The sequence below is a fragment of the Carassius carassius genome, chromosome 29 (genome assembly GCF_963082965.1).
Source record: "Carassius carassius chromosome 29, fCarCar2.1, whole genome shotgun sequence".
NCBI lineage: Eukaryota > Metazoa > Chordata > Actinopteri > Cypriniformes > Cyprinidae > Carassius > Carassius carassius.
The window spans coordinates 2,513,306-2,585,394 of record NC_081783.1 but is presented as its reverse complement, the minus strand read 5'-3'; the positions used below and the strand labels follow the sequence as shown (position 1 = coordinate 2,585,394).

At 37.9% G+C, this 72,089-nt stretch overlaps 2 protein-coding genes and 1 long non-coding RNA gene across 7 annotated transcripts; 1 reads left to right on the top strand and 2 right to left on the bottom strand.

Annotated features, from left to right (window-relative positions):
- Positions 1–21,907: 21,907 nt before the first annotated feature.
- LOC132109401 (BTB/POZ domain-containing protein KCTD16-like) lies at positions 21,908–40,818 on the bottom strand. The gene is made up of 2 exons (XM_059515438.1): positions 39,426–40,818; positions 21,908–23,824 (listed from the first exon to the last, which is right to left on the bottom strand). The coding sequence occupies exons 1-2, from the start codon at positions 40,228–40,230 to the stop codon at positions 23,391–23,393; spliced, it is 1,239 nt and encodes a 412-aa protein (XP_059371421.1). The 5' UTR covers positions 40,231–40,818; the 3' UTR covers positions 21,908–23,390.
- LOC132109402 (uncharacterized) lies at positions 36,694–37,485 on the bottom strand. 4 transcript variants are annotated; one of them, XR_009424498.1, is made up of 3 exons: positions 37,414–37,485; positions 36,945–36,998; positions 36,694–36,796 (listed from the first exon to the last, which is right to left on the bottom strand). It is a non-coding gene; the product is annotated as an uncharacterized LOC132109402 (long non-coding RNA). The 4 variants fall into 4 exon arrangements; XR_009424495.1 differs by having other exon boundaries at positions 36,694–36,793; positions 37,414–37,470; XR_009424497.1 differs by lacking the exon at positions 37,414–37,485 and adding an exon at positions 37,229–37,396.
- A 4,007-nt stretch (positions 40,819–44,825) lies between the features above and the next one.
- Positions 44,826–71,378, top strand: LOC132109400 (glucocorticoid receptor-like). Of its 2 annotated transcripts, none has more exons than XM_059515436.1 (9): positions 44,826–45,096; positions 46,333–47,447; positions 63,233–63,381; positions 64,242–64,358; positions 64,501–64,785; positions 66,558–66,702; positions 68,546–68,676; positions 68,807–68,964; positions 70,744–71,378. In XM_059515436.1, exons 2-9 carry the CDS (start codon positions 46,342–46,344, stop codon positions 70,894–70,896), a joined length of 2,244 nt encoding a protein of 747 aa, XP_059371419.1. In that variant the 5' UTR covers positions 44,826–45,096; positions 46,333–46,341; the 3' UTR covers positions 70,897–71,378. The 2 variants fall into 2 exon arrangements, with proteins under 2 accessions (XP_059371419.1, XP_059371420.1); XM_059515437.1 differs by lacking the exon at positions 44,826–45,096 and adding an exon at positions 45,217–45,621.
- The last annotated feature ends 711 nt before the right edge of the window (positions 71,379–72,089 follow it).

The following is a 72,089-nucleotide window of genomic DNA, read 5'->3' as shown; positions in this document are numbered from 1 at the left end:
TCAGCGCGGCCTCGTCTACGTGTGGCTCAGCGTGGCCTCGTCTACGTGTGGCTCAGCGCGGCCTCGTCTATGTGTGGCTCAGCGCGGCCTCGTCTACGTGTGGCTCAGCGCGGCCTCGTCTATGTGTGGCTCAGCGCGGCCTCGTCTATGTGTGGCTCAGCGCGGCCTCGTCTACGTGTGGCTCAGCGCGGCCTCGTCTACGTGTGGCTCAGCGCGGCCTCGTCTATGTGTGGCTCAGCGCGGCCTCGTCTACGTGTGGCTCAGCGCGGCCTCGTCTACGTGTGGCTCAGCGCGGCCTCGTCTACGTGTGGCTCAGCGTGGCCTCGTCTACGTGTGGCTCAGCGCGGCCTCGTCTACGTGTGGCTCAGCGCGGCCTCGTCTACGTGTGGCTCAGCGCGGCCTCGTCTACGTGTGGCTCAGCGCGGCCTCGTCTACGTGTGGCTCAGCGCGGCCTCGTCTACGTGTGGCTCAGCGCGGCCTCGTCTACGTGTGGCTCAGCGCGGCCTCGTCTACGTGTGGCTCAGCGTGGCCTAGTCTACGTGTGGCTCAGCGTGGCCTTGTCTATGTGTGGCTCAGCGCGGCCTCGTCTATGTGTGGCTCAGCGTGGCCTCGTCTACGTGTGGCTCAGCGTGGCCTCGTCTACGTGTGGCTCAGCGTGGCCTCGTCTACGTGTGGCTCAGCGCGGCCTCGTCTACGTGTGGCTCAGCGCGGCCTCGTCTACGTGTGGCTCAGCGCGGCCTCGTCTACGTGTGGCTCAGCGCGGCCTCGTCTACGTGTGGCTCAGCGCGGCCTCGTCTACGTGTGGCTCAGCGCGGCCTCGTCTACGTGTGGCTCAGTGCGGCCTCGTCTACGTGTGGCTCAGCGCGGCCTCGTCTACGTGTGGCTCAGCGCGGCCTCGTCTACGTGTGGCTCAGCGTGGCCTAGTCTACGTGTGGCTCAGCGCGGCCTTGTCTACGTGTGGCTCAACGCGGCCTTGTCTATGTGTGGCTCAGCGTGGCCTTGTCTATGTGTGGCTCAGCGCGGACTTGTCTATGTGTGGCTCAGCGTGGCCTTGTCTATGTGTGGCTCAGCGCGGACTTGTCTATGTGTGGCTCAGCGTGGCCTTGTCTATGTGTGGCTCAGCGTGGCCTCGTCTATGTGTGGCTCAGCGTGGCCTCGTCTACGTGTGGCTCAGCGTGGCCTCGTCTATGTGTGGCTCAGCGCGGACTTGTCTATGTGTGGCTCAGCGTGGCCTTGTCTATGTGTGGCTCAGCGTGGCCTCGTCTATGTGTGGCTCAGCGTGGCCTCGTCTACGTGTGGCTCAGCGTGGCCTCGTCTACGTGTGGCTCAGCGTGGCCTAGTCTACGTGTGGCTCAGCGCGGCCTTGTCTACGTGTGGCTCAACGCGGCCTTGTCTATGTGTGGCTCAACGCGGCCTAGTCATGTGTGGCTCAGCGTGGCCTCGTCTATGTGTGGCTCAGCGTGGCCTCGTCTATGTGTGGCTCAGCGTGGCCTCGTCTATGTGTGGCTCAGCGTGGCCTTGTCTACGTGTGGTTCAGCGTGGCCTCGTCTACGTGTGGCTCAGCGCGGCCTTGTCTATGTGTGGCTCAGCGCGGCCTTGTCTATGTGTGGCTCAGCGCGGCCTTGTCTATGTGTGGCTCAGCGCGGCCTCGTCTATGTGTGGCTCAGCGTGGCCTCGTCTATGTGTGGCTCAGCGTGGCCTCGTCTACGTGTGGCTCAGCGTGGCCTCGTCTACGTGTGGCTCAGCGCGGCCTCGTTTATGTGTGGCTCAGCGCGGCCTAGTCATGTGTGGCTCAGCGCGGCCTCGTCTATGTGTGGCTCAACGCTGCCTAGTCATGTGTGGCTCAGCGTGGCCTAATCTATGTGTGGCTCAGCGCGGCCTCGTCTATGTGTGGCTCAGCGTGGCCTCATCTACTTGTGGCCCAGCGTGGCCTCGTTTATGTGTGGCTCAGCGCGGCCTAGTCATGTGTGGCTCAGCGTGGCCTCGTCTACTTGTGGCCCAGCGCGGCCTCGTTTATGTGTGGCTCAGCGCGGCCTCGTCTACGTGTGGCTCAGCGCGGCCTCGTCTACGTGTGGCTCAGCGCGGCCTCGTTTATGTGTGGCTCAGCGCGGCCTCGTCTATGTGTGGCTTAATGCGGCCTAGTCATGTGTGGCTCAGCGCGGCCTCGTCTATGTGTGGCTTAATGCGGCCTAGTCATGTGTGGCTCAGCGTGGCCTAATCTACGTGTGGCTCAGCGCGGCCTCGTCTATGTGTGGCTCAGCGCGGCCTCGTCTATGTGTGGCTCAGCGCGGCCTCGTCTACGTGTGGCTCAGCGCGGCCTCGTCTATGTGTGGCTCAGCGCGGCCTCGTCTATGTGTGGCTCAGCGCGGCCTTGTCTATGTGTGGCTCAGCGCGGCCTCGTCTATGTGTGGCTCAGCGCGGCCTCGTCTAAGTGTGGCTCAGCGTGGCCTCGTCTACGTGTGGCTCAGCGTGGCCTCGTCTACGTGTGGCTCAGCGCGGCCTCGTTTATGTGTGGCTCAGCGCGGCCTAGTCATGTGTGGCTCAGCGCGGCCTCGTCTATGTGTGGCTCAACGCTGCCTAGTCATGTGTGGCTCAGCGTGGCCTAATCTATGTGTGGCTCAGCGCGGCCTCGTCTATGTGTGGCTCAGCGTGGCCTCATCTACTTGTGGCCCAGCGCGGCCTCGTTTATGTGTGGCTCAGCGCGGCCTAGTCATGTGTGGCTCAGCGTGGCCTCGTCTACTTGTGGCCCAGCGCGGCCTCGTTTATGTGTGGCTCAGCGCGGCCTCGTTTATGTGTGGCTCAGCGCGGCCTCGTCTACGTGTGGCTCAGCGCGGCCTCGTCTACGTGTGGCTCAGCGCGGCCTAGTCATGTGTGGCTCAGCGCGGCCTCGTCTATGTGTGGCTTAATGCGGCCTAGTCATGTGTGGCTCAGCGTGGCCTAATCTACGTGTGGCTCAGCGCGGCCTCGTCTATGTGTGGCTCAGCGCGGCCTTGTCTATGTGTGGCTCAGCGTGGCCTCGTCTATGTGCGGCCCAGCGTGGCCTCGTCTATGTGTGGCGCAGCATGGCTCATCACATGTTATTCAAAAATAATCATTTACATTTTTTTTAAATGGAACCCTATTATAACCGTCAAACCACGAGTATTGAAGTTTTCATGTCTATCATGCTTGTTGATTGCTAACTATTTTATTTCTACTTTTATTTTAGGTACGCCAAGATAGACAGCCAGCAAGTATATTAATTTTCCATTTCTTGGGGGTAGGCTCCATTCCAATGGAATTATTCTTCCACTAGTTTTTGGGGGTCGGCTGCGCCCCTGCCTTCATCTTCAGGCAGGAAATACCGAATCCGTACCCTCGGACAGCTATTTACAGATGGGGCCTACGCCAAATACAACCATATAGCTTGCTGGGTCATAAATAAATGGATGAATTGTTACAATATCTTCTCCGAGTCTTTCTGGTAGAACTAGAAATAAAGTGTAACCACTTCTTTTTCACAAGGGCTGTTACATAAAGCTTTCACACTTGAAGGGGCTGTTTTAAAAAACGTATCAGAATGTGTGAAAGTTAGCATTGTGCACTTAGCCAGATTGCATGTTCCCCTGCTGGTAAATGTCATAATTACAGCATTATGCCGGCAAAGCCTGTTTCTCATTTGATGCCCATTCAAAAGCATGCATGTATTCTGATGGAATGCATTTTATTTTCAAGCAAATAGAGATCATAAATATTTCACTATGTGTTATAGTTGATGTTTTGCCAGTCCCATTGTTTGCAATGCTTGCACTCTGTCTGCTCCTCATTTTTCTGTGACTACATACTAATTTGTCACATGACGAATGTTTCAAGAGCGCCCGTGAGTCAAAAAGGCAACGTGCAGGACACATTTTTATGTGGTCACACATGCCAGTTAAGACAGCCATGGAGAAAAAAAAGAAAAGCTATAACACTCTTAAGGTAGTGCATAACCAAAACTAAACTAACTAGATTGCTTTACATCTATTTAGAAAGATCCATTTCAAAAAGCATGTCTTGCACTGTAGACTTCAGTGCAGGACTGTGTGATGAGTAGGAAATACTGTCTAGCACATCACTCTTAGAAGAAAAGGTTCTATATAGAACCTTAAAAGGTTCTATCAGGCGCTACGTATTTGGAACCCCTAAAAGGTTCTATATAGCAGGGGTTTTCAAACTGTGGGTCGCGACCCACTTGTGGGTCACAGAATGGAACAAGGTGGGTCGCACAAAGTCACTTGGCTGCAGCTAAATTTGCGTTTCAATGACACACACACACACAGTTCAGTCTAGGGCTGCACGAAAGTGACGAGTGGGAACGGTGCGAGGCCGGTGGAGTGATTGGAATTGAGCGACACCTGCTCGACTCACCAGTCTCGAGAACCACGGAGGAGATCGGAAGGATACAAAAGAGGAGCGTCCGTCTCCCCGGCAACTCACTCCAGCCCACCGCCTCGAGCATCCTCCTTCGCCCTACTCGATGGCACTGCGGATTCACCTCAGTGCCGAGGGATCTTCGGCAGCGCGTCCCTCCTTCCTCCCAGGCTTCGGCACCAGTCTAACACATTAAAAACTTCTCAATCACGGGAAGGAGGAGGCGGGAACCGGGAACCCACTCGTCACAATGATATAGCCCACCAACATTAATAAGGACTGCAATATCCTTAGTGTGATTTTCGAATTGCAATTAAGTCCGCGTGCTTTGCGTGTTTTGAAGCGCGGGCGCGCACGAGTTGTAATAACAGTGAAGGTCTCAGAGCAATGTCATTAAAAGGTTCAATCGGTCCGCATTATTAAAAGAGAAAAACTTGCTCACTTCAATACACTATATTCCGCATGAGATTGCATACACCAGAAAACAAATGTTACGAAAACGGTTTCAGGTAGGCCATGTTCATTCATTTCTATCGTCCGTTTGAGCTCTGTGCACTTTTTTCGTTCGGGAAACGGTTTGTAAAAAGCATTTCACATGTACAGGGTGAGCAGTGCACAAACGCAGGGTTAATTGTAACACTACAAGATTTAAACATTTCCACATAACAAAATGCACAAAAAAATAATGCAATACTCCTTGACGTATCATCTCTTTTTAGAGAAAAATTTGCCAAAGTTCAGAAATCTTTTGAAGATATTGCTGAACATTAATTTAACCATTGCTAAAATAAATTTCTGCCTGAACTTAATGTCATCCAGTTTTTTTTTTTTTTGTTTATTTAAAACGAGACACATGTTTATTATTATTTTTTACCTATTTCACAATTATTTTAATCTCCAAACAGTTTTAGATAGTTCTGCTTTGCTTCTTATGCTTTTTCTAAAAAAAGTGTTGGATTGTGCTCCGTTCTCACCGACACACACGGAAGGATCGTGAATGCATTTTCTGCAACAAAACACAGCAGCGCAGATTACAGTTCACTGGAGTGAGCCTGTTTAACGTTTTTATGGACACTACATATTCTAAAGTCTGTAAACAAAAATTAAAACTTAAATATTAATAGTGATTTTTTTCAGGTGTAGGCCTACTCTAAAATAAAAAGTTTTTTTTTCTTAAATACTTCATTTCTGTCATCAAACTTTTAAGTAAGATTAGGCTTAAAGTAATATCAACCTTTTTTTTCCTCAAATATTGTGGTGGGTCATGAAATAGATTACACTTGTCTAGGTGGGTCGTGGAATGGAAAAGTTTGGGAACCACTGCTATATAGAACCCTTTTTAAAGGTTCAATCAAAAGAACCCTTTAGGGTTCTTTGTTACCAGGAAAAAGGTTTTATATGGAACCTTTTAGGTGTTCATTCATGATTATTTCTTTTGTCCTTTCCGGATTAAATATTTCATATAATTGACAAACATCAAGACCCTAAAATGTAAAAATGTAATTCACATAAGAAGACACCCATGAATACTGAAAAAAAGCTCACCCAAGGTGCATAGAACTAGTCATTTATTTATATTAACAAAAATAATTACTATTACTGAAAGAATGCTACTGTAATTTCAAATATTCAAGGCTTTAAATGTAGAAATCAACATTAAAACACCAACCATTTAAAAAATCTCATAAATAATGAAAAAAGAGTTTCACCTACATCTACATATTACAAAATAAGTCCATTATAAAATTACATTCATCTATCATTAATAAATAATGCAAATATACAGATTCATCTGAATTCCCATCAGGGTTAGAACAACATCAAGTACCTCAAAACTACAAATCCATATTAATATAACTCACAATGGAAATATACAGATATAGAAGTACTTCAAATCTACAAATTCATATTAATATCACTCATAAAGAATGTGAATACATAGAGTAAAATTCAGATCAACATTTCAGAACATCAAGTACTTCAAATCTACAAATTTACATTAATATCACTCATAAAGAATTGTAATTACAGATTCAGATCAGCATTTCAGAATAACATCAAACGCCTCATATTTACAAATTTACATGAGCACTATTTACGAAATATCAAAGTATTATGATAATTGATTATACATTTTGAGCATGGGACAGTGGCTTCTGGAGAGTTTAAACAGGTATTGCTCAACAAAATTCATCATGTGAGTGATGTGCGTGGGATATTCCACACTGAATATGAAAGAAGTAGCAAAGATGCACTCCATTGCCTCCATCACATCCATTTCTGCGCTCACAATGTTGACACCCTCCATATTGATGCTGGCTCTTTTTGCATGGAGGGGGTTTGAAGCAGACTTGGTGACTTGGACTCGAGTCGCTATTTTTAAGACTTGTGACTTGACTTGACAAAAAATAAAATACTTGAGACTTGACTCGGACTTGGAAGTTAAAGACTCGGGACTTGACTTGACTTGAGACAGGATGACTTGAATGACTTGAGTGTTAATCACATTATGTTTTCAGTTTGAATATAAAATATATAAATTATTTTTAAAAAATAAAATTGATTACTCCGCTGGAGCGCAGGCTGAGAATCGCGTTGTCATGTCATGACATCATCAGTCATGCCCTCTCTACCTTACGCAGACCACGCCCACTTAGATCAGATATCACATCACATCAACATCTCAGCTTGAGGGGTACTGAGGGTCATCGCTTTTGTCGTCAATAATTCGCGCCTAAAAACGCGTGGAAATCTCTAGTCGCGCCGCTTTCTCATTGTTTCCAAAGCGCTCGGGCAGTTGCGCCCCTGAGGCGTCGAGCGTGTCGCACCGCGTGCGCGTCGCGACCGCGTTGCTTCCATTATGAGCGCGCATACCGGTGGCGCATACATGGTGGGATAGGCCACATCGTGCTCGGCTTGCAGACAAGACTCTCGAATCTTATATTTTGCAAGTGCAATACCTTGTAATAGAGGTAATGACTCACGGATGTACTCTGAGAGAGAGATTGTGTGTGTGTGTGTGTGTGTGTGTGTGAGAGAGAGAGAGTGAGAGAGAGAAACACACTCGTGCTTCACCTGATGAAGGAAACCCAAACTGAGTCTGACTCCAATCACAACCCCAACATTCAGAAACTAATTGACAAAAATCTGAAGTATAATTATGATGAAAAATGAAAAAAATGAATTTGAGCTCCAAACCAAACTCCAGTGTTATTCGGCCCTAAACAGAACCACAAAACTGGCAAATTACTTATCACTCAAGCAATTAAAAGAAAGACAAATCCTTTCAAAATATCGACTCCGTGATCATGATTTGGAAATAGAGATTGGTAGACATAAAAGATCCTGGCTCCCGAGAGAAGAGAGGCAAACACCGTGAGCTGAATCAAACAGAGGATGAGAAACACTTCCTTCTTGTCTGTCCCAAATACAGCACTACAAGAGAAACATTCTTCCCACAGTTTGAAGCTTTGAATCCTTCATTCTTGTCTCTAAATGACTCAGAGGAACTACTCTATATACTTGGAGAGAATGAGACGGCAGTCACAATAGCTACTAAATATTTATACACCATACACACCATACGAAAGGGATAATTTATTGTATTCAACTGTTTTATTTTATATTCTTAATTCTATATAATTACTATTATTAATATTAGAAATATTATCTGCTGCTGCTATTTTTATTGTATTTTATTGTAATCATATTTTATTCTGTATCTAAATGCTAAATTTGGCAATACTGTAACTCAAATGTCATGCCAATAAAGCAACTTGAACTTGAGAGAGAGAGAGAGAGAGAGAGGAGAAATGTAAGAAAGTTTAATGTTGTATGTAAACCGTGTTTGAGGGGAAGTTGTGGCCTAATGGTTAGAGAGTCAGACTTGCAATCGAAGGGTTGTGAGTTCGAGTCTCAGGCCGGCAGGAATTGTGGGTGGGGGGAGTGCAGAGTGTTCAGAGAGGAGTCTGTTGGATGTTTAGCTGTTATTTGTTTTATGGACTCAATGTTGAAAATGTAAAACATTTCTGTTGGCAGAAGTGAAAAATAAATAATTTTATGAAGTTACAATTTTGTTTGATTCCATGATGTATTTTACTGAACATGAGTATTTACGATGCAAATCCAAATTATTTTAATTTACTGTTACTTATATCTTGTCTTTAACTTTATTAAGATCAGATTCTGCAGGTAAAATTACAATAATAAGGTGACTTGACTCGGACTTGACTTGACTTACTACTTACTACTTGACTTGACTTGCCCAAGAAAAAAATACTTGGGACTTACTTGAGACTTGAAGGTTAAGACTTGAGACTTGCACATGTGTGACTTGGTCCCATCTCTGGTTTGAAGCTTCATGAAAAACTATAGTCGGAGTTGGTTTTACTGATTCCTGCAAGTTGGAAAAACATATAAATTATTTGTGAAATAACTTAGAATCTTGCATACTTTCTTCCAAACAATTAGGGATGTGACTGACCATTTTTTACCACAGTGGAAAGGGCCGATTCACTGGCTAGGTTGCACACGCAACTCACAAACAATTATGACCACAGAAACTTCAAGATCAATGCAATATTCATTCATAAAATAGCTTGGATAGCATACTGAAAAACTAAAAAGCAACAATGTATCCGTTTTTGATTTAACTAAACTTGCAGCTTGATTATTGAAGAGACACTACACAAACATTATTCACACATGCAGTTTCTCACTTTTTCTCTGTTGTTAATTTAAATAAATATGCTATTCGTTCAAGCTACATCATTTCTGTATCTGATTTAAAGCATGCAGAATGCTAGATCTAAAGGCTGGTTGCTAAAAAAATGCATTAGTGATTTTTTTACCTCCACGTCTTTCATTTAAATTGTGCAAATGTTTTTGTGAGAAACTGAGCAGCCCTCTCTAAATTTTAACATCTTTGTATTTCTCCTGATATTACAGAACAACTGTTAATAAGAGTAAAACATTCTTCATTAGAACATTATTCTACAAGAGCAAGACATTTTTATTTAATTTTGTTATCACATTCACAGAGCTACATGCAATCAAGTGATCGTGGCAGTCAATTCTTTAAAATGATGGCATCTCAAATATCTGCTCATCACAATGAACGTCATACGGTTTGGAACTCAAGTTCAGATCTTTTTCTGAACCCCACTCCCACCAACACAAAGACATAACATATCAAAACTTATATTGTCCAGACAGAAGAGAAACTTGATGTTTTCTCTGAATAAGGATAGTAAGATTAGCAGTGCTGCATTTTTCTCCAGATCTGCAATATCTGTTTCCACAAAAACAACAAAACAAAACAGGTTATTGGTACACATTATATTTTAGCTGTGATGGTTGTCTCGGTTTACATTCACAGTGTTTTTGGAAACCTTTTAAATTTGAACAAATAACAACATCTAAATAATAACATTATTATTTTGCTTATTTTTTAATTCAATTATTAATATATAAAGACTGAAATATTACTGTAATTACTTAGTCAAATAAAATATTTATATAATTTATTTTACACTTCACTTTCAAACATGAATCATTAATTAGTATGTGAGCAGAGCAGCATCCAAAATCAAAGTACTTCTGCTGAGATTCTGAAGTATGGACACTTTACTACTCCATGAGAACACAGGAGAGGATTTATGAATGGCAGTGAAGCAATGCAACTGAGGTTGTAGAAAAATTAAATGCAAAATGTCTCAGTTCACATTACTTTAATCTCCGATCTCTGTGTGCAAGTGTTTTGTTTGCATGTATGTCATTGCAGCAGCACATTAAACTTTAATTGTAATTAAACTGACTGGAACTACCTGTGAATCAAAGTATTTTAATGCACACCTTTTAGCCAATCAGAATCAAATATTCAGACAAACCATGGTATAATTAGATTTATTAGAGTAACCATTCAACAAACCAAGCAACTAATGGTTGTGTTAAGGAAAAAAGAACACTTTTTGTGTTTGTGTCAATTTGCTGAAGTAAACAGTAGTGAAAACACATTCGTAGAATCCAGTCATAAAAATGGAATTCAGCCTATAACGCGGACGCAATATGCCACATTTTGGACGAATAAATCAAAAGTAGGTCAGTACACTTGAATCAAACCCCGATATGGACTGATGTCTGTGAATATTAAGCCGCAAAAAGACGGAATATGAATCCTGCACGTTCTGCGTGTCTGTGGAAATCAGGCGCTGACTGAACATCGGGAGAACCGGGACTAGCCTATTCCCGGTGGCCTGGCAGACGATTTGGCCTTCTACTTTAATATTGTTATTGTATAATTGCAGGCCGAATATACTAAAGCGATTATTTCCGAATCCGCCATTCGATAATTAAATCTCTAATAAATCATGAATCGGTTAGTCGTGACTGGCAATGGTTGGGCTCGCGCGCTCTCCGCGCCTCCACCGAACGGTTTGGATCAGACTCCGAGTAATCAATGCGAGAGAGAGACCGGAGTGAACTGTGTAAGCGCACAGCTGGAGCAGAGAAGCGACACTTCTGTTCAGGGTTTCAGGTGCAGGTCAGTTTCATCTGTAAAGATGCTAATGTAGTTTTGTCTTTGTTTACTTAGTCAAGCAGCAGCAGCACATTGCTCGCAATCACTCAAAATACTGTATAAACGACGTCATTATTATCTTTTGTAATGTTACAGTAGTAAATTAGCTGACAAATCATCATATTTTATCATAGGTTTAGGGGGAGCTAGTGCATACAAAAACACAACCCTTAGGAAAATTAATATAGCCTATGGTATGGCACTAACCGTGGTTTAATTATGGAATTTGTAGTAAAAATAAATACAAGTGGTAATTCATTTACCAAAAAAAAAACATAATTGCACTTACAAAACATGGTAAAAGTCAAATAGAAGTGAAGGTGCAGTTCAGTAGAGAACTCTTAATTACGTTGCAAGTCCCCCAACCTAAGGATTCAAATCTTTTTCATGTCAGGTCCAAAAAAAAACAGGGTTGTCCATGTTTCAGAATGGGTTGTGGGTGTATGAGTGTGAGATTTCCCAGTCCGCCCCTCATGGAAATTAATCTCTAGAACAGTCACTTCATGAGCATTTTTTACTTATTTTGAGAAACTATCATCATATCATATACAAAGAGACAGCAGTGTTTCAAAAAGACACCAATGTTTCAGGAGTTTAGTACACAAAATAGGACACATGCTTATTAGATAACCGTATTTGAGTTGATGTATATGCTTTTATTTTTTTATTAACTATTTTTCCCCAAACTATTGTTAGATGCAGTTAGATGCCTGTAGTTATGCAAAGATTTGGTTTCGAAAACAGTATCTATAAACTGTTTCTTTTGATTTTAAATCTGCTTTGAACTTCAGATCAATCTCTAAGTAAAAGGCAGTACTAAAGTCTGATTGTGTGGTGGATGTGTTCAAATGTGATCATCTTAATTCAGGTGATGAAGGATGGTGAAAGTCTGACAGTATTGAGCACTACTTTAAGGTTAAACCTGCATGGTGTAAAATGGTTGAAGATGATTAACAGTTGCAAATTAACATTCATTAAAAATTAATAAAAGTAATCAAAATGTACTCAAAAGTAATTAGTTACATTACTTTATTAAAGTAATTAAAAAAGTTACACTACTATTACATTTTAAATAGGGTAACTTGTAATCTGTAACCTATTACATTTCCAAAGTAATCTTCCCAACACTGTATATATATATATATATATATCATATATTTTTAGTGACAAGTACACATTTCCAATGCCAACACTTAGTGTCAGATACCTTAAAGGGATAGTTCACCCAAAAATGAAAATTCTTTCATCGTTTACTCACCCTCAAGTTGTTCCAAAGTTGTTCCAGAGTTTCTTTGTTCTGTTGAACACAAAGGAAGATATTTGGAAGAATGAAAGAATCAAACAGATCTCGGTCCCCATTGACTTCCATAGTAGGAAAAATATATACTATGGTAGTCAATAGGGACCGACATCTGTTTGGTTACAAACATTCTTCCAAATATCTTCCTTTGTGTTCAGCAGAACAAAGAAACTCAAACAGGTTTGTAACAACTTTAGGGTGAATAAACGATGATAGAATTTTCATTTTTGGGTGAACTATCCCTTTTAAGACATTGCTATTGCTACATTGCTATGCCATTGCTACACTGTCTATGCTATGACTGCTCCACAGACTTCTTGTTGCAAATTTTGCTCACACACACACACACACACAAACCTGGACCTGGAGATGCACACACACACACACACTCACACACACTCACACACACTCAAACTCACAAACTTACTGACACACTCAAACACAGGCTCACACACTCAAACATTCAAAAAGACTCACACACACACTCAGACACACACAGGCTCACACACACACCAAACTTGCCCTGGAGGTGGACACACACAGACTCTGACACACACACACACACACACACACACACAAACCTGGATATTGAGGTGGACAAAAACCAACACACACCAACCTGAACCTGGAGATAATAACAATATAATGTCTAGTCTGGTGGCTGTGATATATATAAATCTACCTACCAACGTCCGTTGCCATGATTTTTGGAATGACTGATCACGAGAGGAAAAAAATGACGTTTTAGTCGCATAACATCGGTTAATGGAAACGCCGCCATTTCGCAATAGTTGTTTATCGATATTTAGAAAAAAAAAAACACAAAAGTTTTGCGCGAATCTGTAATGGAAACGCAACAGCGCTTAACATAGACTAACTTCTCAGAGTTATGTTGAGCAACAGTGTTCATTACTAACCATTCAACTCCGGATTGATTCTGGAATCTTCGCTGGGGGAATAAGCATTAAGCACCGGCAACAATCCGTCCTCTAACTAACACATGCTCATGTTTTGATTCAGATCGTGTTCGAAGAGGAGGGGCTAGTCGTGTGTGCCTCCGTTGTCAGTTTTTGAGAGGGAGGGAGCAAGCAGCGAGCAGCTCTACAATAAAATACAATTGTACCCATATTAAATAGTTTCAAAATCTGAATCAATCCGTGGCGGTCAGCGTTGATAATGTGGCAGGCCGCCACAAATTAATGAATGTATGGGAAACCCTGTAATACTTGTACTTTTACTTTCAGTACTTGAGTAGTAAATTTTCAAATAGACTACTTGCAATACTTAAGTACAAAAAATGTTGAATACTTTAGTACTTCTACTTAAGTGTGGTGCTTAAAGAGCACTTCAACTTCTACTCAAGTTAATTCTTTGATAGAGCACTTGTACTTTTACTCAAGTCTGGATCTCTAGTACTTTATAGACAGTCTAAGTCTTATCTTATACTTTTAACAGTATCAAGTATATTCAAAAACTAAAAAATCGTGCCTAAAAAGTGCACGCATCTAGGCTAATGTAAAGTTACATGATGATGTCATAATAGTGCGCGTGGCGTGTGTGCATTTTGAGTGCATTCTTTCACTGCATTATTCGGTGTATTCAAATGTATTTATGAATGCATGTGAATGATCACAAAATTCAAGATACGAGGGTTAGAAAATGTATACATTTCTATCATTTTATGTCGTTAATCAATATCACACGAAGAGTGCCATTTCAGTTTTCTCCAAAAATCAGCATTATTAAAATGTGATATTAAGTTTCTACAAACAATAATTTAATTACAAATACAAAGTGTTGCAGAATAATGTAATATATGAATGAATAATAGCCTAAAGAACCTTTGTTCCAAAAGGGTTCTTTCTTATCATTATAGAACTTTTTTTTAGAAAAACTTCTTTTTTCTAAGAGTGTACAGCTTAACTTTTGAATGCAAAACATTCCTTTAAAACTGAGAAGAATGTAGAGTGACTTATATAATTGGCCCATAAAATATTAAGACTATGACACATCAATCTCAGACTTCAGTGTTCAACGGTGGGCCTTGTCGTGATGCAGCCACTGTTTATGAGTCACTGTGGCTGTTTCTTCTTATGATGCACATGTTCATAGTGTAACATGACAAGGTGATGACATTTACGCAAATGAGAAGCAGTGATGCATGAAGAGATTATGTTAATTGTAAGTGAAAACCTTATGCTACACATGTCCATTTCTTCTCCCACACCGATAATCAACCAAAAGATTAAAGAGATCAGAAATGGTTTATGGTTTCTAAAATTCAATTCTCAAGCACTGATACGAGCAAAGATGACTTTGCCGCTAACCCACACCTCTGTCCATGAAATCATTTCAGCTGCAAACTGATGAATGTGTCACACATGGGCTGGTCCTGATGAGAACTTCTCTGCGACTGTGCCGCTTCAGGAATACATATTAACTCTCAGTCAGGCTTTAAATGAAAAAATATTGGAGATACAACTATTAAAACTTAGTTTTAGTTATCAGAGCTCGGTGTCTCCAAGATATATGTAGCTTTAGTCTAAATTGGTGAGGTTTGCTATAGGGCTTTGAACAAAGTATTAAAGCAATAGTTCATCCAAAAATTAAAAACTAGAACAGATTTAGAATGAAATGTTTAATTTGGAGTGTAGGGATTATTGGGATGTTTTTATCATCTGTTTGGCCTCTCGTTCTGACGGTACCCATTCACTGCAGAGGATCCTTTGATGAACAAGTGATGCAATGATACATTTCTCCAAATCTGATGAAGAAACAAACTCTTCTACATCTTGGATGGTCTGAGATAAAAATTATTTTTAGGTGAACTATTGCTTTAAGAAGTTTGCACTAAAGACATAACCAAGCACAAAAAATGTTTTTAAAACATTGAAAAAATCATGCATTTTCTAAATGTTTAAAAACACTCAGGCAACGTTAGCAAAATGGTCCTCGAATATATTCATGTTATCTGGGTTATATTCCAACATGTAATAACATGGTATTTTGGTAATGAAGCATTGCTTAAATGTGCTAATGTGTTCGTTTGTAAATTTAGGCATGAGTGTTTGTATTACAAGGCCAGAGGGAGTCTAGGTTATCTCCAAACATATGGTGTCTTGTTTCAGCGCATCAACATGTTTCACTTGTCTTTGCAATCCTCTTTACAGTGCGCTATAAATTTCACCGTAGCTTGCACCTCTGAGATGAAAGTATGCCCCGTTTGTACTGCCCTGTGGTAGGCCTGATTAGTAACCCTGGGATTGCTGGTCAGAATAGCTTAATTGACTTTCTGTAAATTCGGAAGCACTCCTTGAGAGAAGATTAGGTAACGAGGGGAAAAATGAATGAATGAGAACAGGTTCACACTGTGATGCTGTCGAAGTCGACACAGCTCGCTGACTCCAGGGGAGGCTGTTTATAGGTATCTTGCCATCTCTCTCAGCATTAATCTATAGTTAGAACCAAGAGGGGGGAAACACAGATGAGCATCGGAATTTTACAAGGCCTGCATCCCTTCCCGCTGACGCTTGTGCAGGAGCCAAAAGCACCTCTCTCATTAAGGGCTGCTCACCTGCAGCGCTGGCGCCTGGCTCTCTGGGGACGACACTGAGAGTCGCAGATAAGAGTCAGGGCTGCGCTGCTGAGCACAGAGAAAATAGAAACCACATGGAGAAGAGTATGGAAGCTCTCCAAGGATTGAATAATTGGGCCATGCTCTTTCTCGCCGCGCTGTGTAGCTGATGGAGGCGTGAAATGTTTGTGCCTTGCTGACCAGTTGGTCAGCTCAATTTATTGTTTAGAGCCTTTCACAGTTTAGTCTGGCAGCGCTGTGAAAGGTAACTGTGGCGAGGAAGATTCAGTAAGAAACCTTGGGAAGAAACCAAGACTTTTAGCAAGACCAAATTTACCTACATTGCCCAAAATGTCTTTGCTGTCCTATTGTCCAAAAGATACATAAACATACATGAACAAACAATTGTGTCATTTAAAAAGGTGGGAGGTACAGAGACCGGTCAAAGCAATGCAAATATAAAAAACATTAATATTTGATATATGTTCTAAAAATGTTATGAGAGGAAACGCTCTGAGATCAACATTCTATTAACATCCTTACGATGTTATTTGTACTTCATGAACATTCCAAGAGCTACTCACTCAGCTCTGTGTATATGCTAATAGGGCAGAGAACGTCACAAATGGGCGGGACTTTCCCCGAGTATGACATCATAGTCGTGAGAAATCTGGAACTGCTCTTGTGGAGAAACTGTTTATGATTTATTGGGATTATAAAACAATGAGTGTGTGAATTTTTAACATTTATAGGCTGGATGTTTTCACACACTGCGGCCACACAACTGTGTTCAAACACCTTGTAAAAGTGATTTTTGCCTTCTGTGGCACCTTTAAAATAACATTCTAACCACAACATACATTTTTTTTTACATTCTTAGAATATTTAAAATAAATGCTCAAGAAATGTAATATTTTCCATGAAACTACAATTGTAGGAAATGTTTTGTAACCATTAACGTTGTAATCACAACAAGCGACCTGGGCTGTTTCCCAAAGCATCGTAAACATAGTTGGTAACACTTTAGAATACTGTTTCTTATACTGCATAACTAATAAGGAATTATTGAAGAACGTCAATAACTAATGAATTCTGTCATACCTACTGAAGAACTACTTAACTAGTTAGGGTTCAAGAAAAATAACTATGAAGTAACTACTAATGAGTAGTTTGAACTTGTTAGCCTATAATGGAAATTAAATATGCATTTTGTTTGCTTCTAAATGTTTAAGTTTTGATTATAAAATGTTTGTTAAATTAGTTTAAATGTGGGCAGTATGCATGTTAAAATTGAATAAAATATGAATTATCTGATAATTCTTTATTAATTACTAAAGGGTTCACTATAATTTCACTTTAGAAAAGGCCTGCTGTTTCAGGTTTGAAATAAGTCCTGCAGAATTATTTGATAATTCTTTATTAATTAATAATTGGTTTTCCTGTATTTTCACTTTTCCTCAGGCTTTGCATTACATAAAGAAATCGAATTAATGATAATGTGGTATATGCTGAGGAGGCACACATACAGTACTGTATATAAAATATAAAAACTAAGGTAATTATCGCAAGGCACTGGAGTCATGGTGGGGTTCCTATTGGAAGCTGATTTCTTACAAAACACTCACAAAACAATTCACTACATAGGCAAAACCTCTATAAAATGTATTGCATTTATTAATATTGCATTTTTATACTACTGCAACTGCTGATAACTTTTATCTGAAAGGGTCACAATTCAATGAAATTGTGTATAACTGTTCATTAGTAGTTACCTCATAGTTATTTTTCTTGAACCCTAACTAGTAATTAATAGTAGTTCTTCAGTAGGTATGACAGAATTCATTAGTTATTGATTAGCTAACTGTTACTTAACACAATCATAAAATTGTATTAAATCCTGATTAATTAACATATCTTCCTTAGTAGTTAACAGTAGTGAGTTAAGTGTTAATGAAAAATGACCTGTTAGTTAGTTAGTTCAATAATTCCTTATTAGTTATGTTGTAAAGTAAGAAACAGTATTCAAAGTGTTACCACATAGTTTAGTTAAGTTCACCCAAAAAAATGACAATTCTGTAATTAATTACTCACCCTCATGTTGTTCCAGACCCGTATAACCTTCATTCATCTTCTGAACACAGATTAAGATATTTTTATGGAATCTTAGGGCAAGTACTGTAATTAATGACAGAATTTTCAGTTTGGGTGAACTATACCTTTAAGTACATTGTAAATCCATTTGAAACCAATCAACTTATGCTTATGAATCTTTCGGGAAACAAAGACCTGGACATTTTAACATTTTTAGAATATTAAAAATAAACATTCAAATAACACCTTTAAATAGCATTCTAATCATGACAAGAAAACTGCACATTTTAACATTTTAGAAACATTTCAAAACAACGTTCCCACAATGTTTTTACAATCCTAATTTGTTATTTGGGACCCTATACTGGAGGTTTCTAGCCTGATTTCTTTTTTTTCTAGTTTCAGAACAAGATGTGCATAATGCAGTTTCAATTATTTGTTTATGTTTTCAGTTAACATCCTAACTGATTAACTAAGCTAACATATAAAAAATAATATATATAAATATATATCCTTTTTTCATACTAAATGGGAAATACTTTTCTTCTTTTAACCAACCAGTGAACTACGCAGCCAGGATTTTGGGTTATCAAAGACAGTGAAGGCTCTATATAAGCTTCAGAAATCTTTTAGATGAAGAAATCACATTTGACAAGGAGTTACATAAATACTAAGACTCGGACAGCCCTAAATGCTTTCCTACCTTTGTGTACGTGCTTGAAATAGCAGCAAGATTTTCTACAGAGCCATTGAATTCTTTGACGATCCAAGGGCCTTTGGGCTGAAAGAGAGACGTGCAGTTCCATGTTACTGAATTAAATTCTTCCTATGATTCGATTATCAACTCACACATTCCTACACACACACACAAGTGCATAGACATCCAAAACCTGCATTGCAATTAAATCCACAATAAACCATTTAAAAATGAGTCTTTCTTCATTTAATGAAAGACTACTGAGCAAAAACACACAGCTTTTCAATTGAGACCCGAAGGGGTGATGATAATGCAGCTCAGCTGGAGAAACCAGCACAAGCATGACTCTCAACAGCGCCCAGAAGACCACAGAGGGCAAATGATTCATTCTGTGAATCTATAGGAGTGTTGCTATGAGGCAGGATCTTCTGTGCATCATACTGAGATGCTGCAGCTAAAATAAATATATTACATAACACACTTTTACATGCTAGAATAGACCTTGACGTCCTGCAATGCATCATTCTAGACAGCATGTCATGAAAGTGTTGAAAAAGCATCAGTACTGGGATCAAGTGCGTGAATGTGTTTCTTGGTGTCTTTTGGTTCAGATTGTTTCCTGTATAAGCTACTTTGTTAAATAAAGCCTGATTGATTAATACTGTAATATTATAGGCAATGACCTCAAACGGTATTTAGATACTGAAGCCAGACTTAAAACGTACAAATGCATTAGAAAAATAAAATACACATATTGTATTAGTGCGAAAGGTATACTTTTCCAGAACTTTTTTTTTATCCATTATTTTAGAAGTTATGTATATACAAATGTTCAATTAGTTTAAGAGCTAACTCAACTATAGCTTTAATTTGCACTACTTCATAGCATGCATTACTGAAGAGATCTTTAGGTCTTCTTTTCCCATGTAATCCAATGTAATCCCATGTGGCCCGTGAACAACAGAATTCAAATTTCCTCTGTATAATTTATATATTACATGTAATATACAGTTCTAATAGAATAGATAATGGTAGATTATTTACAAATTGTAATAATTATTGTTAGTAACATGATCAATACTTTTGATCATGTACTGATCAATCAACTGATCAATTTGATCAATACTGATTACTTTTAGATTACTTTTGACCTTACTTGTTGATTTAAATCAGATAATCATGTACTATATTGATATAAAAAATACAATGAGAAAGAAAATATATTCCATTTGTTGTTCTACATGAAGTGCATTACATTACATAAAGGTTGCCCAAACTGGGGTAAAATTAACTATAAATTTAAAGTGTAAATAAATCATAATAAATAAATAAAACACACTTTATAATAAAGTAATAAAATTTTATATTTTATTTGTTTACCTGCATGCCATTTGAACATTTAACTGTGAGCATGCAAATGCAATCTTGATTATTAGATTATTAAAATCTCAGGAGCTAGGCGACTATATATAAATACATAAGTTCGTCTGACTAAAAAGTTTGTGAATCCCTTAATATATATATATATATTTTTTGTAAATCCAGTACTCAAATGCTGTGTGTCCTGTGACTTTGTTATTATAGTCACCTTACTGTAATTATAATATCATATTTTATATAATTATAAAGTGACTGGTCCACAGAACTGGAAGACTTTATATTAATTGCCATTATGGGTATAGTAATCAAAAAAAAGTAACTGCAGTCTGAATACTGGCTTTTTTGGATCCTTCCCATGCCCTTTCATGAATCTGTTTGGGAGTATGTTATGGACACAAGGAATAGATGGAGAGGTCATTTCGGTTATTGAACACAAGACTGAAGCCTGGGATCAAAAGAGGATGAAGATGACAAATGCCTTTGATGCTGATTGAAATATTTCAACTGCAAAATCAATTAACTGCATCTTGAAGTCATATCATTAGTATGCATGATGAGTTTGAACTGTGTTGCTGAGGACAAAACTATGGAGACAGTCGTCTACTGTCAGTCTCCCACTAACAAAATATTGACCAGGAAACGAGATGTATAATGCATTAGATAAAAAAAAAAAATACAGTTAGCTGAGGATCATAATGTGATAATAGCATAACACAAAAATGTTGCCGGAAACCTCACACCAGCTTCCCGGAGTTACAGAGTGAATCCTATTTCTTCAGCAAAAATAACTACTGAATGACACTATATTAGCGTCACCTTAATAAGATGCTTTCTGGCAGATTTGTAGAAGCCCATTTAAGCCACTACATAAAAAAATTAAGAAGGTAATTGGGATTTTTTTATCTCACAATTATTTTCTCGCAATTGCGAGTTTGGATTTTCTCAGAATTGCATGATATAAAGAAATAAAGTCAGAATTGTGAGATATAAACTTGCATGAACCTTTTTATTATGAACTTTTTTTCTTGCAATTGCGAGTTTGTATCGCACAGTTCTGATTAATATTCTTTACTCAGACTTGTGAGATATAAACTTGCAACTGTGAGTTAAAAGACCAGTTCGTAGGAAAAAATACAGATATTTTCTTGTGATTATGAGTTTATATCTCTTTTTCACAATTGCAAGTTTATATCTCGCAATTATGACTTAATTTCTCAGAAATCTGAGTTTATATCACGCAGTTCTGACTTAGTAACTCACAATTTCAACTTTATATCATGCAATTCTGGAAAAAAGTCAGTCACAGTTACCTTTTTTATTTTCTTACTCAGTGGCAGAAACAGGTTTCCATAGATTTGTGATTTGTCTTCAGTAAATGCATGAACTTCTTCACGTCTGTCATGCTTCTGCATCCTCAAAGCTTCTCTGTTTTAGATTAAATGTAGCAACACTGCAGAATCGAATGGCTAAAAATAGTCAGCTAAAAATGGTAGTTGTGATGCATGTATTTATCAACAACCTTCCTTCACAGTGACAGAAAAAGAGAAAACTAATATATCAGGCAGCAAAATTACACTGCTATGCATCTGAAATCAGCTGAATATTGTAAGGAGTGTTGCAAAGAGATTTGTCTGGTGGTCTAGTATTAGATTCGGCAAGCTCATAATCCGTTAAATTCAGAGAGAAGGGTAAGGTCATCTGCCACATTCATGAAGAGACAATTTACCCTCTCGCATCTTCTATCTGATTTGCATACATATATTCATTCGACATAAATAAGAAACAAGCAGCTCTTGATTTTTCTGTCAAGAATCCAGTTTAAATGCTTTGCCTGCTCTAATGCTAAACCGCAAGAGGTGCAACATCGCAATGTGTCAGGATTATACCAACTCGGATGAACAAATTGTATTTTAAACCCAGTCTGTTTAATGATTCATTACACATTCAGAACAAAACATCCTCATATACCCACAAGCAAAATTAAAAGTCTCAGCACAACTGTTCACAATGACAAACAGAAACAGCTTAATATTCCAGTCCGATCCTGTTGATGTATTTCCACTGGGTTTGAACGAATGGTGAATGATGTTTGGTGAATAATGTAGATCACATCACAAACTAAATGCGTTCATTGATATGAGCCATTACTCCAAAAGAGTGAAATAACATGCATCTGTCTACCGCTGAAACATAGTCACTTGTGCTGTTTTAAACTTTAAATTTGTTACTAAAGGAATAGTTCACCCAAAAATATAAGTATGCTGAAAATTTACACACTCTCAGCCCATCCAAGATGAGTTTGTTTCATCATCAGATTTGGAGAAATGTAGCATTGCATCAGTGTCATAGCAATGGATGCTCTGCAGTGAATGGGTGCCGTCAAAATGAGAGTCCAAACAGCTGATAAAAACATCATAATAATAATCCACAAGTAATCCACTCCAGTCCATCAGTTAATATCTGGAAAACTGTGTCTGTAAGAAACAAATCCATCTTTAAGATGTTTTGACTTCAAACCATACGAGTCCTCCATAATATTGAATTCCCAAGGGGGAAAAAAGTCGTCTTATCTCGATCAGGAGAGAAATATGCACAGATCAGTGGTTTTTGTTGTGAGAGGATGGAATTTTTCACCGGAGGAAGCATTATTATGTATCATGGATTTTGTCCTGAAGTAATGGTTGAATGTCTTAATGTTTGTTTATTACAAACACTCAGTGCTTCACGTCACAAGATGTTAACTGATGGCCTGGATTACTGTGATGTTTTTATCAGCTGTTTGGACTCTCATTCTGACGGCACCCATTCACTGCAGAGCATCCATTGATGAGACACTGATGCAGTGCTAAATTTCTCCAAATCTGATGAAGACACAAACTCATCTACATCTCGGATGGCCTGAGAATACATTTTCAGCAAATTTTCATTCCTGAGTGAATAATTCTTTAAAACTCTCCATCAGTTAAACACAGTATCGAATAATGCAAACCACCTTCACATACGAATCCTGCAATTCTCATATGTGCAGTGCATTTATAGGTGAAACGGTGTACAAAAGTGCTATGCAGTCCTTGCACCGACTTTGAGCATCACCAGGTAATACACACTTGTGATTATTGTGTATATATATGTATACAGTCTGTTTTTTATTTGAGAGGTTCGTCTAGATGCCGTGAAATTGGTTTAGACTTTAATGTCATTGTGCCAAACAGGACCGGTCCTTTTAGGAGTCACTTGAAGTTCACAGGAATTGTTAATTGTGCATCTTGCCACATGATCACACAAATGAGCCAATTAAGCCCAAGCAAAGAAGAATTATGTAATCGTATGAGCTCTGTTGTGTTGCACTAAAAGTCTCAGCGAGAACATGGAAATCATTTCAGAGCCGATATTTTTTCAAGAGCTCCGACTGCCACATGTACTTCCTCTCCGGAAAGCGCTCTGGAATTTTTATCCGCCGGAAGTCCTGGATGCATTTCTCCAGCTCCTGCTCCGGCGTCATCTTCTCCTTGGCCGGCTTCCTCTTCCCTGACATGACATCACGAGGCCCTGCGGTTCGAACGCGGAGCAGATCAGTTCTCCTTGGAATCGGGGTCGGACCCTTTTTCGCCGGCCGGTCCAGAGTCTGAATGTTGGGCTGGCGGGAGACGGGACGCACGATGACCGTTTCCTGCGGAGAGCTGGCTTCTGATTGGGTCTCGGAACAGGAAGTGGAGAGCTCGTTGAAGGAAGTGCCGCTCTCACCCTCACGCTCGCTCTTGTGGCTCTTGCAGCAGCAGTCGCAGTGAGAAGAAGACCATCCGGATGGGCCACCTTAAAAACACAAAGCCAGAAAACCCACAGATGTCATCAAAGCACATACAGCCCAAATGATAACAGAAGTCACATTGGGAGTCATTTTCGGAAGTCAGTGTGATTTTGTTGTAGGTATCAGTTTGCAGAACACTCTATTCAGGAATCAGGATGTGTGAAACCTGATAACAAAGGTGAAAGAACTGAGGTGAACAAAGATATTCTTAATTTCCCGCACTATAACCAGCACAAATTCTCCTCTAATGGCACGGATGTTCCTTTTTTTTTACACAGTCAATGCTTAAGTAGCCCATTTAAAATGCATCATTTGCTCAAAAGGAAATTAAACTCACAAACTTGTGAGAATAAAAAAGCATCACATGCACAAGATGAAGTGCATTAATATGCACGAGTGCGAGCCAGTTGCTTGGCATTGAGTAGGTTGACCTTATCAAGTTGACCTTATCAAAGAATTCACGTTTAAATCACCGTCTGAACTGTATGCATTGATCTGTTTTGTGTTTTGGACAAAGAACTGTGCTAAATCCACAAAGGGCCGAGTCCTTGTCTCAAAAAGATATATCAGTGTGCATCAGTCGCTGATTATGTTAGCTGATGCTTCAAAACAGAGAAATCTCCAAACATATTAGCTTAATGAAGGGACGGAACACCTTCAAATGCATTTACATATTCATATTTTCGGATAATCCTTGAGTGTGATGGAGGTGGAGCATCTGAGCTCTGAAAACAGTATCAGTGAACATGCTTCCTGTTTAAAACTAATGTTAAATACCTGAAAATCAGGTCATGGACACAAATCACCTCCCACTGCAGGGATCCTGGATGAACAACTGGACGTGAACCTCAGTCACCACTGTCTTGTGAAAAGGGTCCATGAAGTGACATTTCAGCACTTGACAAACAGATAGCGACTCCTAAGTATCACTTAAAGCACATACATGGGATTGCATTAAGTGCATTTTTGGGAAACACACGTGAAACAATAATAAACGATTGTCAAATGACTCATAGAAAATGCTCTTAAGTGCTAAGATCAATCGTTATCGAGAAACGCAGCCCTGGACATTACATTGAGAGATTCACCCACCCAAATCAAAGTCTGTGTATGATCTTTCTCATTTGTGTGTGTGTATATACAGTAATCGCTGCTGCGTTTTCTCAGTCCAATCCCTGTAAATCGCAGCCGTGCTTTCGTGAACATAACATGAAATACCTATAGCTTGACAGACGTTTTCTCCCCAGGGGTCACACTATCTCCACCTTCTTGTTATTGGTGGAATAGAATTTCAACCCTTCGCCATCAGCTTGACATACTATTAAAAAGAGTGATCACCAATGAGACGACATCTGAATAGAGGAATGCTATTTACATCTGAGTATCGTTATTAGCTAAACACAACTCTCAGAAGCAATCATTTGTGTTCATTGTGTCTCCGAAGCTGCTAATTTATCCTGATTAATAACAAAATCATTCAGCTGAGCTGCAAATACATTTTACTGAATGCAATAACAGGCTAATTGAAGGCGGTGTGATTGCTAGTGGCTTTCTAATGGGAATCCATGAATCTAACACCAGAATAAGCAGAACATTTCCCTGCATAACTATTAAAGCAGGTTCTGTCCATCTTTCATCTTCGCTTCCCTTTGCCTGCAGCGTATGTAGCGTAAATAGAAAGGCTTTTACTGAAGAATTGTTTCTAAATGGTGCAGCCTGACGGGAAAACAAGTCGAGAAGAATGGTGAGCAACAATGTCATAAAACGAAATAATTTTCACCTTTTATTCTACTAAATAAAACATCAGTAATACCCCACTCAAGACTTGAAACTTTTATGTTGTCTGGCAAAAAGGAGACGGCTAACAAGTGGCTAAATAGAGGCAGTCAAGGACATTAAACATCCTCAAGCTGAGCTGGAAAACTAATTTACTTAATAGTCTGCTTTTACAACTTGCACTCTTGGAAACTCAAACTTTCCAACTGGTAGATTGCAAATAATGATTGAAAGAGTGAGTTGTTGGAAGCTAAGTGAATCATAGTGATGGAGAAGTTAAAGCAAAGACTATAGAAATACCAAGACTTGCATTACTGTGAATGGAATGCCTTTTTTGGCAGAATAAGTCCCGCCTTCTAAATAAAGAGCCAATCACCAGTTGATGAGGTCGTTGCATCACTGCAGCTGCCAATCAGTCAGTGTTATCAGTTTGTGAAAGAAACTGAACATTATTTACAACATTATGACCTGTAATCCAGAGCCTCAGGCAAACGGTTTGGAGTGAATCATTCTTTTGAACCGATTCTTTTTGATGAACTAATTGACCCAGTTCACAATATCGAACTGGAGCGTCTGAAATGGTTAGCAGCACAGATCTACAAGTTACTCAATCAAAACTTACTTTCAGATGCCTGACAGTCACTCCGACTATAAATGAGTTTTTAAAATAAAATTGCGAAAATGTGACATCATTGTGTGATTACAAAAACAAACTGATGAATTGAACCAATTCATAAAACGAACTGTTGGAAAGAGCCAGTTCACAAAAAATAATCGTCTTTCACTTTTTGTCGGAGGCTCTGGATTACAGGTAATGTTAATGTTGTAAATAATGTTCAGGGTCTTGCACAGATTGATCATTTCACTTCATAAGACCTCGATATATCGTCAGGAGTGAACATGCGTGCAACAGGTCAGATGACTGTTTATGAAGTTTTAAATATGGATATTATTCTATATTATACAAAACTGCATCGCTTCACTTCAGAAGGCCTTTATTAACCCCCTGGAGCTGTGTGAGACACTTTTTATGATGGATGGACACACTTTATTGGACTTCAAAATCTCAGCACCCATTCACTGCCATTATAAAGCTTGGAAGAGCCAGGACCATTTTTAATGCAACTCTGATTGTATTCATCTGAAAGAAGAAAGTCATATACAAATTAGGATGCCTTGAGGGTGAGTAAATCATGGGGTCATTTTAATTTTTTGGTGAGCTATTCCTTTAAGTTCAGGTTTGGTCAAAATAAATAAAAAAATAAAATAAACTTGGCTAAGCAACCATTTCCCTGCATAACAATTAAAGCCAGTTCTCTTGTTTCCTCTGCACCCACTTCTCCTCTCTGTCCATCTCTCATCTTTGTTTCTCTGCAGCATATGAAGGGTAATGAAAGGCTTTTATTGAAGGATCATTTCAGAATGGATGGTGCAGCCTGATGGGACCACAAGACAAGAAGCAAGGCGAGCAACTATAACACTTCCATAAAACTAAATAAGCTGGGCTTGAACTGCTCCTCAACTTGCTGTGCATTTAAATGGAAACTCACATGTAAAGATCTGGAGACAATGTATTCCACAGCTGTTGCTTATTGGTATTACTGTAAGCGGTAAATATCAAATGGCCTTAGTCAGGACATTAGGCTAATCTAGTGCTGTTTACCATTAATGCTCACCAAGCTTATGGCTGCAGTTTCTTTCAGACAAGAAATTGATTGCATTTTGCTGTATCCCCCCATCCTCTGTCTTCTGATCTCTGAGCGAATACAGAGCTGCGTATATGGCTGCACGGATCATATTGCAGGCCCATTATGGTTGGGGCTTGTCTGCAGAGCTAAATCAGTTAACGGATGTGAGTGCCTTCTCATGAATTACACAAGCCTGAGAGATGCATTTAGCATTGGGCTTCAGCAGAGACAATCTCATCACAAGGGGCAACCACCCACTAGCGTCTACCCACAATGCATTGCATCTAAATGCCTGCGAGTGCTTCAGATCGCAATTCTCCTGAGCAGCGTGCTCGGCGTAATGTGTTTGTTAGCACTACAGCGCAGCTCAGACAAGGATCCTAAAAATAATGTGACGCACATCTATGCATTTTTAATTAACACTCAATCTCCTAATGCTCACATGAAGCAGCTGGTGCTAATAATGTAAGGGTAAAGCATATGGGCGGCAACTAATGTATTTGTGTTTATGACCTGCAGTCATAATGCTTCCTGCGTATCTCTGCATTAAAGTTTGCAGAGATGTTTAACTGCTCAGAACTGTGGTATTAATTATGGATTATGTATACTGGAAGTTACCAGAAACACAACCCCATTATCTACTTTTTTACTTCACTTGGTTTCCTCTTCCGTAGGAAAGAGACATCACAAATGAGATTTCTTTAATATCCAAATTGTTTTTCCTACACTAATGAGATTTTAGAGAAGTCTTCTGCTTCTCAGATTTTTTTCCCTGAGAAAAAAAACTATAATAATCACATGTCTCCTCTACTCGTATAAAACTGTTCTTTGAAAATGCAATCAAAAAGTGTGACATTTCAATATAAACTCATCGAATTCATCCAGGACTCCAACAAAATAAATGAATGGGAATTTTTGCACTTTCCTATGAATGTGCAAAGAGAAATTTAAATTATTTATTAATAAGCTAGTGTTTTCTGAGTCTGTGTGTCGGTTGCAAATATGTATCTAAAATTGTAGCCAATGTACAGACCAGCATGCAATCAATAAATGCTTCATTCAAGATTTCATCTTCAGTTGCCAAGAGTCTGTGCTGTGAACTTCACAATTTTTTTAAAATCCAGCGTTTAGTTGATAACATATTTGTGACGTTGGACCACAAAACATAAGGGTTAATTTCTTAAAATTTAGATTTATATATAATCTGAAAGCTGAATAAATCATCTTTCCATTGATGTATGGTTTGTTAGGATCGGATGATATTTTTCTGAGATACAATTATTTGAAAATCTGGAATCTGATGGAGCAAAAAAAAATATAAACTTTGAGAAAATCTGCAAAATGTATCCAAATGAAGTTCTTACCAATGCTGGTCAACTAATCAAAAATGTGGCTTTGATATATTTACGGTAGGAAATTTACAAAATATCTTCATGAAAGAAGATAGAAAGAAAGAAGATTAGTTTTGTTTTTGGCTATTTCTAAAATTATACCCCAGCGACGTAAGACTGGTTTTGTGCTCCAGGGTCATATTTTGTTTGTCTTATGCATCAGACATTCAACGGTCTGTGGTCTGAGACTATAGGGTGATGCTTACTTCCAGGCTGGCCTACAAAAATACATAATCACTGCAGCATTTGGAAGCATCAGGAATCAACAGTTTTCTCATTTGTGTCAATTATATTTCAAAGCTATGAAAGATGCACTTATCAAATAACCTATAAAAGTGGGGCAAAACAATTTTTCTGTGATCTGTGTGGATCCAAAACCACCCAGCTCCCAAATATAAGGTCTATCTACAAATTGCAAAAGGAAAAAAATAATGTTCTCACCTCTTGAGTCAAGCCGTTTATTTTGGGATGCTAGAAAAGTCAACCAATCTTACTCACCACCACAACACTGCAGGCATTTCTATTTCCACACACACACTCACACACACACACATATATACACGTATGGGTCTCAGTTTGCACAATACAATGATAACCATACATTTTACAGACATAGAAATAAAAATTCCTGCACCCTCAGCTTTTATGACTTCAGATCATAGAAAAGTCCAAAAATGTTCCTCTTTGTTCTCAACAGATCGGTTTGATATGAGAAATCAGCAAAGAAATCTCTGCACACTTGAGGCTTGTTAATGAGAACGGGACCACTGATCCTATAATCTTAAAGAAGATCAATATCAATTCATTGCATGTTGATCAGCTATGTGCATGTCAGGGTTACATTAGTTCAGTACAAGAGCTCTGTGTATATAGAGTACAGACCAAAAGTTTGGAAACATTACTATTTTTAATGTTTTTGAAAGAAGTTTCTTCTGCTCATCAAGCCTGCATTTATTTGATCAAAAATACAGAAAAAACAGTAATATTGTGAAATATTATTACAACTTAAAATAATAGTTTTCTATTTGAATATACTTTAAAATAATTATTTATTCCTGTGATGCAAAGCTGAATTTTCAGTATCATTACTCCAGCCTTCAGTGTCACATGTAACATCCAGTCTATCACATGATCATTTAGAAATCATTCTAATATTCTGATTTATTATGAGTGTTGGAAACAGTTCTGCTGTCTTATATATTTGATGAATAAAAGGTTAAAAGGAATTGCATTTATTCAAAATAAAATAAAAAATTCTAATAATATATTTCCTTTACTATCACTTTTTATCAATTTAACACATCCTTGCTGAATAAAAGTATTAATTTTATTTAAAAAAAAAAAGAAAGAAAAAAAAATTACTGACCCCAAATTACTGAGCAGTAGTGTATATTGTTATTACAAAATATTTATATTTTAAAAACATAGCTTCTTTTTTTCTTCTTTTTTTTTATTTTATTTTTATTCATCAAAGTATCCTAAAAAAGTATCACATGTTCTGAAAAAATAATAAGCAGCAGAACTGTTTCCAACTTTGATAATGAATCATCATATTAGAATGATTTCTAAAGGATCATGTGATAATGATCCTAAAAATTCAGCTTTGCATCACAGAAATAAATAAAATTTTAAAGTATAATACATTTAAAAACAATTATTTTAAATTCTAATAATATAGCACAATATTACATTTTTTTCTGTATTTTTGATCAAATAAATGCAGGCTTGATGAGCAGAAGAAACTTCTTTCAAAAACATTAAAAATAGTAATGTTTCCAAACTTTTGGTCTGTACTGTAAGTATGATTAAAGTCCTTCTGTTATGGTTTTTGAGCTTCGCCTGAGGTTTGATCATGTGTACGTGCTTGTTAATGTACAAAGTAGGTTAATTTTGTCCTTGCGGGGGAGCAGTGATATAGAAAACTCATCTTTGCAAATGAAAAAAAGCTTGGACTGTATCTAAGAAACAGTGTTTAAACTGTGCTGATAATAATACAAATGAGGTGTCCTCATGTAAAAAGAGCTGATGCATCATGGGAAATGAAGCAGGGTGACAGAAGAATCCAAATGGGCTGAACTTCCTAAACACCCATTGTACTAAACCAAGGACAAGTAACGTCAATCCAAGTCTCCAAGTATGCAATCCAGAGGCTTTGTGCTGGAAGATTACAGACAATATGACAATTTCATCCTCTGACTGATGTTGACACAAGCTGCAATCTCCTTCCATTGTTAAAGGCAGCCATGTGCGTCTGACAGACATATTGGAGAGCTCAGATCATCTCAGTGTAGTCATGACCCTCTCAAAGCGCTGATGGGGCGCAATAAGACCAGCAGAATGAGATGACAGAGAACCTGTCATTATTACAGTGGCTTCTTTTGAGAAGTGGAGAAAGGCAAATTTCCCAGCGTCACAGAGAAAGGACAGTGAGGGAGAACAGGAATATTAAAATGCGAAAGAAGGGCCATTGCTAATCTGAAGGCTGAATTCTTTAGGTATGAGTATAAAACACTTTTGATGCTTGTAATGTATAAACACTAACAGTCTAGACATATTCATATTCATATTAGTTTTCATATTCAAATTTTAACATTAACAATTTGCTATACAACAATGATCCTAGTGACTATAGTAATAAATGTCTAATTTAGCTTTGCTTTTAATATGAGAAACGTTTTTCTATTTCTTTAATTACTGTGTCTACTCTTCATTTGATTGAGAGGGCACACTTAAATGGTTATTTTACATATTTTCATAAGAAATAAGTAGTAAAAATACTAATTAAAACACTTGGTATCAATGTTATGATGTAGAAAAAAGCCTAAATTATATTGCTTCACAAGACATGGATTAAACCGCTCAATCCATATGGATTCATTTTATGATGCCCTTATGGCATGGTCACCTTGAGTTTCAATGGAGGGACAGAAATCTACCAAGTTTCACTAGTTTGTGTTTCGAAGATGAACCAAAGTCATATGGGTTTGGAACTACATGAGGGCCAGTAAATGATGACAGAATGTTTTTGGGAGAACTGTCTATTTAATCTTTGAGTTTAGGTTTGATCAAACAGGTAGACAGAAGAAGACTGCCAAGCATGAGCATCCTGCACTTAAGAAGACACGACTGTAGTAATCTTCTCTAATTATAAGACTGCGTTTATGCATGTGAAAAGAAAACAGTGATTATGCATTAACAGCAAATGAGTATTCTGAACTTATTTACCCAGTGCATTTGTTATTTCAGCCGTGCATGCTATATAAAACAAACACATTCATGCTAATAAAACATACATTTTAACAGTCATGAAGTACCTTGAGAGGATGCAATTCTGAATGCAGCCCATGTCTGTAATCCTATATCTTACATTGGATTTTTGCCCAAACCTCCGTAACAAAGCATCACCCCTGTGCACTTGTAATTTCACAGTTTTCTTAAGCATGAAAATCTTTAACACACTGGATATGAACGGTTCCGATAGAAAATCACTTCTCGCTCTTCTCCATGTACTTCCAATCTCAGGTGGAGTCGCTCTTTCTGAACAGCAGCCTAGATGGGAACGGTCTGGATTTGCCCCATCTCTACTCCCTTAGTGGACACAGGAATTATTTCTTGTGCTAGTTCAATAATGAATTTCAAAGGAATAATAGACATTGCATGTTCACTTGAGGTTCTTCGAGGATACTGCAAGAATAATCTCTCTCTGTCCATGGTGTGTTTTGACAAGCTTAGTTTTCTAGCTCGTGTTTCAAGTGCTGTGGGCCACATTCGATTAGCCCACACCCTACTGTATAATCTGCACTGGACTAGAAACAATGTGACAGGCTGAATCGTGATGTTGCAATACATTAAATGCTAAATTATAAAGCGTGGGCTGGATTCTAGGTTTTGAACGTAGAGATAGTTATGCATGCGTCGTCAGCAACACTGGACGTTTCTGCTTTATGATGCAAAACATGCCGTAGATCATCAGTATTCCTAGGAAACAGAGAAGGTGACCTTAAGAAACATCTAATAGCTTTTTAATTGGAAAACTTTCAAGCTGGCTTTTGGTGTAAATAATTAGCTGTACTGTTTTAGTCCTTAATGATCAAAAGAATAAGGCTCATCCATCTGAAGAGGGATCATTGCTGATATTGATAATCTAAACTTTTTAAAACTAATACTTCATAAATGATTCGTATAAACTTTCATGAAAGGAAACAAGTGTTATTTTTTACATGTTCTGTGCAGTTCATCATCAAAGTAAAGTGTGTTTAGAATTTAAAATACAAGGCTTGACATCAGGTCAAGATTTTAAGATTAAAATGGAAGGCCAAGACTGATGCAGGCAATAAATAAAAAGATGAAGAAGTCAGTAAATGAGTTCCGTCTGAATGCAGCTATGAAATGTGTGAGACGTTTATGAATCGCATGATGCTCATGCAATTTGTTTTTCTGCCGAGTAGAAATCACTGTGGCTGTAATCTTCAGTCATTAATCACAGCTATTAATTAATGCAGAGACAAAACTGACCAGTTGGTACAAATTATATAAAAAAAAAAAATGTCAAAGACAACCTGCAGCACATTTTCTAACTGCAAGAATGGGCAGAGATGGCATGTTAAGTGATGAAGCACATAAGAAGGAGGATGAGTAAGTAAGCGACAAAGAAAAATAAGCAACCCCTTTGACCGAGAATTATATATCACCAGTCTCTTGGGTGGTCTAAATTGGTAAAATGTGTCATGTGGGTGATGTTCTGAGAAGTAACAGCACAAGAGAAGGCAGTAAGGCCTGTAAAAAGCAACTGGTTCATTTCACCAGCGGATTCAAGAACAAACTAATTCAGAAGAGAAACAAGAATCTGTCAATCATGCTGCGCAGTGTAAGGTGGAAATATAACATTTCAACCATTAAGTGCAATGCAAATAAGTGCATTATAATTTAATCTTGAAGTGTCGAGCCAATTCGATGCAGATGCATATTACCCATATTGAGACCAAGTGGATTTTAAATGCAACTTTAAATGCAAAAAATATATAATATAATGCATAATTATCTAACGCTGTGGTATAAATCACACATCTAAGTTCAATAAAGTCATCATCTTTTGCTCTAACATCCTCATGGCTTTCCAAACTAAATAAGATTTTCTGTCCTATGGAAGAGACTGCCAAAGTAACTTCAATGAAAATGTATGCTGATAATAGCTGACAAGTTCATTTGTTTGGTTTATTTACATTTTAAATAACTAAAAGGCTGGGATTTAAAACCAGGTCTCTTTTGTACTACTGCTACTAGATTTTCCGATTTCACCCGAATAAAAAGTACCAGCTTATTAGAAAAAATAAAATGTAATTTCTTATTTTTTTCATCTAGAGCACAAAGTAAAATTAGATACAATAATTACATAAACCATAAGACACAGCAAGTAAATGGTGAACCCCTGCTTTTGCTTAAATATCACAATAAGGTGCCATCAAATTCAGCAATGTTAAACCATTTTATTTCCTTGAAAGGAATGAACACTTGAGCTTGTTAATCGAATGGCATCCTAATAGAGCACTTTATTAGATGGAGAGCTTATGGCTTCTAATTTGTCAATGCAAAGTTCCAGTAAACTAAGTTTATGCAATGAAATGAAAGTAGCAAGAAATCTTTTCTTTCGTATTGTGATGTACAATCGAGTGTAACGTATAATTGAAAAATAAAACAGAAAGGGTGAGACTTGGTTCTAGGTTCTATCTGTTGATTACTGACAGGATGTTTAAACCAATAGCACATTTGCTGTCATGCTGTTTGTCTAAATATCTACACGACTTGTGATGTATTTGTGGACTTTCAGTATAGCATGATGTGTCATAAGTTTTTCCATTATGTGTGGGCAATGGGCGGGGCTGAATGCTGCAGTAATTACACTGATGACAGAGAACAAATCATTAAGCAGCCATATGTCCATTCGCCCCAAATCTCACGACTGTCCTCCAGAAGCTCTGATCCAGGCCCACTCTTTTCAAGTTTTCCAAGGGGACTCGTTTGGAATCAAGCACAGAGTGATTTTTAATTGGCCATATGCTGCAACATCTCTCTCATTTAAGACAAAGGCAAGTCAAATGAAGCACTGATGAAAGCAGGTGCTGCAAAACAATTGTATATCCAAAAGATGCACATGTAGTTAAAGAGAAATTGAGTGAGTGAGCAAGCGAGAGAGAGATAGGAAGAGGAGGAATTGACATGATCATCACTGTTGTAGATTACTGAAATATTCATACCACACTCTGTTTAAATCCCTGAGAGCTATACTTGAGGGATTTCTCCACATCTGCATTGGCTCAAAAGCCTCCCTCTTTCACTCTCTCTCTTTTATCGATGCTCTGAGAAGACGAACTCAGTTCATTCTGCTAAAACTTGAAGGGAAGTTGTCAACTACATTAATGAGCACATTCTTAGTTCGAGGCTGATTATAGAAGTGATCTGTATAGAATTGATCAAACTATCAGAGTGCGCCACCTACACTGTAAAAACTAAAGGTTCCTGGAGGCACCTTTTGGGGTTCTTCACTTCGCCACACCGGTGGAAACCTCTGAAGAGTCTCTAGGCACCGCTCTAAATGGGGGTGGTTCTCTGAGGAACTTTCAATGGTTTATTAGCATCCCTTTTATTAGGATGGACAGGAACCTCCTAGGTTTCCCTAATTTCAGTTCTTTAATATTCAACCCCCCCCCCCCCCCACCCAGCGGTTTATTTTTTCCTGCTATTGACATTTTTATTGATTTAAAAAAATAAAATAAAACAAACGCGTATAAAACATAGTTTATTGATAAACAACAACAATATCCATAATCACCTTAAATAGTCAATACTGCATATCACAATCCCATTCATGGAGATATCAGTGTTAATATTGCTATAAACAACAACAACAACAAAAAACATTTACACCTTGGTAAAATTATAAACAAATAAATGTGACTCAATTATCTTAGAACTTTAAAAAACATTTCATGTACCTAAAACAATGATACAATTTAAATTAATAAATTAAATTTTAGACAATGCAATTAATAGTAACATTTTCTTTCCTGTTCTAAAATAGTGGTAACTGATTGGGAGAATTCACACAGGACATTTTAAGAAATTGATAAGCCTCAAGATAGCTATATTTAGCTTAATAAACCAGTTTCTCAGCAGCGTAAGTTGTTATAGTTGGGTTAACTTCGAGAGCAGGGAATGGGAGAGTATCACAAATATATTTTTGCATTCTCATTTACTCAAATAGCAAAATAAAAACTCTAAAGATAGCAAAAAAAAAAAAAAACTGACAGTCAGCAGTCAGAAGAGAGAACTATGTCAAATTTAGCATCGCCCCCAAAGACTCTGGATTAGAAACAACCTTGCATTAGCTATTTTTTTCTGTAATTTGATACAAATGTGATAGAATAAAAAGTATAGTGTTATAAATGCACATATTTTTTTTTAAATCAAAATATTAAAAAAATGTGAGGATTTACGATGCTGATGGCCACTGAAACACATCATCAGTCTTGTGAAAATGGTCCATGATCTCCTCCTGAATGGCCAACAGATACAGCAGAAAAACAGTGCGCTTTAGTGTACTTTTAATTGCTTTTCTGTATAAAGTTGAACAGAACATAGGCACTCATAGTAAGGTGAACTCATGTCGGCAGGTTCATCAGCAAGAAGCTCCTCACCATCAGGAAAGCCTGCAGTGCTGCTCTCACCAAATGGGTCCTCTGTTATTACCACAGCTGTTCTGAGATTATGTGTAGGCTGTTCATTGAAAAAAAGAGTGATTTACATAAAATTAAATAACAAAATATTTACATTTATTCATTTAGCACAGGTATTTTTTTTAATTATCTTAAAAATGAGGAACACCACAGGAATTATTTTTTTCATATTAGTGCATTGATTAATGGTTGTGGGCTAATTAAGTGCACAATGTGTGTATAATGTGTGTGTACACTACATATGTCTATACATATGGACAAACTCATACTTAATTCATAATATACAGTCCAGAGAGGTCTGTTTATTGTCAGCCAGCATCAGACATCAGCAGCTGTCTGTCCACTGCCTCACAGGTGTCCACTACAGAGCCACATTTCTTTATTAACTGCTGAATAAAAAAGAACATATGGGTCGTTTTTTTATTGTTTAATTCATTTCAGTGTAACAGTGTATACAGTCATCTATAATTTTGGATTAGGCCAAACTGAAACACCATTTCAGTTATTTCAATGTCAAATAAATAATTAAATACTTACATAGTGCTGCTCTGTGAACCCTTTGAGATTTTTAGAGAAGTCATACTAGATTTTCTGAGGAGAGAAAATTATCAAAACCAGCTTTATGTACGTTATGTGCAAATGACATAAAAATAGGCTTATAGCCTAACGTTACATGTAACGTTACGTTAACATTGATGTGTAACTGTTTAACAAACGTAAACGACAACAATAATTTAGAAAAGTTAAAGAAAAGAGTTACAATGAATAAACATAAACATCATGTGTAAATCTAACTAACGTTAATAATTATTGTTTGTGACCATGTGTTTGTAGTCTCCATTTCGTCCCACAAAGTACCATTACATTAGACTCGTAAGCATTGCGGCTATTAAATTAATTGTTAAAACAAACATTTTAAATAAAAAAACATACAGTTTAATGTGTCAGTGTAGGAATTAGTATACAAATAATAAATCTGTGTATTTATTTTGGAGACTTTACTCACCTGGCGCAGCGGTTGTTTCTTTCTTTGAGGAAAGGAGCCGTTACTTCTTGTTCTTTGTATTTGAAATCGCTCTTGCACGCACACGCGCGCGCGCGCAAACAGCTAAAGCGAGGACGCCAAACCCCACGCATTTTCTTCTTCTTGACAACAGCTGAACAATTATTTCTGAATAATTTAAACTTATTTCATTAGGGAAATAAAAAAAATCTAAATATTACTATTGTACCGATTGTTATAATTAGAGTATTTTTTTTATTAAATTAATGCGTTGAGTCATGTTTAGTTAAATAACATTTTTAATGTTTCAAGGTAAACTATCCACCTTCAAATGATTTAACATTTAGCCTATTTCAATAAAACTATTTTTAGTTATTGCAGTATTTCAGTTTAAGTCTGGAGGAAATTAATAAATAATGATAACAAACATGGTGTAGCCACTGGATGCCTGTTTGCTTTTATATTCCCTATTGCTGAGAACAGTGTTTTCAGAAATAATTGTAACATTTTAGTTGTACTGTATATACTGGCTGTTTAGAAGATTTTGTATGTCCTTTTGTTATTTATTTATTTATTTATTTATGTTTTGACAGAACAAGTGTGAAGATTTGTACAACCATTTAGGGTTGTTTTTTTTCACATGGAAAGTGCCACAAAAGTCATTGTTCCATCACATTCCTGAAAAGTAAATATTAATAATAATAATCAGTCAAATTTCATTTTTGTCACATTATTTATTTGTCACTGGCTTTTACAAGTGAGATCTTCCAGGAACCACTTTAATGTTAACAGAGCTTACAGTAACCCTTTTTTAAAATGTGAGTTCCTCCAAGAACCTCCAGAGCACTTTGAGGTCTCAGTGTAATGAAAGGGTGACTCCAGAACCTCAGAACTGGGAACAAAGTGCTTCAAGGATCTCATGAGTTCCTGCACGAACTGCAAAGACTATAATGGTTCCTCCGGGAACCTTATTATGAGAAAAAGAGCTTTGAGGCACTTAAAATACATTTTAAAGTTCCTGGAGTACTCAAAAGGATACCTGAGGGCACCTTTAGTTTTTACAGTGTAGTGGTACAGTCTGGGATAAGCGAAAAAACACTCACTTGTGTTCCTCAAATATTGATAAAACTCTCTCTGTGTGTTTGATTAGGGTTAGAGCTAAACTCTGCAGGAAGGTAAATTTCATGGGTCATATTTGAGGATCCCTGTGATTTAGATTTTATTTGTGAGTCTATTGTTAACTGGCAACACTTACTTCCGATTGACCAGCTGTGGCATTTAGTGGACAAACAAATATTTTTGAAGAGCATAGACAATTTATATTTATATATTAGTGCGGGCAAACGATTAATTGCATACAAAATAAAAGTTTTTGTTTGCATAATATATGTGTGTTCTTTGTATGTATAAATACACAAAGTATAGATTTTTATAATAATATTTACATGCATTTACATGTATATTTATACTATATTTATACTCATTGTTCTAATATATATATATATATATATCGAGAGAGAGAGAGAGAGAGAGAGAGAGAGAGAGAGAGAGAGAGAGAGAGATGCAAAAGCCTCTAAGTGCCATGTAAAAGTTTCTTCTAAAATGTTTATTTTTATCAGGGTTTTATGTCTATGTTCAGTTATTTCACTTTAATGGCCAAGAAAAGAACCCGTTCATTGCCATTAAAGTGAAATTACTGAACCTAAACACAGGAGCCTAATAAAAATGCTTAAATCTATAATAAAAAATAAAAAATAGTACAATAACAATAAAAAAAAAATAAATGGCATGATAATAATATATATCATAACAACGTCCCTGGGCTGGGATTCGAACTCGGGACGCCAGAAGTGTAATAAACACCGTCACACTAAAAATTTAAAAATATTTTTAACCTAAAACAATACTTGTTTATGTCCTAATTCATGATTGACAATAATTGAAGCCATTTTCATAATTTGTCGATAATTAGGCTACCGATGGCTGTATATAGTTGTGAAACAAACTGTACTTACGGTAGAAGACATACTCTGCGTTATTGGACCAGTATCTGTCATCGGTGCGTCTGTTGTGCGGAGAAGCGGTGAGCGATGAATTGCACGCGACGATCTGGAAGCCGCTCTCCGCGAGCAGATCAAACGCGCGCTCCAGATGACGAAACTTCAGGTAAAACTGAGAGGTGTAGCGCTCGGATGGCCTGTCGGGATCCCGGCTCTCGTTTAGGGTGTCCCCGAAAACTTCCTTGGCCAGACCGACCCTTCCGCAGATGAAGATTTTGGGTAGTCCGCGAGTTTTGGCATCCGCGTCCCTCCCGAAGGCGCACGGGCTCCTGCATCCCACCGTGATGAAGCCGTAGCGCCTATCGCGCGCGTCCAAGTAAGACGCGGGGAACAACCTCTGATCGCTTCCCTGGGACGCTTCGTCGAAATCACCGTGGATGTTTTCATCAGCCGTCAGGATTTTGACGAGCTCAGGCAGCTGGAAGAACTCAGCCTCGCGTTTGAGCCTCCCTTTCTCCGGGAAATAATCCGGCAGGACCACGCTCTTATCGCGGAGATAGTCCAACACATATCGAAAGAGGAATCCGTCCCTGTCGATGAAGATGCGTCCCTTGATGTCCTGCGCGAGGTCGTTGGAAACGTCTTTTTTAGCTGAGAACAGTTTCCCCAGCAGTGAGTTTGGCACGCTGGTGAGGGTTGCATGGCGAGTGTAGTACACCTGTCCACCTACATTGAGCTCAACCACATCACCAGAGCAGCTCTGAGCACATCCACTGTCCTTGGGCGCTTGATAAGTCTTGCAATTCTCAGTCAGGGCCATTTTGGTGCGTTGCACCCTTCAGAAAACGAAAAAGCGGAGACGCAAAAGTTTGGGATTCGTCTTTAGTGAGCAAAAAGTCAAGAGGAACATAACCTGCACGCGCTTTAATAGACATTCGCAATCTATTGTGTTATGTGCAGCATCTCTGAGAAGTGCAGAGTGTTTATTAAAATAATAAATGCATCAGAACGACATGTTAAGACTATTAGGCTTTTCCCACAAATATAACTGAGCATCTATTGCCAGGTGATAAATCTGAACACGCATCTCCCTTTTGTTATTTATAATAATGCAGAAATAAAAGAGCTCTCACCCAAGGGAAATAATTGTGCATGTAACTATCCTCCAGCTACAACATCCAAAATTAAGTTCTGCTTATAAAAAATGAAAAACTGCAACCGCTTCAACTTCCTTCAGAAGAGTGCTTCTCCTTCGTGAAATCTTGTCTGTCCAGGACAGTCAGTCTTCATGTACTTGGAACCCACCCAGTGTTTCAGTAAAAGGATCTGTAGTTGAAAAGAAGGGTGCATTGTGAAGTTTGTGCATCTTGACTCTCCTGAGCATCAGCAGCGTTGTGCGAATGGATGCAGTGTGCTGAGAGAGGCTTTGGACGGGGGAGGGAGACCATTCTTAGGGAGATGAGCCTTACATCATCTTAAAGGAAAATGACAGCTGGAAACATACAAGCATTTTACCCTGCTTCTACAGATTTCCAAATACACTCATCCAATTAAAATGCTAGGAGTGAATCGGTTCGGCTGCAAAAATACATTTCCACATAAATGTAAAATATTTTCAGGCCGTCCAAGATGTAGATTTGTTTTGGAGAAATGTTGCATTGCATCACTTGCTCAGCAATGGATGCTCTGCAGTGAATGGGTGCCGTCAAAAAAAGAGTCCAAGCTGCTGATAAAAACATGACAGTAATCCACACATCTCCAGTCCATCAGTGAACATTTTGAGAAGCAAAAACCTGTGCATTTGTAATAAATAAATCCATCATTCAAGCGTGTTAACTTCAAACCCGTCACTTATTAAAATAAAAGAGTCCATAATCCATAATAATACTTCCTCCAGTGATAAAGTCCATGTCCTGTGGTTCTCGCACATCAAAATCAACCCACATATTTGGTTAGAACCATTGTAAATGGTGCTTTATCAATGCATATTTCTCTTCTGATTCAAAAGGCAACTTTTTCACTGGTGAAAGCAACATTGTGGAGAAACGACTTGTATTTTAGCCAGAAGCAATGGTTTGAAGTGAAAAATTGATTTGTTTATACAAACATGCAGCTTTTGGCTCCACAATACATTAACTGATGGACTGGAGTGCTTTAATCAGCTGTTTGGACTCTCATTCTGACGGCACCCATTCACTGCAGAGCATCCATTGGTGAGACACTGATGCAATGTTTCTCCAAATCTGTTCCAGTGAAAAACAAACTCATCTTGTATGTAAATGTTAAGCGATTTTTCATTGTTGTGTGAGCTATTCCTATTCCTTTAACAGTGGTTGAGTTTCCCAGAGATCAGGTTTGTAGTTTTTGGGGGATCTGAGGGTACTTTATGGTTTCAGGACCACGGACAGATCCACACAAACTTGGCTCTGTTTGTCAGCTTTTACATTTTACAGTAATTTGAGTATTACGTGATATATGATAGTGCACCGGCTTTGTGTAATGGATATTTCTTGCCACTGTTCCAACTCAGCAGCATTTCAGTTCCGATCGCTTTTGCTCTTACAGAATATCTGGTAAAACCCACTCTGAATTTAATGGCATTTTATTGACTTTCGTCTAGTGTAACCCTCACACGATTGCATGTGCCCAGAGGATTTTTTGAGCTAGAGAACATATTTATTTTAGTATGCAAACCTTTGGCAATGTGTGCTGATCTTGTTTCAAGGAATCTGTGTGCTTGGCTTCACCGAGCGATGGCTTTGAGGCTATGGTCATGCTTACCCTGCTAATTTAGTGTATTCTGCTGAAAAAGTGTTGCTAGGCACCGACAGGAGAAACTGTGAGTGGGATTCAGATGGCAAATGCTCTGCTGTTTTCTTTTTATCTGCAATCACATTTCATTATAAAAGACCCACAGTTTGTTGCATTAATGCCTTCAGTAATACATGCAGAATATTATGATATCTTCAGAACTGAAGCTGATGTTTGTTCCCTCTCATGTGGGACTGCTATAAATACACAATTCTCTGAAGATATGAATCATTTGACTATGCTAGTCTTTGTCTGTTTGATTGTATTCATTTTAAAGCAGGTAAGACTCAGACTTCCACATGATGACATGCAAAGTTGAAAAAACGCCTGCAGCAGCTGCCTTTAAAACACTTGAATAATGCAGGACAACTCTTCAGGTTTACATTTACTACTCGTTCAGCCCTGTCTGGAGTTTTTTGGATCACCGGAAAATGTATAAAGGGTAAACTAACAAATGCAATGCAAAAAAATAACTAAAATAAATCTGATTAAAATTTGCATCCAGCCACTGATTGATGCAAAGCATGCATGTTGCATTACAGATTATCCATGCATGAATGCATATTATCTTTTCATTACTTTAGACTGTGTGGTTTCCATCCATCCATAAGCATAACACAGCATACACTTCGGAAAAGGGAGTCATCATAGCTGTGCAGCAATCCATTGACCTAGATTTGCAGTTTTCTCTGGATTTCAGCCACCCCTGCCTCAGAGAGGAGCCATTTATGTGGATCTGGTTGTTTCTGCATTCACAGGGCTGTGGGGCTGCCTTCATGCTTAATGGAACCAGAAGAGTGCCATTATTGCAATTATTTATTTTTCTGCTCAAGTGAAAGGGTATGATCCTGTTTTCCTGCAGTAAACCCATTGCTTAGTGCATGGTTTCTAATGGTTTCATTTTACCGTTAGTTTCAAAAATCAACACAAATAAATTGATTTATGTACACCTCCACACATTTTACATGAAAACATACACGCCACCGCAATTTAAGCATCTGTTTTTCTTTCCTGTATAAGCTGTGCCTCAAGTAGGTAAAAAAGACATTCAAATTCATCTCTAATAATAGCCATTTTCTTTCAGGCATGTCACAGTGTGGTGGGAAGAACTGAGCGGTCACAATGAGTTTTAAAGACTGTTTAGTTGCTTACCCTCTTAATCAACACAATACGGCTGAATTGTATTTATTTATAAAAATTTGGTTTTTTTTTTTTGACTATCTGTGCCAGTTGTGATGCATTACTGATTATTAGTACACATAAACATGTTGCTGCATTTGTTTATAGATACAAAGCAGTAAAAATACTAATATTCAAATGTAATAATAGCAAGAGTGCTTTCTAGGACATAATGTAATTTTTTTGAAAAACTCGTCAAAAGCACTTTTAAAATGTTTCTCCTCCAAAACCTACCTATGAAACAAAAAGCATCCACTAGATGGAAGTGTTTAGTTATCACCTGCATAATGTGCTGTTTATTTCAATGATTACTATAATAGCAGTGATTAGCAGCAGTTATGAAACAAATCCTTGAAATATTACTTTCATTTGTGTAACCCAATGTTGTCTAATTCATTCAAGAATTTAAAAGCATTTATATTAAAATGTAGTAGAATGCTTTGTGGTAATTTAGTGGTTTTGTTAACTGACAAAAATATCAGTTTTTTTTTTTTTTTTTTACAATTGAATATGCATTTAACCTATTTGTCTGTTAAATGTTAAAAGCCTGTTTAAAAATAAATAAACTAAAAGTAAACTAAAATATAAGTCCTACAATATCAACTCTTGATTATAGATTTTATGAAATTACATGTTAATGAACACCTTATGTGTCTAATAAAAAAAAGGGTAAAAATTTAAATGCATTAATTTAATCTTTCGTATTTGTACCTAATTTGTTAAAAAAAAATTGGTAACACTTTATTTTACAGTGCCCTTGTTAAAGTGAAATTTTACATATAGGCTACTGAACATGTTCAACACTAATTCCTATAGGGTTAGTAGTGTTAAAATTATAATTTGCTTTATAGTGATTGCATGTAATTATACATAATTTACTGTTATTACTGTAGACTATAAGAAGCCTACATGTAATGAGTAACAAGGACACTGTAAAATAAAGTGTTAAAAATTTTCAAAACATTTTTTATTTGTAGTTGCACTGCAAGTATTATAGCTACAACAAAATGCAAAAAAATCTAATAAAATAATAATTAAAAAGAAAAAAAGGATGCATAGCAAAATAAAACACACACGAAACTAAAATCCAAAAATAAAAAAGTGGAACGGATAGCTAAATATATTTGAAATACAAAAGTTATTAATAGTTACGATCTACTCCTAATGTACATTTCTGCATTATATATCTTGCAGTAATGTTCTGGATGTGTGTGAATGAGAGAATAAGGGCAGAAGGAAACAGTGACAGAGGGAGAGAAGGCAGTGTGATTTGTTTATGGATACTCTCAATCACATCACACTCACATCCAATGAAGTCAGTGTAATAAAGGGCGAGGTGTAATAACTCATGGCTGCCACCAGGTGGGACTGCACGCTATAAACAGCGTCACCGCGGATCTCTACTACCGTAATCTCCATTTTGAATGTTTTTATGGTTTAGGGTTCACGGCACGCCTCTTTTCTCATGGCCGAAGACGAGTGAAGTGCCTGGATTACACAGAGGGTGTTATGAATTCGGACTGAAACGCTGGACGATATCTTCTTAGGCAGTTTGGGATTTGTTTCGCTCTTCTGAAACGACCTCAGACCGCGGCGAAGGCTCTGGTGTTGTTGCTAATCGCTAACAGCAGAAACGTCCAAACAAAACAATGTCAGATGATGCAACAAATCCAAACAGGAACGTAAATATCACAAGGTACGTACGTTATTTCGACCTTCAACCCGACTTTTTGTGTCAGCCGTGCACCTGGATAGAAATATTGACACTGATAGCGTAAAAGCAAGTAGTTTCAGATCAGTAACTCGTTTATGCACTCACTGACTGAACTAGCGAGTTGTTTTACACGGTTTGAATTGTGTTTTGCTGCGCTGTTAGACCGATTTATGCGCTTACCTAGATATAACGCGTTATGTAAGCGGTTATACTCTAAATGTTAAGGTATTATCTGGTCTGCCTGTTGTGGATTAACGGTTGGAGTAGAAACTAACGTTGGGCCTCAGTGCGCTTCACTGATGCGCGCTCGCGCTGCTTCAGCTACTAGCGCGCGAAACTTCTTCTCTTGGGATTTTTGTTTTTTCATCCGTTTATTTTAATATTAGTCGAGAGTCAGTAAAAACTTATGGATTTAGCGGCAGCTTTTGGTCAAAGTAGTGTTTACGGCGTTAGAGATTGAGCCAATTTTATGAGGCATATATTAAAACATCAACTTCATGCTAAAAAGTGAGTGAGGTATTTAACTAACGGTTTTTGTCAACGGTCAATTGTTATTGAATCTCCATTAAACATTGTAAGAAGCATTATAATAGTACTTTATTTTTTTATGATACTGCTAATACTTGCTAATACGGCTAATACTTGTTTTTACCAGATGTTTGTTTGCTTATTACAAATAGCAACTATGCTATTTTAGAATCGAAATATAAAGATTTATTTTAGAATCAGAATTTAATTCCATTGATGTTTGGAACTGTTAGGATCTGACAATATTTGGTCATGATGCAACTATTTGAAAATCTGGAATCTGAGGGTGCAAAAAAAAAATAAATATTGTGAAGATCGGCTTTAAAGTTGACCGAATGAAGTTATTAGCAATGCATATTACTAATCAAAAATTAAGTTTTGATATATTTACGGTAGGAGATTTACAAAATGTCTTATCGAAAAATGATCTTTACTTAATATCCTAATGATTTTTGGCATAAAAGAAAAATCTGTAACTTTGACCCTTACAATTTATTGTTGGCTATTTCTACAAATATATCCCAGACTTAAGACTGCTTTTGTGCCCCTAGAGTAACATAAACAATTTGTCTGTACTTTTAATGCACTTAATAATGTTTTCTTTTCATGATACTTAGTAAACTAGGTTTTTCAGGGTTGTTATTCATGTCATTTCAGAAACTATAATTGTTTTGTCCTGTTTTATAACAGCAATGCAAGATGGATAAAGGAGGACTGAAGAATGGCGCCAAGAGAGATGCTCATTTGAACACGTTGGATTACAGCAACAGCCCAGTCGAGGGAATTTTAGGAAGTGGAATACAAATCGCCATGTCTGTCGCCCCCACCTCGCTGGTTCCTCCGCCCAGTCCGCTGATGCAACCGGTTTCCGGGGATCTTCCCAATGGCCTGAGCAACTCGCCCACTCTTGAGGAGCACACCTCCTCCGTGTCCTCCACCTTTGGCATCTTTGAGGAAGATTCAGAGCTCAAAATGGGTGGGAAGGAGCCGAAGGCTCAGCAACACCAAACCCTGGGAGCTTTCACTTTGGGAGACAGTTTCTCAAATCTGGAAGCCAGCATCGCCGACTTCAACAGCACTTCCCCTTCAGCGGACTCCTTGATTGGTGGAGTCGACCCCAATCTGTTTCCTTTAAAAACTGAGGATTTTTCCCTCATGGATAAAGGCGATATAGACCTTGACCAAGATTCCTTTGGACCCATTGGGAAAGATGTTGATGCTGGCAATCATAAGCTCTTTAGTGACAACACTCTGGACCTTCTGCAGGACTTCGAGTTGGACGGATCGCCTTCCGACTTCTACGTGGCGGATGACACTTTCCTCTCCACAATAGGTGAAGATGCTTTGCTCGGAGACTTGCCGACAAATACAGAGAGGGACTCGAAGGTTGCGGTCAATGGCGCGACCACCGCTTCCAGTTCCTCCAGCACCAACACGGCCACCACCAGCACCAGCTCGCCCACAGTGAAGGTGGAGAAGGACTCTATAATCCAGCTGTGCACTCCTGGGGTCATTAAACTGGAGAACAATGGTGGGACTAACTACTGTCAGGGGAGTCTGCACAGCACACCCATTAACATTTGTGGAGTCACCACTTCAAGTGGACAGAGCTTCCTAATTGGGACCAGCCCATCCACAGCTGCTGTCAGTCAGCAGAAAGATCAGAAGCCCGTCTTTAATCTGTACACCCCTGTGACCTCTTCAGAAGACGGTTGGGGCAGGAGCTATGGCTTTGGGAATGCAAGTGAAATGCAGCAGAGGGCCAGCGAAAGCTTTTCCAAAAACTACACAAGCCCCTATGCCAGGTAAGCCATGAACGCCAACATGACAGATGAAACATGAAAATCTGTTCCTACAGTCATGGAACAGCTGGAATATTCCAGGGAATTTTCAAATTAGGCCTGGAAAAATTGCTTAAAATCTTCCATGGAAAAAAGCATAGAAATGTTTGTACTGATTAGAAATCAGTCTGGTTGTGCCAAACCTTTTAATGGCATTTCAATGTTTATTTTCACTTTTGTTTATAGGATTCCAGTGAAATTCCAGCGATCGTTATCAAACTCATTGGTCAAAAGTCCTATTTAGTCTTATTTACATTCTTTTAATAGTTTTATTCGCATTTTAATAGCTTTTTGAATTTTTAAATTTTCATTTTAAGTGTAGTTTCATTTTTTATTTTATTAAAAGAAAACATTTGTGTGCTTTCGTCATTTTTATTAGTTTTTGTTCCTTTTAAAGGCACGGTAGGTGATTTGGTTCTAAAGCTGTTTGAAAGTTAATATTTATATCGTCTGTGGAAGGTGTAGGACCATTAAATGTTCGTCCAATCATATTTCTCGGCCCGAGGGCTCCGATAGGCTGTCATACCTGTCTGTCAATGTAAGTATTTGTATACCTTTTTGCACAGTTTGCGCAGATGTGATACATCATCAGCGCATTTAATTTCCCTATTGCAGACAGAGTTAGAATAGAAGGCATTATAATTATAATATCATGCGCTTTCTACTGTTATCTTTTCTCACTGGTGACTGAGACAGCATTGCTTTCATTCCTCCACCAACGCCGTCTCTTATCTTGTTTCTGGTTAGCCTCTGCTCTGCCTGTGTGTGTTCATGTGTTTCGCAGGAGGCGTGGCTTTGGAGAGTGTTTTGCAGGGAGGGTGAGATCTTATGCTTTTAAAGCTAGCTTGCTTTTCAAAATCGCCTACCCTACCTTTAAATATTACTTTTAGGTTTAATTTCAGTCTTAGTTTTTGTTTGTTTCCAGTAAGTAATTTTTGTGCTTCAGCATTAGCTTATTTGAGTTTTGTTACAATAAATTAAAAAAAGTTTTTAATTGATAAAGCTGTAGTTATACAAAAAAAAAAAACTAAACTGTGGGGACCGTTTAAGCACAGTTATCTCAGAATTCAATCAGATTTTAGCAAATGTGGCATAAAATACAATTCTTATTAAAGAGAAAAGGAAAACACAAAATAAGAGTTATAATTGCAAGCATGTCTTTCCTGGGAACAATCATGCCATGCATTTCCTCCAGTAAGGAACAAGCAGGAAATGGAGGTCAGCCCAGACAAAATCAGTTTTAAAGACAGCACTGCACACTAAATTAGCCTAAAACAACTGTGGTGCACCATTATGGATTTGTTACAGTATTAAATTAGTTAAAAATACTGTAGGCTCAGTACAAGAATACAATATCTGAACGTTCAGACACTACTGCACAATTTTCCTCTTCATATGCATGTTCCATCATGTTTTCACTGCTATCTATCTTCACCTATTTGCAAACCCTGTCTGGTGTGAGCAGAAATCGTAATGAAATGTGCTCAGAGGGCATGGCAGTAAGGCAGAATTTCTGAGGAAGTAATCTATTAATGTGCTTGTTAATGTGCATGTGTTGTGTTTACCGTAAGACAAGGAAGTTTGTTCTCATGAAGGAGTTATGTAAGTGACACACATATCTGACCATCTCCACAGAGCAGCTCGACCTGAAACCTGCTCATCCAAAACTGCAGCGGTTTGATGGATAGTTAATGACGTGTCAGGCATGCAGGCTTTGAGGAAGTGTCTGCGTATTTGTCATGTGAACGGGCCACTGGCGACACACCCACCTAGTTCAGCTTTTGCCAAATGCTTAAAATAAACACAAGATTTTATAATGTCAGAGTTGTCAAGTTCAGATCAAACGCCAGTGTCCTCACTTATAGTTTCCGTAATCAAAGCACTTATAACATTATGCAATCTCACTTAAAGTCAACAAGAAATTGCAATCAACCCTTTCTTTCTTTACTTTATTAATACATGTAGCTGGCCGTATTATGATCAGTTCATTAGTTCATGTTGTTTTCAACATGAGTTCAAAGTTCAAAGAAAATCAATATCTTTGTAATTTTACATCATAATGTATAAACTGGTTCTGCGTCTAAAATCTCTTGGTTTAAAAGTGCATGCTAATGTTAACCAGTAGTCAAATAACTGTTTAGTAGGGATGTAATGATATTATCAACATCGTGATATCAGTATAGCAAAACTGTCTCAATATTATTGTGGTCACATGACGATATGAAACGATAGGTCGGTCTTCTGGGCAAAAAGTGTAGCTTTTAAAATATATTTAAACTTCTTATTCTTACATAAAAGGTATTGAAAGTTGTGTTTTTCTGTCAAACGAACTGAAACCGAAGGCAGAATATGGCTTAATCCTTTCATCGTGTATGTTTTCGCTGTGTTTTTCTAAGCAAAGTGCATTTTTCGTTCAGGCGATCAGCTTATGATCTGGTGTTTAATAACTAAAATGAGTTTAAGTACTAAAATTACTGAAACTAAAGCTGAGATAAAAACAAATAAATATTAAATGAATAGAAATAAAATTGCTTAATCTAAAGCTAAATAGAAATAACATGAATAGAAAAAAGTACTGAAGCTGAAAAAAAAAGTAAAATGTCAATGGAAAGACCAAATGTAAGACCAGAATTGTGAAATTGCTGAATGTGACGATTAATCTTCAAAAGGCTACCTTGCAAACACACAGACAGAGTTCACAATTTAAGTTTACAATTGTAACATACAATGTCGTAACATTTTGATCTGAACAAAATAATTACTTCTGCTTAATATCGATGAAAAACAAAGTGCTAACAGGATTCTTAAAGAAAACAAAACAGTTGTAAAACAATCAAATAAATACAGATGTTGAACCTTTCGGCTTGGATTTCACAGGTTTTTCAGTTTGTATTTATGTCCCGTGTGGAATCACAGAAACCGATTATTAAATATCGATTAATAACTGATATTAATATTAATAAATACTATAATAGTGTATAAATAACACTTAAATAACATTGGCTCAGTCCTGGGCCTGTTTCATAAAACTAGTTTACTAAATAAGCCAGGCATACTTCAGTTGGTTTGACATTGTCAGTTGATTTGGTTCAAAATAAGTCAGACTAACTGAAATAAGCCTGGTTTATTTGGTAAACTTGTTTTATGAAACATCCCTCTGGAGGGCCAGCTTAGCTCCAACACACCTGCTCGATTCTGGTGATCCTGAAGACCTTGATTAACTGGTTCAGGTGTGTTTAATTAGGATTGAACTGAACTCAGCTGGAAGTGGCCCTCCAGGAGCAAATTTGACATCACAAATAGCAAATATCTAGCTTTATAAAATAACCAATAAGAGATACTGAGGTGCTCTCAGGGGTGATCTTGACCTTCAGCCTCCACGTTCTGCATCTGGCTCACAATCCAATCAATTCTCGATCGATAAACCCATTTTTTTTTCACTGTTTCACTCAAATATTTGTCATGTGGAATTTAAACAGATGCTGTTTCATGTGGACTTTAAACGATGTGTTTATCTGCCAGAAACATCACAGGGTTTCGGCTGGAAAACATCTGGCCTACTATGTAGTCACAGTCAGATGAAAAACGTAGCAATAACTTGAAAGTGCAGCGTAAACTCATCTAAATAGATAGTGGTTATGGATAGAAAACAGTCAGTTGGTGGCTCAGTCACGGAGAGCAAGAACAGATGGTGAAACACAAAATAGGTTTCATCTTTAATTTACATGTGGGCTCATTTATCAGGCCTTTGTGGTCTGCAGGTTTTGAGTGGGAGTCAGGGTTGTTTGTGACTGCGTCCCAGACTGTGTCTGTCTCTTGCTCTCTTTGTTTGTCTGTCTCTATCTCTGTCGTGTGCACGCTATGCGGCAAACATAGTTGGTATCAGGTCAGGTCAGCTCACGCAAGCACAAATCAATTCACACTCCTTTTGTTTCTTGGCGTTTTTTTACTTTTTTTCTGTCTCTTCTCCTATGTGACTCTTTCCATCATGAATAAGGATCTAATTGAGCCAAACCCTTTTGATAAGTAGTGACTCAGAAGTTCTTCCTGAAAGCTTTGCTCAAATTGTTCTTGGCTTTATATGAGTCAACATGGACTGCTGTGAATAAGTTGCTCATTTTCTCTTTCTCCTCCTAGTCTCTCCCTCCAGCGCACACCCACAGAATATTTTTAACTCTGCATAACCAGTCCCACAATGAGGACCTTTGGATGAGTGAAAATATAGGTTTTCTGAAAAAGACTAATAAAAAAAAAATACCCCAGAGGCTGAACTATGAAATCCATGCTTTTCTGCTTAAACTGCAAATACGGTTTACACAAAAATGGACTGCGATCGTCTAAAGTTTAGAAAAAGGTCTATATTACTACAATGCAAGCATGAAGTTGCTTTTACTTCTTTTTGCCAGATGCAGTTTACTTGGATGTAGGGTAGTGTTGTCAAAAGACCCGGTAATTCGGTAGCAAGTCGGTACTAAAAACATTAATTAAAAATTCAACCCAGTTCTTGATGCGCAGATGCGCTCTCTTCATACAAGCACTGAGATGTGGCGACATCAAAAGGAGGAAACACATCAAACTAACAAAACACTTCAAAGACAGACACCCAGATCAAATGAAAAGAGTAAGTTTCATTGTGTTTCCCATACTTTGATTTATTAGTGGCGGCCCACCACAATATCAAAACTGACCGCCACAAATAGATTTTCCAAAAGGCTTTGACTTCGTTGAATAAACATGAGCACTGCACATGTCAAAGTCTAAACCCGGTGCGGGAGTTTTAATATCACTGTATTATTTTCTGTATGCCATTTTTAGTTAATCTTGCTTGTAATGCCTGAGCAGTGTTAGTTGTGATCGCAGCACTTATTTGATTACATCTCTTCTGCTCCTCAAGCGCCCCCTGCTTGCAGAGAAGGAATTTGCATATATATGCCGCCACAAATAAAGTGGAAGGCTGTGGGAAACACTGCTTCGGTTATGAATATTATAAAATATTTTAATTTGAATGTTGGATTGAAATGAATGCAGTATTATTAGTATAGTAAATCATTAGAATAAGCACAGCTAACACTAATATAATGAGCATTAGAATGAAGTTTCTTTATTAACTATTAAATGCTCATATAACTTTATTATGGTTAAAAAACAAAAACAAAAAAAACAGGAGGACATGATGATATTTACTATTTTTACACAGGTGGTCGGTTTAAGCAGTTTAGCCAGTTTTATCTGTTCTATAAACTTAAAGGTGCATTTTTGATTCTGGTATGTTCATAAACTGAAAGCCAGAAAAATTACTAACAAATACCACAGGTATATTTTTCAAATTTATTTGCCAAATGTAGAAGCCAAAGGAACTCCTACAAGTGTGCAAAGTTATAACGTGTGTAACATGGGCGGAAAAAATTATACTATCCTGCAAGATTGCCTCTGTAACAAAATAATACCATTTCATGAAAATTGGCAAATAGAACAAGTTCATAACACATTAAAATAACCTGTCATCATTTACTATCAAATTTAAAGATCATACAGCGTGAATGAAATAAAATGTGTAACGTGGAAAGATAAAATGAGTAATTCTGCTGAATAGAGCACCAATAACTCTTTATGCAAAGTAATCCTGAATATTTGTAAACTAAAGGATACTTAATTTACTGCAGAAGTAATTGAAAGGCAGTTGAGGCAGATAAATGTCAATTAAGCAGCGGTCAGGGTGAGCCTGATATCTGCCTGGTGACAATCATGGTAGTCAGTATAACCTACTGTGACTGTGTCCTGCGGTCCTGGAATGCTAAAACAACTTCAAACAAGTCAGAAACTTTGAATGGGTTGTGTCCCGTTATGGTAACGGGTCCATAAAAGATCCACATTGGATGAACACACTCAATGTCGTCTCTCCTTGGCTACGAGAATGAGTTGCATGCCGGGTCTTTGTGTAGAAACTTGAACTTCACATGAGGGACATCAACAACTTAACAGAGACAGTGATCGGTTACTCTTCCTATGTAATAGGTACGGTCATAACACACAGCATAATAGTTGTCCTTCTTGAAGACTGAACCTGAAAGGCAAAAAGAAGGATATCAGAAAAAAATTACTTTTTGCAATTATATGAGCACCTATTTATGAACCATAAACATGATAAAAGAGGTAGTAATTTCACTGCTCACATCTGTACAGCTGCTTTGTATCTAGCTGCTGTCTTTTTGTCTTCTCTCCACTTGTGGGCCTGTTTTGCAATCTAATGACTGTAGGACTGGATTTCTGCAAAATTATATTAGGAAATAAACTTGAAAAGACAATTCTCAGCTCACATTTTTCATGTGAACTTTAAAGCTTTGTATGGAATTCCAGATGACGCTAAAATATGGACAATTACCTGAGACTCACTGTTCAACTGTGTTTGGGAGCAGCCAGCTACAACAACAGGGTCAGTCTCATGTACATTTGTTGCAGCACTTCGATCCTGAAAGTGATGTGAAAGATTTGTTTTGTTAAAAGATCTGTACGATATCAATGATGTGTAAGTATCGTGGTGATTGAATACAGGTATACAATTTAATACATTTTTAGCAATTGAACAATCATGTAAAAATATATTTTTGAACACTTAGTATCTGTACTCCCCTCAAGCTGGAAATGACCACTTTCTAAGTCTTCTATGAGATCATCTACTAGATCACCCATTTCTGCAAGATCACCTACATTGGAGTCTGGGCTTGGAAACAGTGCTGAAATTGAAATAAATGAGTGTTAATATCAAAGCTTAAATTACATTATAAACGTTTCAAAAATTTCCAGTTGTAACCCCTATGACAAAGTATGATCTTTTAGTTTTGATGTCCAGGGATGGATCTGCATCTGGCTGTTTCTTCAGCTTGATTACCCTATCAACCCAGGGACCTGTGTATGACCTATCAGCACACTCTCCTCTGCCCTCTTCACATGCTTTGCAGAAGCAGGATAACCTGCGAGTCTGGACACTATACGGCTCACGACCTCGAAACAACATGAATTTATCTTGTCCCTGGAACAGTCCCAACATGAACCCGGTCTTGACGTTCATGAACAACTTGCTCAAGAGGTACAAAGTAGAAACATCGCCTGGAATGATTGCAGGTACCAGAATCTAGAAGAGCAGGCTTTGAGTTCTTTCTCACAAAATCTGAAAAAAGATTCTGGAGAGTTGATTTCATCACTAGCCTTGAGGGTACGAGCTGCTGCAGATTCCACCACGCCCCCTTCCCCATCACATGGAGACTTACCATGACAAGACCCAAAAAAAGTGTCTTTCTACAACCAAATCCTGCTGACCAAAGGAAATGTCAACAAAAGGAGTTTTAGACTTGTATTGTTCACTACATCCATCTGTGAACTGAATCATCCTGGACAATGCGAGTTGGCGAACTTTTTTCAGATGATCAGTAACCGTATTAACAAATACTGCGAAGGCATGGGAATCATGCTTGGCATCATTTGACACCATGCTTTAAAGTTTTTTGAATGGTTAAATTGGCAAGTGGCAAGGCTTAATAACACGTGAAAATGATACGCTTTCATGTCGACACGCAGCAGCGTTCTGTCAACTGTCCTGAGCGTCTTTTTAGACTGGCCTCAGCCAGACGGTTGAGATCGACTAGTGAAGGTGGCATATTTTTTCCTATTGAAAGCTCGATTTGACATCATAGCTCACTATCAGCAGTTATTTTATCTATGTTCGTAACATTTCTTATAGATTATTGCTCGGTGTAAGAGATAAATAAAGATCAGATAAAGATAAATTAGCACAGTACCAGTACGAGTGATTGCGTGTGTGAATTAGTCATTCTGTCTCTATATTATTGTGAAGCTGTGGGTTGTAAACAGCATAGTTCCTTCAAAAGTAGAAAAATATGCTATAATAAGTTTTGAGATTCTAAGCTGTTTTAGTAATAAATCACAGGACAGTGCTGATAAATAGTTTTTGCGTTCCTCTGTGTGCGCTATCTTCACAATTAACGTTACTGTTTATAAGAGTGTTCATGCCACAATGCAGCTGCGCGAACATGGTAGCTCGAAATAATAATACACATCCGACTGTCTAATCGCTTGAATGTACAAACCATAAAACAAATACATAATATCAATATGTATCGCGATATAGATTTTTTCCAGTAACGGTGATATGCAGAGGTCGGTAAAGTACCCAAAACCTGTACTCAAGTAAAAGTACTTATAGAAATATTTACTCAAGTAAAAGTAAAAGTACTAGTCTGAATAGTTACTTGAGTAAGAGTAAAAAAGTATCGGATAAAAAATCTACTCAAGTAGTTAGTTACTAGTTACTTTGGGTCATATATACTGAGTCTATTTTTATTTAGATATATAGATAAAATGTATGTTATGTGTGTGTGTGTATAAATATATATATATATATATATATATATATACAGTCAGGTCCATAAATATTGGGACATCGACACAATTCTAATTCGAGCCTTTTTGGCTCTATACACCACCACAATGGACTTGAAATTAAACGAACAAGATGTGCTTTAACTGCAGACTTTCAGCTTTAATTTGAGTATTGGTATTTACTTCCAAATCAGGTGAATGGTGTAGGAATTACAACAGTTTGTATATGTGCCTCCCATTTTTTAAGGGACCAAAAGTAATGGGACAGATTAACAATCATAAATCAAACTTTCAATTTTTGATACTTTGTTGCAAATCCTTTGCAGTCAATTACAGCCTGAAGTCTGGAACGCATAGACATCACCAGACGCTGGGTTTCATCCCTGGTGATGCTCTGCCAGGCCTCTACTGCAACGGTCTTCAGTTCCTGCTTGTTCTTGGGGCATTTTCCCTTCAGTTTTGTCTTCAGCAAGTGAAATGCATGCTCAATCAGATTCAGGTCAGGTGATTGACTTGGCCATTGCATAACATTCCACTTCTTTCCCTTTAAAAACTCTTTGGTTGCTTTCGCAGTATGCTTCGGGTCATTGTCCATCTGCACTGTGAAGCGCTGTCCAATGAGTTCTGAAGCATTTGGCTGAATATGAGCAGATAATATTGTCCGAAACACTTCATAATTCATCCTGCTGTTTTTGTCAGCAGACACATCATCAATAAATACAAGAGAACCAGTTCCATTGGCAGCCATACATGCCCACGCCATGACACTACCACCACCATGTTTCACTGATGAGGTGGTATGCTTTGGATCATGAGCAGTTCCTTTTCTCCTCCATACTCTTCTCTTCCCATCACTCTGGTACAAGTTGATCTTGGTCTCATCTGTCTATAGGATGTTGTTCCAGAACTGTGAAGGCTTTTTTAGATGTTGTTTGACAAACTCTAATCTGGCCTTCCTGTTTTAGAGGCTCACCAATGGTTTACATCTTGTGGTGAACCCTCTGTATTCACTCTGGTGAAGTTTTCTCTTGACTGTTGACTTTGACACGCATGACACCTACCTCCTGGAGAGTGTTCTTGATCTGGCCAACTGTTGTGAAGGGGGTTTTCTTCACCAGGAAAATAATTCTTCGGTCATCCACCACAGTTGTTTTCCGTGGTCTTCCGGGTCTTTTGGTGTTGCTGAGCTCACCGGTGCGTTCTTTCTTTTTAAGAATGTTCCAAACAGTTGATTTGGCCACACCTAATGTTTTTGCTATCTCTCTGATGGGTTTGTTTTGTTTCTTCAGCCCAATGATGGCTTGCTTCACTGATAGTGACAGCTCTTTGGATCTCACGTTGAGAGTTGACAGCAACAGATTCCAAATGCAAATATCACATTTGATATGAACTCTGGACCTTTTATCTGCTCCTTGTAAATGGGATAATGAGGGAATAACACACACCTGGCCAAGGAACAGCTGAGCAGCTAATTGTCCCATTACTTTTGGTCCCTTAAAAAGTGGGAGGCACATACTGTTGTAATTCCTACACCATTCACCTGATTTGTAAGTAAATACCCTCAAATTAAAGCTGCAAGTCTGCAGTTAAAGCACATCTTGGTCGTTTCATTTCAAATCCATTGTGGTGGTGTATAGAGCCAAAAAGATTAGAATTGTGTCCATGTCCCAATATTTATGGACCTGACTGTGTATATATATATATATATATATATATATATATATATATATATATATATATATATATATATATATATATAATTTCATCAGCCTTTTACTCCAGTCTTAAATGTCACATAATCCTTCAGAAATCATTCCAATATGTTGATTTACTATCAATGATGTTCTTTTTATCTTTCTATTCATCAAATAATCCTAAACAAAATCTCACAGGTTCCAAAAAAATATTAAGCAGCAAAACGGTTTCCAGCACTGGTAATAAATCAGTATATTAGATTTATATTTTGAAGGATCATAACTCTGAAAACTGGAGTAACAGTCGGATTTGTATCAAGAAATAAATTATATAAGTATGTATTATATATGTATAAATAACCTATGACACAAAGAAGAGTGAAAACTCCTAACATAACCGCTAAGTACTGAACATCTGAACATAACAAACCAAATGCACATTGACGGATCTTCTTTCATCTGTTCTGCAAAATGTAAACAAATGTATATTTCTGCAAGCGTAAATATTGTGGAAATATCATTATTAATTGTGTCTAGGCATATGGGGGTCGTCATGTGACGCACAGCAGCCACAGCATATTGGCAAATTAATATTAAGCATTATTATTATTGTTATTATTATTATTATTATTATTATTATTTATTTATTTTTTTCATTTTTATTAGAAACATTCCCAGAAGCATAAACTATATAATGAAATATCTGGTTTCTCACTTTTCATAAATTGTTAATAATGATAATATGCGATTGTCAAAGTAGCCTAATTATGGAATTTATTATAAAAACCTGTCTGTTTACTTAAGTAATATAGGTGTCATGCCATAACATATTTTGAATACGGCTTACTTTATATTAAATGTGAATATAACATTGAAAGTCAATGCGATATAAAAACTGCTGCTAATCTTTCATTGTTCTGAAAGAGAGCAAATAACATTTACATTATTAAAGATCATTTTCACTGACTGTCTACCAATCACTCTCAGAAACTCCCATTAAAATCACTGAACCTGTTAACACTGTGAAATCAATATCTTAATTACAGATTCGTACACACACATCTGCACTTTGTTGTTTCTGATGAGAGAATTCGCCAGAAAGAGGTATTCAGTCAGTGAGCGAGTGAAGGAAGCACCGGCATTTCAGCGATGACTCATCGGAACGCCTCTGATTGTCCAATGCTTTAATAAGCTCAACAGAATCTTGTATGATTGGTTATAATGCACACCGCTGTAAAAACGCGTCTGTCTCTGGCTCACCACCAGCAAGCGAACACAGATCTGAATTTAGCAGCTAATGATATGACTCGCTGAGTTCTCACGCCGGTGTGATTGTATCAAATATAGAAAATATGAATCGGCTATTTTTTGTCTTTTGGAAGCTGCATTCAACTTGGTTCCCCTCTGTTATAAGTTGCACGTACAACAAACTAATGTCACAGTGGTATCGTGTACTGTAATCGAGTGTAGCCCAAGTTATACCTGTTGAACCGTAGACAGCGCACGTGGTGTTCATCCAATACAGATCTTCATCGCAAGCAAATAATAGCCTTTGTAGATTTGCTTTCAATTCAGTGCAGATCCAACCACGTCTTCAACGCTCTTTCTGTTCTTAAACGTTACAACCCTAAGTGAACCGTTTCAAACGCTCAGCGCGCGTGGCAGAATACTGAACGAATCATTCAAACTGATTCATGAACCAATTCACTGGTTAGCCAACAAACCAAAAAAACTGGTTAGCTTTAGCTGCAAATCAGCATATAAGAATGATTTCTGAAGATCATGTGACACTGAAGACTGGAGGAATGATGCTGAAAATACAGCTGCGCATCACAGGAATAAATTACAGTTTAATATATGTAAAAAAAAACAGCAGGTATTTTAAATTGAATAATGTTTTTTATTTTGATTTAAATGGGTTATGGTTTATTCTTCATATGGACAAGGCAGAGAAAGGATAAAATTAAACATTTAACCCAAATTCTATTTATTAAATAATATAGCTTTGTAATTTGTACTGAAATAAATGGTGGCTGAATGTCTTTTATTTGGACTGTTTTTTAGTTTAGCTATATTGCATTAATTGGGTCTCTTACACCTTTTAATAAGATGTATAGTATATTTAATACTGGTCAGTGGTTTCTCCTATAACATTAAATAACATAATACATAAATCAATGCCATTATTCTCCTTGCTTATGAGGTATGTAACTGTATTAGTAATTAAAAAGTATACAAATGAATGGTTCCAGTCCTGAATGCTGGTTAGTCAACACAACATTCCAACTGTGATAAAAATACAATATAGTAACAGTAACTTTGACTGGTTTCTGTTACCATAAACCAACTTCCCAGATCTCTACACTGAAAGCTATTTCACAGCATCTCAGGGTTAGGAATATCAGACCGGTTAGTCATTGCGTATATATGACACAACGGCCAACCTAGGTTTAACTACAGCCATTAAAGAGAGCAGTCTCTCTCTCTCTTTTATTTTCTTTCTCTCTTGCTTACTAGCTCTCTCATCGTCTTGGTTCGGTTCCTGTAGAGCAGAAATCTTGCCAGTCAGCAGAAGTGGATAATGGATGTAAATCACCTCTGTGTTATAAGTGCTTTAGCACACAGAGATCAAGCCAACCGAAACGCTTTGAATGCCATTGGTTTGACCTACTTTCTCTTCTGCGTCGCTGCTGGGCCGAGCGGAGATTACCCCGCGTCTATACTCTGCAGGTCAGCGGCCTCCATCGTAGTTATAGTGAATAAATAATGCACGTTAGAGCTAGATTAGAGTTAGATGCACGTATAGCCAAAAAATAATTTGTCATATCAGTCGTTATCAATAATTATCATGATAAATTTTGAATCTGAATTAAGTTTAAAGTCAGAGTTTTGCTCACAAGTGAAAGTTGTAGAAACCAAACTGTTATTGTGGTTTTAAACTAGTCTTTATGGTCAAACCATGACATTTCCAGTCATTTTCCACATGTAACATGTTTGCAGTGCAGGCTGCAATATTAACAATATATTTAAAAAAATTATCTCTTAGAAATGCACATTTGACAGTAGCTTGAGTTAGGATGCAGATGTACATTTATGTTGGTTATCAAAAACAGTAACATCAGTAAACATCTTAATTTTTATATAGTGAAGTTTTTTTTTATTCTCACTCTTGGAGTTCTATTCAAAATAACTACTGGTTTCCAATAGTAGCATACATTTAACCACAGTTAAAACCATACCTTATATTACCTCAGCACCATGGTAAAAATTTAACTATATGGTTTCTATGAATTGTATGAAAAAAAAAGTAGTCTAAATAAATGTAGAATTAATGCACATACAATGCTATAGCGTAATCACAAATAAACTGTGGTTTATATTCTGTTACTCCTTCAATACGTGTCTAAATTAATCATATAATAAAGTTTGATATGGATATCACACATATTTTGACACAATACCATACTGTAATAAGTGTTACTCCAGTAGGTCCATGGTGAAGGATGGCGGTTTGTAGGTTGAAAAGGCTTTCGACTGTATTGTTGTGCACAGTGTTTCTCCTGTTTGTCAGCGGTGTTTCATGTGGTTTTAAACTAGTCACTTTCTTCACACCTCACACTGGATCTCACAGCTCGCGTGACTTCAGTGCTCTAGTGAGCTCTGCAATTTGATTGGATGATATGAATAGCGTGATTTCATTCGGCTTTGGTTCATTTCCTCATGGTGCACTTATGGTTAGTATATGCATCCAGTGACTTTCCATTGAGAAGAATGCAGATAATGTAACTGTATTTCAGGGTTGAGCAACCCAGTGTGGTTAAACTGGTTGCAAAGTAAATGTGACCCATATTGTAATTTATCACCAATATGAGTCATCTGTGCAAAACGGAAAGAGAGAGCTTGTTTCGATTTTATATTCATGGAACAATTACTAGTTTTATTTTAAGAGTGTTTTTTTTTAAATGCAGTGTTTGTGTACACAAGAGGCTGTGTGCTGTATTATGGCCAGGCTTTGAAAATAATAAAAGACGCTGCAATGGCACGCAACTTCCTCTTTCTGTTTCCATGCGTTTCTCCTCAGGGTAAGCACTAGTTCCTTTTTTTATTGCTGCTTTTGCTCTCCGGTCCCAGGAGACTGAATACTTCAGCCAAAAATGTGGCATTTATGTCAAATAGATGACGATTAAAACCCACAACCTTTTGCAAAATGTCATTATTTGTTATTTAAGGTATAATGAAGCTGTTACAACAAATAGACCAATCTAGCATCTGGGGGATACAAGGTTTTTACAATGCTTTACAATACAATGCTTTTGTGGCCATCAAATGCAGTCTTTAAATAAGTAAACAAGATGACAAGTTTTAGCCACAGTTGGGTGTCCACCAAGCCCTAGTCCTGCATCCTCCCATTATTTGCCAGTCACAGGTGGTTGTGTTTGACACTGCTGTTCTGTTTTCTGATGCATTTTATTCGCTCACTTGATAGAGCAGGGCTCTTGTAATCTCAGGGCCACATTTGGCCTGCAGGCCAACAGTTGGCCTGCAGGCCAACAGTTGAAAACCCTTGGAACAAACAGTCATGACTAAAACGATTATTAAAATGTTTTCTAGGTGACAGAGATCAGGTTGAGCATGCAAGGTGTGACACGATGCTATTAAAACTTCATGCGCGTCGTGCATGCACAAGTTGCTTCTTTTACAGGTCTTAATAAAAATAAATAGTTTTTGTTTTAAAGAGCAATAAAATGCATGACGGGGCGATAAGCAGTAAAAGAGTGTGTACTTTTAGACATTGCATAACCGTGTAAGATGTCTAGTCATATCAATAAAATAACACAAATGACAGGTATCTCATTTAATTATTTGGAACTTGATAGATGCAAACCAAAAGATAAGAGTATTGATAAGAAAGCAATAAATCAGGCATCTGAGCATAAACATCACATTTCGTAACTTGTAAGTCAAAACACTAATATTAAACGCAAATCAGTTGGATCTTGCAAAATGCGAAAAAGCTTGCAAAAACGCCTCACTCTGTATTTTCAGGTCTCTCCATGTTTCTTTGTTTCCCTCACATGTGGATAGAGTAAAGCAGACTGACTGCTGATAGTCATGCAAATGGATTTACTATTTTTGTACCAATGATACTGAAAAATCTCTACCAGTTGAACCATAGCTGTGTTTCCATGAACTTAAAGCCTGCATTGTTTACTACACACACTGCAAAACATATTAATAGTTCAGCTGTTTGTTTGACATTTGTTATCTGTTAATAGAGGGAAACTTTTTGAAACGTGTGCGTGTTGTCTGAAGAGGATATGCAACTGTCCTCCTTTTCGCTCTGCTTCACTTGATGGATTTGCATGTATCTACTACACTGTGACCCTACTCATTTTCTCTACTCGCAGTCTTTCTTTCACACTGAATGCATGTGTAGGCGTTGCAAATGTGGCTCTGTGTAGCCATTGTGGAGGGGGAGCAGTGTCAAGTGTTTAGGCTACGTTCAGCCGTCGCCCCCTGGTGGCCGGGTCGGTCTCATATCCTCATCCTCTTTATTTTTTTTTTGTTATTAAAAAGATATGAGAATGTGTGCTGATGGTTAGTTCTTGCCTTTCATTATCCGTGTTCATTAATATTCACATATCCCTGTGTTTTCAGAAATGAAGAGAGCACTGCCACATCCTCAGCTACTGGGAAGTCCGGCACACATAAGAGCTGTCTTGTGTGCTCGGATGAAGCTTCAGGCTGCCATTATGGAGTCCTCACCTGCGGAAGCTGTAAAGTCTTCTTTAAGAGAGCAGTTGAAGGTGAGGAAGTCCTGACACATATATATTCTGTTTTATATCTATGGCCTGTTTACTTTGCTTTGGCTTTTTTGAAACACTTTAGTTGGTCGTTCAATGTCAAGTCAATCAGAGGTACACGGTGCAAATTGTTGATTTTAATGTTTTTTTTGTAGATTATACAATATACATTTATATACATTATATATATTAACTTCAAATGTAACACACTGCAGTTGAAATTCTAATTGTTGCATGTGCTTTAGTACTGTGTTTTCAAAACATTAAAAATGTACTTTTTTTTTACTTTATTGCAAATTGTACTTAAGTATGTTAAGACACAGCCATGAAGCACTCTTTGTACACTTAAGTGGCCTTTTATTTAATTAATATTATCTACAAGTACCTTTAAAAAAAATTGCTTCAAGTGCACATTCAGTACAATTAAGCAAGCTTCTTTTACACAAAAAGGCAGGTGATCAAGACAAATTAGTGATGGGATTATGTGATTATTATTAATGTTTAACGTGTTTTTACTTTCTCACTGCATGTCTGCTTCAGACAACTTGTACTATGAGTCATTCGTCGGTCAAAAGGTTTTTTTTTTTTTATCCTGTGGGTGTTGTAATGCATTTCTGGCTGACAAAGGAAATGCATTCTGATAACACTATATGATAACACTATAATGCAGACAGATGATGTCAATTAGATTTTACAGCTAATCAATGTGTATTTCAAGTGCATATATTTGAACAATACAAACTACGGCTCTGTGTTTAAAAAAATAGCAATTAAAAGCAATGCAATGGGTTTCAGGACAATGCATTATGAGGGAGTCCTGAGAAAGACTCCTGTCTAATCCACACTATTCTTGATTCTCGTAGGGCAACACAATTACCTGTGCGCTGGACGGAACGATTGTATCATCGACAAAATCCGCCGGAAGAACTGCCCTGCCTGTCGTTACCGCAAATGTCTCATGGCAGGCATGAGCCTAGAAGGTAACACGAAATGTTGCACTTGTTACACAATTACACCCCAAATGTCGTTTTTAGATGTGTAACAAAACTTGCTGAAAAACTTGGGAAAAATGCATAAAGTTTGAAAACTGACTGTGGTAAACTTTCCCTATTCAACGCTCAGCTCGTAAAAACAAAAGGGGCCGTCAAACTGGAAAGGTAATCCAGCAGCCGTCGGTTCCAGAGCGCAGTATTCCTCCGCTGCCGGAAGTCCAGGCATTGGTGCCCAAACCCATGCCTCAGGTGGTGCCCACCATGCTGTCACTGCTGAAGGCCATCGAGCCGGACACCATCTACGCCGGATACGACAGCACCATACCGGACACCTCCACCCGCCTCATGACCACTCTGAACCGGCTGGGCGGACGGCAGGTCATCTCTGCGGTCAAATGGGCCAAAGCTCTGCCAGGTACATCTTGAGAATAGGGATGTAACGATGCACCTCAAACCGATTAAAAATATGTGACGATTCAAATCAGTTGCGATGTTAAAGTGCCCCTATTTTGGGTAATGAAAGGTTCATGGTTTGGTTTTAAGAGTCCTAAACAACAGGTTGACATGCATGCAAAGGTAAAAAAACAAACATACAAAAAAAAACACTTACATTGTCTTATAATATGCATTTATTTTTACCTTACTTTCTTAATGACTCCCAAACAATTTGCTTAACGATAAATTGCGTGATGCTAAAATGAGGTGATTGTTGTGATTGATGTCATTTTAATTTAATTTTGTCTGTAATGTCTGATAAAGGAGTGTTTGTGAGTACAGTGCTGCTTTGTGTACAGCATTACTGGAGAAACCGCTATTTTTACCGCTCCACTTAGTGGCAAAGAATGAATTTGCATTTTCATTCAGACCAATGACCAACAAATGGGCGGGAAATATGCTTATAATTCATGTCGCCGTCAGCGGCTTGAGATTTGTTTTAAAACCACTCGTTTTAATGATTCATAGTCGACTCTTTCTTTTCAGAGACAATAACTTTATACACGGTGCACTTTCAGATTTAAAACCTTGCAGGACATTTTCATTCATTTAGAGCTGTGTTACACACTGCATGAAAAGAAATGTTTTATAAAAATTCATAATCGGGACACTTTATACAATCTTGGGGGTTTATATGAATGTGTCTCTGAGTGAAACTGTCTTCAGAAAAGTTTAGATGGCATTTTCTTTTCATTTTGCCTGCAATACATATTAAATTAGTGTTCATAAGAACAGCTGCTTTGTTTACAGCAGTAATCAACTAAACACTGTGTTGCTGCTGTTCCACAAGCGCCACCTGCTGTCAGAGAGTGAAGCTGTGTCTCATTCAGTTGTTTTTGATTTGTGTGGATGTATAGTTTCAAAAAAGCTGAAGTTGGAACATTCAGTTTTTTTACTTCAAATTTAGAATTTGAATTTAAATAAAAAAATGCTGTTTGTTTGGATCGTAATAGAAATGCAGTGACAGCATGTAAAGAACACAGGCCATTTTTTTAACCCTTTAACTGTCACGCCTACATTTACTTCACTATATTACAATTAAATCTAATCTAATCTTGACAAACTATATATCGTTGGAAAGGTCTAAGACTCCCGAATAAATATTTTACCAATGTTTTTTGTTAAAAATTATGTAGGAAAAGTAATAGATTAATTTATGACAAAAGTGCACCCTCAAAAATCTACATTATAACAGGAGTTTTGAAAAAATTTTAATCACATTTTAGAAATCATTAGAAATTATATATCAACTGAAAACTTAAATCCATCCTTTAAAACCCATTTTAAAATCAGACATTGCATTACCATGTAAATGGTACATCAATATCATGTTACAAAATTTTTCATTCATGAATTATAAAAATTTAAGTTTGGATCGTGCACTACAAAGTCTGTTCAAAAATGTCAGTGACAGTTAAGGGGTTAAGTGAAGACATTTATTTGATTTGGGATTTGTTTAAGATTTTAACTTAGTTTTGTTACTTGACATTTCAATTTTTACAAAGATATGTGCTGCATTTTATATGAGATATAATAAAAGGACACCTCATTTATAATTAGTCTTAAATCAAATTACATATAAAAAAAAATCATATTGAATAGTGAGTATATCTACTTGAGACGTCTTTAAAAAGCAGTGTGGAAAATCTTCAGCCACAGCATGCACAGAAACATCTGTTTTGTACCTTTTAGGGTTCAGGAACCTTGACCTGGATGATCAGATGACCCTCCTGCAGTGTTCCTGGCTGTTCCTCATGTCTTTCGGACTGGGTTGGCGGTCCTACCAGCAGTGTAATGGAAACATGCTGTGTTTCGCACCAGACCTGGTCATCAACGAGTAGGTCTCTCATTTAACAGGCCATTTGCTTTAATAATCTCTATGACGGTCTAAAGATGTGTTCACACCATGGAAACTATAATGAAAAAGTGGGGAATAGTAGTTCTGATTCTATGCGAATAGTTTACACCACAACTACCATTGGAATCACGTACAGAATTATTTTTGTTAAATTGATTCAATTCAGTTTTTTCAAACATGGTCAGCCAATCAAAATCCATTATAAACAAAATGTTACCGTCTGTTGAAAATGTCCTCACCTTCGGCCGATCCAAGATGTAGATGAGTTTGTTTCTTCACCAGATTTGGAGAAATGTAGCATTTAGGGCTGTCAAAATTGCTCAAAATTGACGTTCGAATATTCCCTCTAAAAAATACACGAATATTCGAACTATTCGAACATCTGCTTGCGCATGTTGTCAATGACGCGCATTACGTCAATAACAGGCAAAAATAATACAAAGAGACATAACTACTTGTATAGATAGTCTATTTAAGTTTAAACATATATGACAACGTATTACCTACACAAAAACAAGGAAATCAACTAATGGCCAAGACTGCAGACCTCACGCTCTCTCACCCTCACGTTCTCTGCGCATAATGGTTTAAATGAACAAACACATTTTTGTGCAAGCAATTTAAGGTCAGGACTGTTGTCCCAAATATAGCAGGCTTCATTCAGTGATTGAAACAAATATTATTAATATTAATTGAAGTTTTACAGCATATAGAACTGACATTGAATGCTCCGAGCGAGCTGTGCTGTGGTAAACATGTAACTTTTCCTTGACATGAAACGATAAATAATCAAACCTCGGATCCATTGCTTGACAGAACTCCCCGAAGCCTGCCCCATCCGCGATACTGATCGGTCTCATGTCCTTACAAATGAACAAAATTATTTTATCCGTTATGGCCTCTTGTCGTGTTGCAGACAAAGAGCTTGTGGCGGGCGATGCCAAGTAACGTTAAATGTCAAGACGTGACTGTTTAACTGGAGTTCCACACATTATGCCATGCTCATTTGGGTGCACATTTTTGAGATGTGACCTCATGTTGCTAGTGGTCGAATGGTATGCTAACTGCTAACTGCATCTTAAATAGCTTGCATACAACAATCTCGCGGGTCAACAATTTTACCTCATTTTCTCTGCTGCGGTCGAGTTGGGCTCTGCACTTGCTGCCATCTTCCATGAAGACACTTTCAGCAGTGATGCTGTGCCAGACAGTGCGACTCCTGTGACCTGTCCCTGAACCCTCAGGCGCGCTAGCGCGCCCACTCGCAAAGCAGACAACCACGCCTCTACTACCGCGGGCCTTTTTTTCCACTTTTTTTTTTATTTGAATATTAATTTTCACCTTCAAAATTCGTTTTTTTAAAACTATTCGAATACATATTCGAATTTAGAATATTCGTTGACAGCCCTAGTAGCATTGCATCACTTGCTCATCAATGGATGCTCTGCAGTGAATGGGTGCCGTCAGAATGAGTCCAAACAGCTGATTAAAAACATCACAATAATCTACAAGTAATCCAATCCAGTCCATCAGTTATCATCTTGTGAAGCCAAAAGCTGTGTGTTTGTAAAAAAAACAAACCCATCAAGACGTTTTTAACTTTAAACCAAGACTTCCTATACTTCATTCTGACGGCACCCATTCACTGCAGAAGATCCTTTGGTGAGGAAGTGATGTAATTCTTAATTTCTCCAAATCTCTTCCAATCAACAAATAAACTCATCTTCATCTTGGATGCCCTAAGGGGGAGCAAATTTCCATTTTTGGGAGAACTGTTCTTTTTACTGCCAATAAAATTAGAGTCTTGTGTGTCCGTCTGCAGAGAGAGGATGAGGTTGCCCTACATGAATGATCAGTGTGAACAGATGCTGAAGATCTCCAATGAGTTTGTGAGACTTCAAGTGTCCAACGAGGAGTACCTGTGCATGAAAGTCCTCCTTCTCCTGAGCACAGGTGACTTCTTTAGCAGCCACTGATCCTTAATCCAAACGCTTTCGTGTTCACTGAGAATCGTTTGATGTCCAATTACTTAATTTTACAGAGGACCGTAACAAAACCTTTGTGTGTTTTTGTTCTTTGTCAGTGCCGAAGGATGGTTTGAAGAGCCAGTCAGTGTTTGAAGAGCTACGAATGTCTTACATTAAAGAGCTGGGCAAAGCCATAGTGAAGAGAGAGGAGAACTCCAGCAAGAACTGGCAACGATTCTATCAGCTAACTAAGCTACTGGACTCCATGCACGATGTAATGAATTTTATCCTAAATAATGGTCTTTGAAAACTGTGGCTTTGCTCCAAACCCTAGTGAGTTGCTCCCTGTTAAGGTCGCATCCTAACTGAGATTTGACATTTGGAAAGCTGTGCATTAGAAGTGCATCATGCTGATATATCGCTTGGGAGACTCAAATCAACAATTGATCCCAGTAGAGTTTTGCATGTTGCTTAGCTACTGATGCATAAAAACACATGGCACTACAGTCACCGTATCAGGGGCCACTTGCGTAAACCGGCACATTGTAAAGACCTGTGTTTTACTAACAAGTAACAAGAACTACTAAAGTGGTAATTTTGGATTCAGTGATTTTGAGAAGTTATGACTCGCTAGTCTTCCAGAACAAATTGAGTTGGCTAACATTTAAGACTAGTCTAAACAGTTTATGCATCCATTCCCAGATGTTCACTACATGATTATTGCTGCCATAAGATTTCACATCAAAGTCAAATTCATCTTTTACTTTTTTCAACTTTCTCTTTTTTATGTCACACTCAAAATATAAGTGCAGGAAGTAGGAAGAAGAGTAACCATAATTTTACAAAATTGGACAAAAATTACTAACCTTTCTGGGTGTGAGTAGATGCGCTTTCACCTGTCATCTACAATAGTAGCTACAAACGTCTTCCAAAAAGATATTTTCAATAAATAGTTACTTTTAAAAGTAATGCATTACTATATTGCGTTACTCCCCAAAAAAAGTAACTAACTGCATTACTTTTAACGGATGTTAATGTTATTTGTATATTTTTGGCGACTGTAAAGTCACCAACAGGGGGATAAGTGTCAGTGAATTAATGTAAAAAAAGGAACTCCGATATTTCATTGTAAATTTAAAAGTAAAAAGTGAAAAAAAAAGTAATCCGATTACGTAACTTCCATTACTCGTAATGCATTACCCCCAAAACGGTTCATCAAATTATAAAATTTAACTGTTAGAACCATAAAGCATGAAGCAAACAATGCCTTTTTTCCCTAAACTAGGTTTCATATTGTAAGCCAGCTTTTTAGAACAGCTTTCCCCTCAGAAGTGTGCCTGTGAATGATGCTGCCTACTGAGGCAACTCACAAGATTTTGGAACAGAGCCAATGTCTATGGTTTGTCCTTGTATTGTGTGAATTATCATTTTAGTTTTAAGAGATAACGGGTCAGATTTTTTAATGTACCTATTATTATACATGTTAGTCTGTTGAGAAAATACACATATCTTACAAAAGTTTGGAGTCGGTAGGTATTTTTTAATGTTTTGTAAGGAGTCTCTTATGCACAACAAGGCTGCATTTATTTAATCGGAGACACGTAAATATTGTGAAATATAATTTTTAGAATGTAATTTATTCTTGTATTTTCAGCATCATTCCTCCAGTCTTCAGTGTCACCTGATCCTTCAGAAATCAGTATAATATGCTGATTTGCTGCTCAAGAAATATCAATGTTGAAAACATTTGCACTGCTTTATATCTCATGAATACACAATTTAAAAGAACAGCGTTGCTTTTTTGTAACAATGCAAAAAGTCACTTTGATCAATTGAATGCATCTTTGCTGAATCAAATTCATTTCTTTCAAAAGAAATGTCCCCAAGCTTCTGAACCGTTTTCTTTTCACAGTCCTCCTTTCAAAGTGTATGAACTTTCTCCACTTGTGTTTAAACTGAGACTATGATATTAATATCCCAGCCTAACCTCATCTGGGATTCACTCCGAAGTAAAGTGATCTTTCACATCTCTAACCCCTCTGTGTCTCCTCAGATGGTGGGTGGACTCCTGAACTTCTGCTTCTACACCTTTGTGAATAAATCCCTCAGCGTGGAGTTTCCCGAAATGCTGGCGGAGATCATCAGCAACCAGTTACCAAAATTCAAAGCTGGGAGTGTCAAACCGCTGCTCTTTCACCAGAAGTGACACTCCTCCCAGCAGCAGGACACGATGCCTTAAACGAGTTTCCATCGGGACAACACAGGGAGAGAGCGAGAGGACCGTATGCAACCCAGCACACAACTCCATGATTGACCACAGCCAAGTGGAGTCGGAGGAAGAGACGGGTAACTAGAAGATGTAAAAAGCTGAAACGGTTGAACTGTTAAAATGACGTAACGGCGAATCTCATGGAAAGATTATCCCATACATGTCGTCTCAGGTGTTTGACTCCCAGCATCAACTGTTATTAGTAGAAGAAAGCTAATAGTCCAATGTCACTTACTATGTAGAGTTGCACACGTCTTTATTTTAGGAACAGAAGATTTACAGTATGCGCAGATCTTATAGTCCGAGTATCCTACTTTTTAACTTCAGATGATAACAGTTAAAAAAATAATAATTTCAATAATATGCACAGAGATGATGGTTTCAGCTTGGGTTGAAATTAAATAAGTTTTATATGACATATCTACACTGTTTTAAAACAACTCATTATAACAGATTTACATATATACAGAAAAAGGGAAGATATGTGCCTTTGGTTGTTGTTTTTTTTATCTGTTTTCTTGACTCATCAGCACCAGAGATCTAGCACTTCTTCTTCATAGTCGATTGTACTTTCATACCCACTTGCACTTGTAATTTAAAAAAACAGACTTTTTTTTTCGGCAGCTCTGTAATCATTAGTGGGAACTAAATAAATGAAAAAAAGAGTCTTTACGCTTAGAAATGCAAATCGAGCACTTTCACTCCTTATAAATGCTTTTAAAGGGGCTGGTTTAGGTTTGTTCTGCGGCGAAGGTGTATTTGTGTCTAAGAAAGCCATTTATTATTCATTTCACCTGTTAATTCAATGCAATGTAAAACATGAATTTGTCTCATCAGTTTTTTTTTCATGTGTGTCGTATTTGTTCCTCAGCAATGCCACAGTATACTACCAAAACATTGAATGCAGATTACAGTACCTATAACAGGGCTATTCAATTGGCGGCCCGCGGGCCACATGCGGCCCGCCAATCATCTCCATGCGGCCCGACGGCACCAACCTCCCTCCTCCTCTTTTCGCTCCGATTGACCTGAGAAACGTTTTATGTGTGAATATTTCAGCAGTTATTATATGTGTCCCGAATTTATGTCGACTGAACCAGCGATAGGCTACCAATCCTTCGTGAATGAAT

Excerpts from the sequence above, each read along its gene's own strand:
- LOC132109401 (XM_059515438.1), bottom strand. The coding sequence starts at position 40,230 with ATGGCCCTGACTGAGAATTGCAAGACTTATCAAGCGCCCAAGGACAGT. Across the intron at positions 23,825-39,425 it reads CGCAGAGTATGTCTTCTACC|GTGGCCCATCCGGATGGTCT; the intron begins GTAAGTACAGTT and ends TGTGTTTTTAAG.
- LOC132109400 (XM_059515436.1), top strand. The coding sequence starts at position 46,342 with ATGGATAAAGGAGGACTGAAGAATGGCGCCAAGAGAGATGCTCATTTG. Across the intron at positions 66,703-68,545 it reads CCAGACCTGGTCATCAACGA|AGAGAGGATGAGGTTGCCCT; the intron begins GTAGGTCTCTCA and ends GTCCGTCTGCAG. Across the intron at positions 68,965-70,743 it reads TACTGGACTCCATGCACGAT|ATGGTGGGTGGACTCCTGAA; the intron begins GTAATGAATTTT and ends GTGTCTCCTCAG.